Source organism: Salvia hispanica, chromosome 2 (genome assembly GCF_029641045.1).
Source record: "Salvia hispanica isolate PSC_SH4W2 chromosome 2, Shi_PSC_v1, whole genome shotgun sequence".
NCBI lineage: Eukaryota > Viridiplantae > Streptophyta > Magnoliopsida > Lamiales > Lamiaceae > Salvia > Salvia hispanica.
Window position 1 is genome coordinate 46,915,415 of NC_142693.1, and position 72,089 is coordinate 46,987,503.

The 72,089-nt window shown below is 36.2% G+C and overlaps 5 protein-coding genes, 1 long non-coding RNA gene and 1 pseudogene across 6 annotated transcripts; 3 read left to right on the top strand and 4 right to left on the bottom strand.

Annotated features, from left to right (window-relative positions):
* Positions 1 to 942: 942 nt before the first annotated feature.
* LOC148932548 (uncharacterized) lies at positions 943 to 1,566 on the bottom strand. Its single transcript, XM_089065149.1, has one exon. It carries the CDS (start codon positions 1,564 to 1,566, stop codon positions 943 to 945), a length of 624 nt encoding a protein of 207 aa, XP_088921275.1.
* Positions 1,567 to 17,167: 15,601 nt separating this feature from the next.
* Positions 17,168 to 17,827, bottom strand: LOC148932549 (uncharacterized). The gene has a single exon (XM_089065150.1). It carries the CDS (start codon positions 17,825 to 17,827, stop codon positions 17,168 to 17,170), a length of 660 nt encoding a protein of 219 aa, XP_088921276.1.
* Positions 17,828 to 20,669: 2,842 nt separating this feature from the next.
* On the top strand, positions 20,670 to 21,853 carry LOC148932550 (uncharacterized; annotated as a pseudogene).
* Positions 21,854 to 24,665: 2,812 nt separating this feature from the next.
* On the top strand, positions 24,666 to 25,429 carry LOC148932551 (protein FAR1-RELATED SEQUENCE 5-like). Its single transcript, XM_089065151.1, has 2 exons — positions 24,666 to 25,066; positions 25,411 to 25,429. Exons 1-2 carry the CDS (start codon positions 24,666 to 24,668, stop codon positions 25,427 to 25,429), a joined length of 420 nt encoding a protein of 139 aa, XP_088921277.1.
* A 266-nt stretch (positions 25,430 to 25,695) lies between these two features.
* LOC125196484 (protein FAR1-RELATED SEQUENCE 5-like) lies at positions 25,696 to 27,144 on the top strand. The gene has a single exon (XM_048095019.2). It carries the CDS (start codon positions 25,696 to 25,698, stop codon positions 27,142 to 27,144), a length of 1,449 nt encoding a protein of 482 aa, XP_047950976.2.
* Positions 27,145 to 48,939: 21,795 nt separating this feature from the next.
* On the bottom strand, positions 48,940 to 51,913 carry LOC125196494 (benzyl alcohol O-benzoyltransferase-like). Its single transcript, XM_048095030.2, has 3 exons — positions 51,470 to 51,913; positions 49,961 to 50,374; positions 48,940 to 49,575 (listed from the first exon to the last, which is right to left on the bottom strand). The coding sequence occupies exons 1-3, from the start codon at positions 51,911 to 51,913 to the stop codon at positions 49,045 to 49,047; spliced, it is 1,389 nt and encodes a 462-aa protein (XP_047950987.1). The 3' UTR covers positions 48,940 to 49,044.
* A 2,121-nt stretch (positions 51,914 to 54,034) lies between these two features.
* On the bottom strand, positions 54,035 to 56,983 carry LOC148932552 (uncharacterized). Its single transcript, XR_016135078.1, has 3 exons — positions 56,866 to 56,983; positions 56,716 to 56,790; positions 54,035 to 54,250 (listed from the first exon to the last, which is right to left on the bottom strand). It is a non-coding gene; the product is annotated as an uncharacterized LOC148932552 (long non-coding RNA).
* Between the last annotated feature and the right edge of the window lie 15,106 nt (positions 56,984 to 72,089).

A 72,089-nucleotide genomic window follows, 5' to 3' on the forward strand; every position in this document is an offset into this window, starting at 1 on the left:
TTCCCCATTTGCAGTTCTAATATAAGTCTTAGTGATCTCACTAAAGTCACTAAAGTCCGTTCTCTCTGGAGTCATAGTATCTGTGGCCCCACAATCAAAAATCCATCCCTTTTTATCAATTCTATCACTGTTTTGCACGTTAAATGCAGCGGAAATATTCATCAAAGGTGCAAAACGGTTTTGGGTGTCGATTTGGTCAAAGTTTGGGTTTATTTCGGAATATTTGAAACTTCTGGGCTGCTTATCATAATAGGGTAAACTGGGGGGTTTATATTTTAGAGAGTGGGGTGCATTATGATATTTATTATAACTTGAGGACCAATAATTGAAGAGGGTAAAGTTGTTAGGGTTTGATTGAAAATCAAACCCTTTACCTCCTGAAATCGCACCGCCTCCCCAGTTCTGATCCTCCATCGCTCCGGTCCGTTCCACAAAATTTCCGACCCGGATTCCGCCCCCACCGCCGCCGCCGCCACTACCGCCGCCGGTTTCTGGCTGGGGAGGATTGTTCGGCTGGTTCCCTCCTCCGTTCGCCACTCCTCTGTTTTGATTTGGGGCATTCTGCCGCTGCCCGATTTCACCGATACCGACGGCGGCGAGCTTCCCTTGGGCTCGTGCCTTCTGCTTTTCATCCCACCATTCCGGGTATCCTACTCGGAGAAAGCAGGTCTCCCTCGTGTGCTTGTTTTTCCCACAGTGGGAGCACCACAGCTTACTCTTGTCTGGTCTTCCTCCGGCGGGTTGGTACGTGGCTCCGGCAGGTGGCGGTCGTTGCGGGCCTCCTCGGTTGTTCGGTCGATCCCTCTGTGCCCCGAATCCGTAGCCGATTTCCCCCGATGATGCATCGGCGCTTCCTACGCCAGTGGAGTCTCCGGTGGGTGGAGCGGATGCCGGTGGCATGATTTTCTGTCGAGCCGCCTCCTTCTTCACCCATCCGTAGGCTTATTCGACTGAGGGGTATGGTTGTTGTTTGAGGATCTCCCGACGGATGTGGTCATACTCTTGATTCAATCCTGTGAGAAATTTGATGAGCCGTTTCTCACTCGCGTGCTGCCGATATTGCCCGATCCCCTTATCACAGCATGTTACCGGTTGTTGTTGACTTCGATCGATGTTCACCCACAACCCGTGGATTCGACGGTAATACGTCTCAAGGTCAAGGTTTCCTTGTCTAATATATATTACTTTGTCCTCCAGGTCGTAAATCAAATACGGATCAGCCTTGCTCTCGAATGTGATTGCGAGATTGTCCCACAAAGCTTTGGATGTTTGGTGGTGAGCAAAATCGGCGATAATATCGTTTTCGATGTTATCGACGATCCAAGAAAAAACTGTCAGATCAGTTTCTTCCCAATCTCGATACCCCTTGCTGCCCGGTTCGGGTGGTTCGTCGTGGATATGAGAGTATCCCCTCCTGCTTCCTATCGCGACTTTCATAAGCCGCGACCATAACGGGTAGTTCTTCCTGTTCAATTTGAACGCCACGGTAACGTTCTTGTTTGTCCTCAACTTTGAGGATTCAGTTGTTGGTTTTTCTTCATCTGTGTTGGTTTCAGTATCTGACATTTTTGTGTTTGGGAATTGATTTCTTTGTTGGTTTTAGCTTTTTTGGCCGAGAACTGGGTATAGAAGGGCTATGATGATAATTTTCTGAGCCAGAATTCTTCCTGCTCTGACGCCATGAAGAAAGAATTGGGGATGGAAAAATATGTATTTTATTTCTTGATACTATATGTGCTAGGGTTACATTCTTTTATAGGCAAGAGGTAATGTACATATGGTAAACGAGATCTCCGGAGATCCTATTCTAGTTATGGTATACAATCAATTTAGAATCAATCATCTTAATTCTAATTATTTCTTTCCAACAAAAACAAATAGAAGAGTTTCTTATTGACATGATATTAAGAATACTGTGAATAAAGTAAGAGAAATGACGAGAGAATAATTAAGAGATAGAGAGTAAAAACAGAAATGACTCAATTATATTAAATCTTTCTAAAATAGAAAAATGACTCAATAGAACATTGAAATGACTCAATTATATTAGAAAAATGACTCGATGATACCCCTCCGTCCCGGATAATTCGGGTCACTTTGCCCGGGCACGGGTTTTAAGAATTCTAATGAAAAGTGGGTTGAAAAAGTTAGTGGAATGTGGGTCCTACCATTATATATTAGTTTTATAATAAAATGTGAGTTGGAATGAGTTAGTGGAATATGGGGCCCACTACCAAAAATGGTAAAAGTGAAATGAGACAAATTATGTGGGACGGACCGAAATGGAAAACTGAGACGAATTATCCGGGACGGAGGGAATATTTGTGACATCCCTAATCTAAAGTATGCATTTCTTTTATAATCGTTGGACATTATATTGTCATTTTTACTAAATATATTAAATGTGTACTATAAAAGAATTTTTTCAAATAAATAAATAAATAATATATATATATATATATATATATATATATATATATAGGGATGTATTCAAATACTTTTCATATCTTTTGTCCTTTTTCCTTCTTAATCCTAACCCCACGATTTTGTCATCTGACGGTTAGATTAATGCCACGTGTCATTTAATAATGCACATTTTCATTCTAATAATGCACAGCGGCTAATAATGCAACATTATAGACTAATAATGCATTGATCACAACCATCCAATTCAAGGATCCAAGGGCTGAGATTAAGAAGGAAATAGGACACTTAGGGTGCAAAGGAGCCTAACGCACCCCTATATATATATATATATATATATATATATATATATATATATATATATAGTTGTGATCAATGTCGAACCAATTTTAAAGACCGAACTAGAGACCAAATCTGGGCCATTAGATCTAGTTTTTTTGATGAGATGTGCTGCTGTGAAAATTTTTTCGGCTTCATTACAAGCCCATTTTACTTCATTGTATAGGTTTATTACTTCATTCTGTTCGTAATACCTTGAAACTACAACATGTTTTTACTTGCTTCTAGTAGGCTTTGAAATGATTCAACATATGCTTCATTCAAATTCATTGACGTGGGTTTTTGCTTAATTAACATTTAAAAATGCAATTTATTCAAGTGAGTTTATTACTTCATTCAGAAACATTATTACTTCATCGGATAAGATTTTTACTTTATTCCAGTAGAACTTCAAATGCTTCTACACATACTTCATTCCAATAATTTATTACATTATTCCATGTGATTATTAAACCATATTAGCGCTATGGCGGTGGTGATAGATATTGTAGAGAGAAAGAACGACACGCGACGGCGAAACCACATTTACGTACTGGAATGAAGTAAAAACCTACTGGAATGAAGTAAAAACCTACTAGAATGAAGTAATATATTCTGGAACGAAGATAAATCTTCGTAGCATGTTAGTATGACTTATTTACCATCGGATGAATTAAAATAGGCTCGTGATGAAGGCGAAAATAATTTATTAATTTATGTATCTTATCCATAAAAAACTAGATCTAAAAGCCCTAATTTGGTAGGGTTCGGTGGTTCGGTCTTTAAGAGTGGATTTGTGGATAATGGGACTCTCTCTCTCTCTCTCTCTCTCTATATATATATATATATATATATATATAGGGGAGCACTAGGGTGCCCCCTTATTTAGAGTCACAACGTACATCCAATCTGGTGTTGCCATGTGGCACAAAACATGCAATATTTTAAACACAAAAATGCAATCTAGTTGTATATGCATTTCCGCAGATTGCATTTTAGTTGTAGGTAAATTGCATTTTATAGTGTTGAGTTTTGCATTTTCACATAAATTGCATTTTATATTGTTAAGTTTTGCATTTTTACATATATAAATGCAATCCGTCTTTATATAAAATGCAATTTATGTGAAAATACAAAACTCAACAATAAAAAATGAAATCTGCATATAACAAAAATGCAATCTGGCGAAATTCGTTTATAGCTTCTATAAATATATATTGCATTTTAGTGTTTACAATATTGCATTTATTGTGCCACATGGCAGCACCAAATTGGATGTACGTTGTAACTTTAAAATTTGTTGTTATACTAGTACATCCCTATATATATATATAGAGAGAGAGAGAGAGAGAGAGAGATGTGATCATATCATAACCCCCAAATCATATAATAACTCTATAACCAAATCTGGACCACATATATTTGATAATTTTGTGGTTGAGATTCAAACTTAGATTTACTTCATAAAAAAGGCGCAGAGGGGTAAAAATGTAATTTCTTCATTTAATTTCTGAATTTTACTCCAAACGCGCGATTCACTGTTTTATTCTGTTTGAACTCAATTCTCGCACCTTCATCTTCATCTTCACAATTAACAGATCGATTCTCTCATCTTCATCTTCCATATTTCTCGCCTATTTTATTTCAATATCTCCAGATTTTCTTCGATTTGTTCATTATTCCGTAGTCTCCATATTTTGTTTCCATAATTGTGATCGGGAAGATGTTTTCAATTTTGCGTTCTTATTTTCATTGATTACCTCTTCAATTGCTGTGAAAATTTGCTTCGATGGAATCTGTAGCAAATAACGAAGGTAATAATCATTATCTATTATTTAGCTTATTGATTGTGTTCATATTCATGTATTGAATTTGATTTTAGATTAATATTAGTTGTCGATTGGTTTATGTTTCTGATGTATTGAAATTCTTATTTGATTATATTATGTATTGTCGATTATGTGTTAAAATGATACGCTCGACTTATAAATGTTAGGTTTACTGCATAACATGATAGTTTTGTCGGATAAAATGATATTATGATAAAATGAGACTATGATAAAATGATACTATGATAAAATGATACTTTTACTGATTTGTAGGTATGTGCATTCCTGTTTGTGATGATGCTTTGAAGCCAATGATGAAATTCAATACATTAGTAGAAGCAGTTGGTTTCAATGAACATTATGCTCGTTCAGTTGGTTTTGGCATTCGTAAAATGGGTAACAAATCAGTTCAAGGTATTACTAAGTGGCAGTATTTGGCTTGCAGCAGACAAGGCTCTAAGAATTTTATACCTGGTCATGCATCCCAATCAACTGAAGTGTCTTTTAAGAAGCGTAGGTGTCGGTCATTTAGGTGTGAATGTCTTGCTAAGCTCAATTTGAGATTTTCAGATGGCAAGAGCAGAGGATATGAGGTTTATCAGTTTGTTGAGTATCATAATCACTTAATGGTTGCGGATGAGCATAGGCATTTTATGATGGCCAATCGCAATCTGGATCCTATCCATCGGAGGTTTATGGAGGATTGTGGCAGGTGTAATATTAGTCCCACTCTCACATTCAAACTTTTGAAGGAGATAATGGGTGGACCTGGAAATGTTAGATGTGATATTATTGATATTAGAAATGGTTATCGTGATATTATGTCCAATATTGATGATTCAGATGCTCAAATGATTTTTGATTATATGCGTTCTCAAAAGAAATCATCTGATGCCTTCTATTATGAAATTGAGATAGGATCTCATGGAAAGTTAACTAGACTCTTCTGGGCTGATGCTATTTTAAGGCGAAATTATCATATGTTTGGAGATGTAATTTCATTTGACTCAACATACAACACTAACAGGTATATATTACTTTTGTTGCTAATAGACATAAAATTATACTTTTTGTTGATTAAATTACTTTTATGTTATAAAATGATACTTCTGAATTATATAATGACAAAATGATACTTGCAGCAGATAAAATGATACTTTTGGCTGATAAAATGATACCCATAGCTGATAAAATGATACTTTTGGCTGATAAAATGATAGTCATAGCTGATAAAATGATAGTCATAGCTGATAAAATGATACTTTTGGCTGATAAAATGATAGTCATAGCTGATAAAATGATACTTTTCAGACGTGTCATAGCTGATAAAATGATAGTCATAGGTGATAAAATGATACTTCTGAATTATATAATGACAAAATGATACTCATAGCTGATAAAATGATACTTTTGGCTGATAAAATGATAGTCATACCTGATAAATATAATTCATTTTTATGTTATATTCTGAAGGTATTGCATGATTTTTGCTCCATTCACTGGAAAAGATAACCATTCTAGACCAGTTACAGTTGGAGCTGGCTTGTTATCAAGTGAAGGTAGAGAATTCTATATCTCAAATTTAGCACTGTTTAGTACTACAGAGGGATGGTGCGATTTTCACCCTCAGTGTGTGCGATTTTCACACAGTGAGGGATTTCTGGTTTTGCTACGTTTTTTTCTTGTTTGTTTCTTCGTTTGCTCTTCGGTGGCGTCGTTCTCTTGGTGTTCGTCTCCGATTGCTTTTCTGGTGGTGGTAAAGGGAGGCTGGGTGTTTTGCTGCGGTGATTTTCATGGCGGAATCCGAAACTTCGGAGGGTTTACCGGAGAACTTCGAGGTAGAGGGGGAGCTTTCCCCTGTGCAGGAGGCTAGGGGTGTTCTTGTGTTGAGAGATGGAGGGTCTGATTCGCCTGATCCTAAACGATTGGCGAGAAAGAAATCCTTGCGTTCATTCAAATCTCGAGGGCGTCTTTCAAAATCGATGCTGAAATCCCCCTTGATGAGGATGGCGGAGATGAGAAGGGGTGGCCTTCGGGGTAGAGCTCTGAGACAATCGGGGATTAAGATTTTGGAAGGGTCCGATCTAAAATCTGTTAAGGGGACGAAAGGAAAAAGGGGTCGATATCCTCAGGCTTTGGCTCCGATTCTGGATTGCAATGTCAGTAAAGTGGTTGTGGTGGAGGAAATGGAAGGGGAGGGTGGAATTGAGGTCACTGGGGCTGCCTCGTTTTCCAGAGATAGCTCTGTAGAAGGTGGTTCTACACACTTGGAATTCATTCCGGCTGGGACACCTCTGATTTGGCCTTGGACTTAATATCTGCTCAGCCTTTACAGGAGATGGAGCTTGTTGGGGAGCGGGTGGTGTCGAATTTGGAGATGGGTACAACTTCTGGGAAGGATTGTCTGATGGAGGAAATCATTCAGCAGGCTCGGACTGGGGACAACACTCCACCGGGGGTTCTTCCATCGGAACTTGATGAGGAATTCCCTCCTCTGAGTAAGGAAGGGCTGAGGGATGCCAAGGAAAAGGAAAGAAATAGAGGGGGTGGGGGAAGAGAAGCTGGGGGTACTTTGGAACAACAACCAAAAAGAAAGATGGACAAATACAAAGAGGGTCTGACCGGAAATCTAAATTCTAAGGGGGAAAGCAACAGGTGGGCTGGTGGTAAAAATTACAGAGAATCTCTGGTGGATGGGGGTAAGTTAAGGGCCAATTCTCCGATCAGCTTTGAGCCGGGGAAGATCAAGAAGCTGGGGGTGCAGGGTGAGAGTAATGGGCTTCCTTCAATCCAATTTTCAGGAGAAGAAACTGCCTATCTTGCTGAGCAGTTGGGCTATGCTGTGGTAGGTAAATTCTCTCACTCCATTCCGTCCTCCTTCCATTTGCAAAGAGCATTTCAAGGCATGAAGTTTCTGGGGGAGTACTCATGGAAGTATATTAATGCGAAACATGTTTTAGTTTAGTTTCACTTGATTGATGATTATGCAAAATTATTAAGTGGCCTTAATGGTATGCCGGTTTGGTTTGTGGATCGTCATCCTATGAGAGTTTTTAAGTGGACTCCCGACTTCGATCCCTTCTTTGAATCTCCTATTGTGGCAGTTTGGTGTAATCTGATTGGGCTCCCAGTTCATTTATTTTCAATTGGTGAATTACTTGGTGTGCCACTTCAAGTGGACCATGCGACTATTACACGATCTAGATTGTCCTTTGCTAGATTGTGCATTGAGATTGACATTTCCATGACCCCAACACAAGAGATTATTCTGAATTTGCAAGGGAGAGAGATTAGGCAGGCGGTGAAATGGGACCGGATCCCCCTTTACTGTCAGGAATGTAGGCATGTTGGGCATTCAAGTGATACGTGCTACGCTAATGGGCAGAGAGTAAGGCCGATGAAAAAAGATTATAAGCCCTTTAATGCAATGGATGCTCAGGTTGATTCAGGTTCTAAAGGTGTTAAGGAGGGTCTGAGTTGTCAGGTTGGGGGGGGGGGGTGTTGAGGAAGAGAGCAGTAAGTTTGGTGGTTTTGAGGAGGTTCAGGTTGGTGTACAGGGAGCCCAGGGAGTTCTGGTGTCGGAAGTTAGTCTGTCAGCAGGTAGTTTAGGTGTTGGGGAGGGTGGTAGAGAAGAGGGGGGTAAGTTTTCTTACCAAAGGAGAGGGCGTGGGAGAAAGGGTGTCAGGAATGGGGGTAGGAGAGCTTTGTCTTTAGAAAGGGAACAAGGGCGTTCGGAGGGTTACCCCAAGAGGGGAAGTGGCAGGGGTTGTTCTCCTAGATATCTGGAGAATAGGTTTTCTCCTTTAGCTGGTGAAGAGGTGTCTTTGGCGATGATATCAATGAGTAATCCCCCAGCTGGCGCTCGGTACTATCGGTCTCTGCCCAATGGTGATTTTGATATTGAGGCCTACGAGGATGAGAAAGATTGAGATATGGATGATGAGGAGCCTGATGGGGACCTGGGGGAGCCTAGGAAATGTATCTTGGAGAAAAGAAATCTTGCATTGGAAAGAGGAAAATAACAGGAAAATGTTGGCAAAGCAAAAAAGGTAAAGGTTATTCCCTTGGTTCAATCACATAATGTTTGATATGTCATTTAATCTTTTGATTTGGAACGCTAGGGGTGTAGCGAATGCGAACACCCAGAATGTTATTAAACGGTTGATAAAGGAACATAAGATCTCGGTGTTGGTTATCATTGAGCCTCTGATTAGCCCGAGAGCAGATTTTTTCAGCAGGAAGTTTGGTCTACAATATAAAGGTTGTAATAATAATGGTCAAATTTGGTTATTCGCGGAAATGGGGATTGAGGTGGATAGCTGGGATGACTCGGAGCAAATTCTGCATGCCCGTTGTGTTTCTTCATTGCTCCCAACCCCTTTCTTTATTTCTGTGGCGTATGGGAAGTGTACTAGAGTTGGAAGAATCCCAATGTGGAACAAGCTGAGGTGTTTGGCTGCGATAATAGATGGTTTACCTTGGCTGGTAGGAGGAGATTTTAACACTTTTGTTTCGGAAGATGAAAGGAAGGGGAGTAGTAATAATAGAACGAGGGAAATGCTGGACTTTGTTGAAGCAATTTGTGACTGTCAGTTGATGGATGTGGGTGCGGATGGACCTAAGTTTACCTGGTCACGTGGGGAGATCTTCGAGAGGCTGGACTGAGTTCTTTTGGGAGAAGGGTGGACGAATCTATTTGAAGCTACTAGAGTTTCTAACTTGCCGAGAATTCTATCGGATCATTGCCCTGTTCTTATCTCTTGCAGGCTGTCGGGGTCAAGACCGAGGCCTCCGTTCCGGTTCAAAAATATGTGGGTTAGGCATCATACCTTTTTGGAAGAGGTGAACAGGAGTTGGAGGGAATGCACTGGGACGTTCGGAATGATTAATGTCCAAATAAAGTTAAGTAGATTGAAGAAATGTCTGAGAATCTGGAATAAAGTTGTGTTTGGGAATGTTCTGGAGAAACTTAAAAAGGCGGAATTGGATGCTCAGGAAGCTATTCTAAATTTCGAAGAAGAGCCCTCCCCGGTGTCGAGAATGGAGATGAACAGAACTGCGGCTGAGTATTTGTTGATATTAGAAATGGAGGAGGACTTCTGGCGACAAAAGGCAGCGGTAAAATGGGTGGTAGAAGGTGAAAGAAACACTAAATTCTTTCAAGGTTGGGTGAGACATAGAAGAACAAAGGTTAGAATTCACCAAATTGAGGTAGGCAGCCACTCTCTTACTGAGGAGTCTGATATTAGAGCCTCAGCAGTCAAATATTATGAGGATTTATTAACAGCAGATGCCGGAACGCTGGGTGAACCTGATCTGGAAATCATTAAGTCTCTCCCAATAGATGTGGATATGGGGGCCCTAGAGAGGACTCCTGATGAGGAGGAGATCAAGAAGATTGTTTTTAGTATAAATGCAGAAAGTGTCTCGGGTCCGGATGGATATTCTGCTCTCTTTTTCCAGGTTTGTTGGGAGATTGTGAGGAAAGATATAGTTGAGGCAGTGGCTGATTTTTTTGCTAGGGCAATTATACCTAGAGGGATAGCAGCTACAATGATCGTGCTTATCCCAAAAAAGAAGAATCCTTCTAGGTGGGCTGAGTTTAGGCCAATAAGCTTATGCAATATGATGAATAAGATTATCTCTAAGCTCCTTGCTACAAGAATGGCTCCTTTATTGCCAATGATCACAGTGCCAAACCAGAGTGGCTTTATAAAAGGTCGAACGATCAGTGATAATGTGCTCCTGGCCAAAGAACTTTTTCGTGAAATCTGGAAAGGGATCTCGTCTCCAAACATGGTACTTAAACTAGACATGGAGAAAGCCTATGACAGAGTCCAATGGCCGTTTCTCATCAAGATCATGAAGAGGATGGGTTTTTCTGATAAGTGGCTATCTTTCATTGAACGTTGTGTCTCCCCGTGCTGGTTTTCTGTTCTGATTAATGGCTGTCCAACTGGTTTTTTTAAGTCTACCCGAGGCTTAAGACAAGGGGATCCCATCTCCCCCTCCTTGTTTATCTTGACGGCAGAATACCTATCAAGGTTACTTGATCGAACTATTCTGGGAAAAAAGGACATGATGTACCGATCGGCTAGGTATTCTTTTGGAGTCTCGCATCTAGCTTATGCGGATGATATTATTATCTTCTCGCAGGCTCAGAGTTCGGCTATTTTAAAGCTTTCAGAGTGTCTTCATCATTACATGGATGTGTCAGGACAAAAAGTGAATGTGGGGAAAATCTGCTTCTTCGTTGACAAGAAATTTGACTCTTGGGCTGCAGAGATCATGGGAGTCAGTGGATTTCAACAAGGAAGTTTCCCTTTCACCTACTTAGGAGTGCCTATCTTTCGTGGAAGGAAACGTACTAACCTGTTTATGTTCATCCGTGATAGAATTTCGGAGAAAATTCATAGTTGGGGTCATAGACATTTATCTTTTGGGGGACGATTGACCTTGATAAAGAGTGTACTTGGAGCCATCCCGGTTCATATTTTTCAGGCTTTGGAGCCAACAAAGGGGGCTATGAGAAAGATAGAACAGGTTCTAGCAAGGTTTCTTTGGGGCTCGTGTAACACGACAAATAAGACGCATTGGATCAAATGGGAGAGAGTGTGCTTACCAATTGAAGAGGGAGGCCTTGGTTTAAGACGCATAGCAGATACAGTGGAGGCGTTTAGCATCAAGATGTGGTGGAGGTTTCAAGAACAAGAGTCCCTTTGGGCAAGGTACATGCTTCATAAATATTGTTCTATCTCTTTCCCTCCGATTCTAACTAAATCTAGTCGGTTTAGTCCGATGTGGAGAAGAATGTTTAAGGCGGGACAGAAGTGCCGTGGGCAGATTAGATGGATCCTGGGAGAGGGGAAAATATGTTTCTGGTATGATACTTGGTTAGCTGATGTCCCTATAGCAAGCATTGTGGGAGGTCGGGTGGCTGTACAACCAAGAAAGGTGAGTGAGTTCTGGAATGGAGACCAATGGGATGAAGTGGAATTGTTGAATCTAAACGAGGAGTGGGGTGTACCTCTGGAAGTAATAAATCAGATTCTTCAGGTGCCTTTTGATAGAGGGGAAAAGGATAGAGGAAGATGGGCTTTAACTCCCAATTGGAATTTTTCAGTTACTTCAGCATGGGAGTTAATCAGAAACAGAGCAGAGAAAAGAGGGATACATAAGTCTATTTGGAACAAATGCGTTAGGCCATCGATTTCCTTTTTCTGTGGAGATTATTGGCTAACAGGATCCCTATTGATGCGAAACTTCAATGGAGGGGAATAGAGCTGGCATCGAAATGTAGATGTTGTGCTAAACCGAATGTTGAAACGAGATTGCACTTATTTGTGAATGGTGATGCAGCGAGAATGGTGTGGGGACATTTCACAAGATGGTTTCCACAAGTCCCGGTGGTTGTAGAGGAAGGAATAAACGTTGATGTTCGGCTTCGATGGTGGCAGAGGCATTTACCTCCACGCCGGAGAAACCATGTAAGTATTATTGTGCCTTGTCTCATTCTCTTGTTTATTTGGACGGAAAGAAATGAATGTGTGCACCGTGAGAAGAAATATATGGTGGAGAATGTGATTAGGAAGGTGGAACGCTACTTGAGAAATCTGATGCTGGCAAAACTCCTAGGACCAGATCAATGGGAAGCATGCAGTCTAGGGGAGGCCTGGGGTTTGGTTTCTTCATGTAGGAGGCGGATGAGGAGAATAGAGAGGGTCCAGTGGAGACCGCCTGATCGTGATTGGATTAAGGTGAATTCAGATGGAGCCTTCCATCTTGCAACTAGGTCGTCTGGTGGTGGAGGGGTGCTGCGTAATCATCTCGGGAAAATTGTGGCAGCGTTTGCTGCAAATTTAGGGGCTTTGTCAGGATTGGAGGCTGAGATGCTGGCTCTTCTTAAGGGTCTTATTCTTGCTAAACAGCACGAGAATCAGATTTGGCTGGAAACAGATGCTGCGGTAATTGTGGGATGGCTCAACTCCTCACAACTTGGCTCGGAGAGCGTGCGACATACTATGGTCAGAATTCAGGCAGAACTAAGAGGGATAAACTGGAGGGTGTCTAACATCCTGAGAGTGGGGAATATGGCGGCTGACTTCTTGGCGAAACTTGGAAGGGACTTATCGGACATGGACATCTTCACAAGGGATTCAGCACCTGCGAGAGTTAAGGCTTTATGCAGATTGGATAGATTAGGCATGCCTAATTTTAGATTTTGATGGTTTTTGTTTGTTCCTTTTATTATTGAGATGCTGGTTCTGTTGGTTTCTTTGTACTTCTAAGATGATCCACTTTTGGGAGAGTCTTTTGTAATCCTTCTTTTGATGATATAGATGGGACGAGGGACCTACTTTTTCCTCCACCGTGAAGGTGTTTGACCAAAAAAAAAAATGTGAAGGTAGAGAATCCTATTCTTGGTTGTTTGGCTGTTTTGTTCGATGCATGGGGGTAGCACCCAAATTGATTATCACTGATCAAGATTGGGGGATCAAACTTGTTGTTCAACAAGTACTTTTACAAACAAGGCACCGATGGTGTATGTGGCATATCATGGTTAAGGTGTCAGATAAGTTGCCCAAATCTTTACTTGGTAATGAAGATTTCAAAAAAGAGTAGAATGCATGTGCTTGGTCTGATTTATTAGAGCCTGATGAGTTTGATATAATATGGAATGATATCATGGAACAGTATGGATTAGAAGATGTGAACTGGTTTGGATCAATGTTTGAAGATAGAGAATTCTGGGTTCCTGCTTATTTTTGAGATTTTCCCATGGGGTCGCTTCTTAGGACTACATCGATGTCTGAATCGGAGAATAGCTTTTTTTAAAACTACACAAAGCCACGTGCAAATCTTGTACAGTTCATCAATTTCTTTAATTATGCTGTGGGAGATCAAAGGAATGCCAATTCACTATTGAACTACTTGGATTACTCAACTATTCCTGATTTGTCAACCCAATTGCCTATTGAGAAGCATGCATCTACAATCTACACTGATTCTATTTTCAAACATGTACAACAGGAAATAAGTATGGTATGTGAGATTGTTTCTATAACTACTGTTGAGGATAACATCAAGATGCATCAGGTCAAGGACCAATATGGTAGAACATGGGATGTTAAGTATGATTGTAAGCAAGACACATTCGACTGTAGTTGCAAGAAGTTTTCCAGAATTGGTTTGTTATGTTGTCATATATTTTGTTTGTTGAAGAATAAGTCTGCTAATCTCATTCCTGAGAAATATTTTGGTCGAAGGTGGTTGAAGAGCTCTTTACTAAAGGCAGCCCATGGTCTACCATCTGAGGAACAACAACCATTTGAACGTGTGCTCCATTTTTAACCTTATTTGTAAAAATTCTATTTTTCAGTCAGAGAAATGATAGTATTTATTGTAATAATGTTATCTTTTATCTTGCAGATTTGGAAGAAAAGCAGGAAGTTAAGAAAAAGTTGTTCTCCAACTTTTATCGATTAGTCCAAAAGTCTGAGGTTTGTCTTTGTTAAGTGCTGGTCTTGATGATTTGGAAGAGCATATATTTGGAAATTGTGCAGCACCTTCAGTCATTGAAAAGAAGAAGATGGTTAAGGATTTTTATGGAATGGCAGTACCTGATGTAATTGATGTACATCCTCCAGACGTTGTTAGTACCAAATGATCAGCTAGTGGCAGAGTAGCAAAGAGGGAGAGTGCAATAAGGAAAGCAAATAAGCCTCTACGAAGGTGTGGTAAATGTCATGAGCTGGGTCGTCATGATTCAAGAAATTGTGGTAGAGTCAATGAGAAGACAGATTGAAGCCATTTGATATAGTTTTGGTATTTTTGGTGTATAAAATGACATTTTTATTTAATAAATGATACTTTGGGCTTATAAAATGACATTTTGGCTGATAACATGATTCTTTTGTTTATAAACTGATAAAATGATACTTTAACCTGAAAAAATGATACTTGCAGCAAATAAAATGACAATAACCTTATAAAATGATGTATAAGCTGGAAAAATGACATATAAGCTGATAAAATGATACTCTCAACGGATAAAATGATATTTTAACCTGACAAAATGATATATAAGCTGATAAAATGATACTTCTGACTGATAAAATTATAAAATGATACTCGCAGTAGATAAAATGATACTTGCAGCAGATAAAATGATAAAATGATACTTCTGACTGATAAAATGATACTTGCAGCAGATAAAATGATAAAATGATACTTCTGACTGATAAAATGATACTTCTGAATTATATAATGACAAAATGATACTTGCAGTAGATAAAATGATACTTGCAGCAGATAAAATGATAAAATGATACTTCTGACTGATAAAATGATACTTGCAGCAGATAAAATGATAAAATGATACTTCTGACTGATAAAATGATACTTCTGAATTATATAATGACAAAATGATACTTGCAGCAGATAAAATGATAATTTTGGGTGATTATATTCGAAACTACTATTACAAAACGCTATTATCATGTCATACAAGTTAGTATACAGGGGGTTTAAATTCTCTAATCATCTTTTCAACATCAATTTCTCCTTTTTTGCTGTCATTCTCAAACTTCTTCTTTATCATTGTAAATGTCTCAAAAGCCTTCTTGTTAGTATCTCCAATAAGCAATGCTTCAGTATATCTGGCACGGAATTTTATGAAAGACTCTGTTCCCTTCTTCGTTAAACCCGAATTCCAGTTACGAACAGGACCACCCATGTAAGTCTCCAAATGGCGCATCACATAAATTCCATAGTCAACTTTATTTGTATCGTTCTGCCATGGCATATTCATGTATCTGGTTTTTGACAGTTTGACAATTCTTCCCATTGATGGATTGACTCCATTTCCAAGATAGTTCAGAAGAAATTTCTCTATTCAAATAACACAAAACATACATGAGAAATATTGAATGCATTTAAAAATGATATTATGTTCATTTCTCTATTAAAAATGATATTATGTTCCGTACTCAATTATATTCAATGCATTTTAACTAATAAATATTGAATGCATTTAACTAAACATACCAGAGTACTTGGTGCATCTTCATATTTCTTCTGAAGTAAATCTTCACTAACCAGAGAATTGTCAATCACATCCATCATTTGCATTTTGAGATTGAAGCAGATGATATAATAATGTTCGTACGCCCAGATCGGAAAGAATATCTAATTTTCAAAACATTATATACAAATGTCATTTTAAAAAATATAGGTATGTTGTTCTGTAAGGGATGTGATCATATCATAACCCATATTTATGGTGATAACCTAATAACCCTCATTTTATGGACGAAAAGTATCATTTTATAGAGCAGAATATCATTTTATGGACGAAAAATATCATTTTATCATGTATAAATATCATTTTTAGTAAAAATGATACTTTTGACCCATAAAATGATAGGGTTATTAGCTTATCACATAAATATGGGTTATCATTATAACGCACCCCTGTTCTGTAATGTATATCTAATTATGACTTACCAGGTCATAATTTTCCCATTTGAAATTTTCAATCTTTGACACAAATTCATTCAAGTTTGAGAAAAATCTTTCTCGACTCTCTGCTTCAGTCCAACCAGATCTCCTTGCAGTAATGTTGTAAATCTGTCATGTTTACATTTTTGTAAATATATTTAACTTTTTATGTAATACTATTATTTATTTACTCGTTTACTGTACCGTAGGTGTGGTGTTGATGAAAAGACGACTCGGTGATGCCTTTGATTTGAATTTTTCATTGTAGTTGAGGAACACAACCCATGCATCTATGATGTTGATCCTGACGTATGTACGTGGAGCAAGGCTGTGAAAGTCAATCTTGAACATTGTGATCTTGTCGTTCTCATAAACTACCTCATAACTGATTTCAAATTCATATTTAATGTTAGTTAAAAGAACTGAATAAGAATATAATTATGTAATTCAAAACTTACTATTCACTTTCTTCATCTGTCATCAACCAGTACATTATTTCTCTCTCTTCTTTATTCAGTTTTCCTTTCAGATTTACTGCTCTGACATTGTAGGGAGAGCACATTGCTTCAACAATTTTCTTTGTTGTTCTGACCACTTTCTCCTTTTCGACTGGAGGATCTTGAGAAACCATCTTCTTCCCTTTGTCCTTATTCAAATTTTCTTCTCTCTGTTTTAAAACTTCATCATCTTCCGTTTCACCATTTATATCCTCCATGACAGTGGATATTATGGTATCAACTCTGTCATGCTTTCATTTAAAAAAAATATAAATTGTTATTGACAGAAGGGATACTATTTTACCCACAAGAACTATCACATTATTAGCCAAAAATCTAAAACTATCATTATGAAACAAAAGTATCATTTTATTCACAGAACCTATCATTTTATTCGCCGAAACTATCATTTTATCATTTTATCATGCAAAAGTATCATTTTATCCGCTTAAACTATCATTTTATGATGCAAAAGTATCGGTTTTCAAATAAAACAGAACCACCAAAAAACATCATCAAACCTATATCATTTTAACCATATAAACAATCATTTTACGTACTTAAACTATCATTTTTAAAAGTTACCTCATATTCTTCATTCTAAACTTCTTTCTCCGAAACTTTTTCCTTTTCTTTTCCAGCTGCTTTATTAGCCATTTCCTTTTCGCTTTCATTCTGTTTCTCTTGCTCGTTTTCCACCTCATCATCTTTTTCCTTCTCCATATCCTTTTCCCGATTAAATTCTTGATTCTCATTAGGACTGTCGTCACATTCAGGTATCAGAGTGAAGGTAGGGAACTCATTCCTACTTTTCAGTATATATGTCCTCTCAGCAGCTTTAGTTAACTCAATCATGATATCAATCCATTCAGGATCATCAGTTTCATCATTGTTTATAGCCTGTATCATTATATTCTGACTTTCTATAACATGCTGCACACCTTCCTCTCTCAATCCCATTGCATTTCTCGTTGTATCACAGATTATCTTAAAGCTATTGAGATTCCTGAGTTTATCCGGCGCTGCTTCAAGGACATCAACCATCTTCAACATTGAGGCTTTAACATCCTTTGCAGCTCCCTTCCATTCATTTATGAAATTCTCCCATTCACTGGTTGTCCCCACTTCATCATGATCATTTGTCTTCAAACCTTCTACATCTTGAGATTCATCATCTTCGTCATCTTCATCATTTTCTTCATGTGGCTTCTTTTTATATCGGTCATACTTATGACTCAGACCAAAAGCTGAATTCTCCATTTCTGCTCTTTGTCTTTCTTTCAACAGTTCGGCAGTCCATCCTTTCACTATTGGATAACATCTTGGCACCATTTTTTTTTCAAAGACAATCCTGTCCACGTAACAAGCCTACATTAAACAAAAACTAAACATTAGTTTTTCTGTAAATAGATTCATAGACAATGGAAAATAAATATATTCTTACCACTACAAAGATAACTGGCCCGGTAAATATCTTTGCTGTGTTTTTGTTCCACCTCTTTTGTGTTTCATGCAATCTAGATATGACATAGCTACACCAATTTTATTGTTTGATCTTCTCAACATCAGCTATGTAATCTAAAATTTTTGGCCTCATATTTCCATCAGCAGGAGTGTTAATCAAGGCATACTCCATGAGAATCATAAAAGTCCATTTAAACAACTCACCACCTTCTTTGTCTCTCTCCATCTGCTCTACAACATACTTTGGCACCATTTTTTTCTCTCCACCTTTACAGAATCTAGCAATTTCAGTTTTGATGTGGATATTTTTCTGAAATTTGGTTTTATTGATAGGTAAAGATCCAATCGGGAACCCAAGAGTTATGTGAACATCTTCATCATCTAAAAACAGTGATTCCCCACTGTTCAACTCAATTGATGAACTTTTATGGTTAAAGTTGTAGATCAGATAATACCCCAATGCTCTTGGGAAACTTCTTATATTGAAGTTTAGGAGTGCGCCAAACCCAATCTCTCGAACAACTCTTCTTTGATTCTTGTTTAGAGATTGAAGCATGTCAACGAAGAAGTCAGTATTCCTTCTTCCTGCCAAAGTTGCTGTCTTAATGACTGTAATATCTTCAACAACTTTTTCCTTGCCCTTCTTTGAAGTTGTCTTACCATCAGTTGTATCATCATTCTTTCTTTTCTTCTTATTTTTTATATGTTCTACTTCTTCTGCTAATGTTCTATGTTCATCATCATCAACATCACTAATGTTCTTTCCTAACAAACAAAAGATTTCAGTGTGTTAAACAGTTTATGCAATTATATAAAGTCAAAGTATCATTTTATCTCATGAAACTATCATTTTATAATCTGAAACTATCATTTTTTAATCTGAAACTATCATTTTATCAACAACAACTATCATTTTATAATCTGAAACTATCATTTTATCAAGGGCAATTATCATTTTATCTTCTGAAACTATCATTTTCTAAATTTCAATGAGTTCAAAAAAGCAGAGAGGGTATAACTTGTCACTTAAGTAGAACAAAACACTATTCACAAAGTATCATTTTATCATTTTCATAAACTATCATTTTATGCACTCAAAGTATCATTTTATCAAGCAAAAGCACAATGTCTACATTTAAACAGATCATCCAAACACATAGCAACACACACACAGCAAAACACACAGCAAAATGTAAATCTAAATATATAGATTGTTCTCAATATTGTCATGCATGAACGAAATTGTATAAATATAAGAAATATCTACACTAAAAAACTACAGAATCTAAAAAAAATCGAGAAAATCTCCAGCAAAATGATAAATCAAGCAAAATCAAAAGTGAAATAAGTAATAAACTTCATTCAACCTTTCTTCGATGATGCTTGAGCGTTTTCCTTCGACATATTCCAGAATCGGATGATATTTCCTTCGATTCGTAGGCTTTGAAACGCGATTCAGAGGGTTTGATTGTGAGAGAAATTGAATGCAGGGTTTGAGTGTGAGAGAAATTGAATGGAGCGTTTGAGTCAAGTTTCCTTCTTTCCCACCAAATTTTAAAATGAAATGACAATTGTACCCTCAATATATCCGAAAATGATAGTTTTATTTGATAAAATGATAGTTTTGTTAGATTAAATCTAGACCACATATTTTAAAAATGTGTGGTGGAGATTTAGTTATAGGGTTATCACACAAATTGGGGTTATCATTATAATTGAGATTTAGTTATAGGTTTGTGTTAAATTGACAACCCCTCTTAAAATGACACCGTGACACCGCTTATACAACAATATTATAAACGCCACACCGCAATATTACAAACACTACACAACAATCTATAGATTGCTGTATAGTGTGTCGGATATTGCTGTTCAAGAAAAATTGTTGTATAAAGACCAGCACATTGCTGCGCATCTTTTTCCAGATTTTTTTTTGCCAGAGGGACCTTCGGGTCATAGAGAAACCTACGGGTCATAGAGGGACCTACGGGTCAATACAGAGGGACCTTCGGGTCATAGAGGAATCCCGGGCAGATACCAGGCTTGACTTGTTACAGAATAATAAATGGAACAGAGAGGCATATGCATATGAATAAGAAATTATTGTTACTATTTATTGTTTCTGGTTATATGTATTTATTAAAGAATATGCGATGTGAAATTAAAGAGATGGTTTATATACTGAGTTGTTGCTCACTTAAACTACTAATATTTTCAGGAGTAAGATATCAGTAACGTTTTGGATGACGTGAGTCATAGGAACTCCACGTGTTTTTAGGTTCTATTGCTGACGTGTTTTGGCAAGCTTCTCCTCCTCATCATTTTTGCATGTAGATAAATGTATAGTATATATAGTGGTGAGAGGGTCCCACTACTGTTTAGAATGTTTTGAAGTATGTACCTGATAAATGTTGGTTTTTGATATTATATGTAATATGTGTGGTTTATGTACTTGACGTGTGGGTAATGAATTTTGAATTTTGAATTTATTTATAGTAAGTGCATAAGTCATAAGGGTTAGGGTGTGACAGTTTAGGTAGTATCAGAGCGGGGATAGAATCCCGCTGGGACATAACATTCATGCATAGCATATGATACATATTTGTTATAAGTTGCATTGCATTTGATTATTAGGAACATGGATATTCCTGAACATGTATCACTGAGGAGATAAGAGACAACCGCCTTGCATCATTCATTAACTGCTCAAGGATCTCATATACCTGATGCATCATCTGGGGATAACCAACATGTACCTAGAATGGTTGAACAAGAAGTACATGGATCGATGATGAGACAAAAAGGTAGAAATTTTAGAGAACTCCGAAAAATGGGAGTTGTTGACTTTTATGTGACCATTGATCCCGCTGAGGCTGAGATATGGCTGAAGAGGGTAGAACGTGTGTTCAATGAGATGGGTTGTATTCGGGAAGAACGTTTTGATTATGCAGTGTCTCTTCTTCAAGGTGATGCTTACAATTGGTGGGAGACAGTCCCACAAGCTATGATACTACCTCCAGTGCTCAGTTGGGATGACTTTCTCAGAAAATCCAGTGATAAATATATGCCAGCAATGTATTGTGATGAGAAGCAAAAAGATTTTTTGTCACTCAAATAGGGAGCTATGTCTGTCGCTGACTATGAGGTGAAGTTTACTCAACTTTCTCGTTATGTGTCCGCATGTTGCCTACAGAACAAGATAAGTGCATACATTTTGAAGAGGGATTGATATACAAGATAAGGAGCAAGATCACACCTTCAGATCTTCATACTTATAGTGATTTACGGGCAGCTGTTATTCGAGCTGAAAGACTGGTGAAAGAAAGACAAGTTTATCTTCTAAGACAAAAAAGAGGATCACCACAATATGTTGATGAGCCGAATTCCAAAATTCCAAGATGAGAAGGTTCATTTTCTTCAACATCTAATTTTAGTAGAGGGAGTTCATCTCCTCAGAGAGGTGGACGTGTGCTATCTTTTAGTCCTGAGTGGGGAAGTGGATCTAGTATGACAGCACATGCACGACCTTTATGCATACATTGTGGACGATCACATACAGGAAAGTGTCGAACAGTTACAGGGGCTTGCTATCACTGCAGACAACAAGGACATTATTATAAAGAATGCACATTTCAGCCTGGCAGAATATTAAGCAGCGCATCAATGATGGAACCAACAGTACATAATGTGCGACCAGCAGCATCGAGTACTGGCTTTGATCAAGGTCGTGGCAGAGGACACACTATGAATGTTCCTATGGGTAGAGGACGAGGACGGTCAGAGGCACATGGATCTACACTTCAGGGACATGCATTGCTATAACTCAGGATGAGGCGTCTAGACCAACTGAGGCCATTACTGGGAAAATTACAGAGTCAAAAAAGTGACTGGTGAAACAGAGAAAAAGGTGAGAAAGAACTATTCGTATCTCTTTACAGGTTAGCAGTTGCATTGAGCATGTCAAATTAGAAAGAAATGAATTTTGCGGACAAAATTCTTAAAGAGGGGAAGAATTGTGACATCCCTAATCTAAAATATGCATTTCTTTTATAATCGTTGGACATTATATTGTCATTTTTACTAGATATATTAAATGTGTACTATAAAAGAAAATTTTCAAATAAATAAATAAATATATATATATATAGAGTTGTGATCAATGTCGAACCAATTTTAAAGACCGAACTAGAGACCAAATCTGGGCCATTAGATCTAGTTTTTTTGATGAGATGTGCTGCTGTGAAAATTTTTCTGCTTCATTACTAGCCCATTTTACTTCATTGTATAGGTTTATTACTTCATTCTGTACCTAATACCTTGAAACTACAACATATTTTTACTTGCTTCCAGTAGGTTTTGAAATGATTCAACATATGTTTCATTCAAATTCATTGACGTGGGTTTTTGCTTGATTAACATTTCAAAATGCAATTTATTCAAGTGAGTTTATTACTTCATTCAGCAACGTTATTACTTCATTGGATAAGATTTTTACTTCATTCCAGTAGTATTTCAAATGCTTCTACACATACTTCATTCCAATAATTTATTACATTATTCCATGTGTTTATTAAACCAATATTAGCGCCATGGCAGTGGTGATAGATATTGTAGAGAGAAAGAAGGGCATGCGACGGCGAAACCACATTTACGTACTGGAATGAAGTAAAACCTACTGGAATGAAGTAAAAACCTACTAGAATGAAGTAAAAACCTACTAGAATGAAGTAATATATTCTGGAACGGAGTTAAATCTTCGTAACATGTTAGTATGACTTATTTACCTTCGGATGAATTAAAATAGGCTCGTGATGAAGGCGAAAATAATTTATAAATTTCTGTATCTTATCCATAAAAAACTAGATCTAAAAGCCCTAATTTGGTAGGGTTCGGTGGTTCGATCTTTAAGAGTGGATTTGTGAATAATGGGACTCTCTCTATATATATATATATAGAGGAATGATCAAGGTCTAACTATTTTTAAGTGTATAACTAGAGAACAAATCTCAACCATACATCTTGTTAATCTAGACTAATCCTATGGTTTAAACAAACTTTCAGATTTTTATGAAAAAATACTTGTCCAAGGGCATTTTGGGAATTCAATATCTCAACATGACTTAATGAATAACATAGAATATCATCGTGAATTCAATCTTCCGAATTCAATCTTCCCAAATCGCGCAAATCTGAACCAAATTTAGCTTAGGATTTCTTCCAAAAATATGAGATTCCCAGTCGAATTCATTCACGATAATCAAGCATGAATTACTGTGAGATTTCTGAACCAAATTCATGCGTGATTTCTCAAATCTGAACCAAATTCAGCTTCCCGATCCAATTCGCAGCTACGTTTTATTCATCATGAATTCGTTCAGGATCGATCAGCGTGATTTGATTCTGATTGAATTCATTCTTCTGTGATCAGCGTGATCGTTCAGGATCGATCAGCGTGGCAAACCGAAGGTATCAAATTCGCAATGATTTTACTCATTCTTCACGTTCATTCCTTCGTCGCGGCGTCTGGATTCCTTATCCCATGGATTCAATTCTGATACATTCACCGGAAGATTATTTCGATTCCGATTCCTCTTCATCAGGAGAGGAAGGAGAAACTGAATCTAAAGGTAATTATCAATTATTATCAATTAAGTGTTGTTGCTCAACATGATTAGATTGTGTATGATGTGAAAAACGTTAAAATGAACTATATGTGACGAACAGTGAAGTAAATATGCTCTATATGTGTTTTAGTGTAGAAATATGCTTTTTAGTGAGTAAATATGTACTATCGTCTATTAAATATACTTTATAGTGAAGTAAATATTGTATGTAGTGAAGTATATTATGCATTTAGTGAACTGTTTTCATTTTTGTGAAGTATATTATGCATTAGAATGAAGTAAAACATCATCAAAGTGAAGTATTCCAGTGCTAGAGTGAAATATTTGTGATTCATGGTTAGAGTGAAGTAAAACATGATTTAAGTGAAGTATTCCATGGTTAGAGTGAAGTGTCTGTGATTCATGCTTTAAGTGTTCTATTTTTTTCATTTTAGTGAAGTAAACATGAATAAAGTGAAGTATTCGAGTGTTAGAGTGAATTGTTTGTGATCCATGCTTTTAGTGCTCTGTTTTATCATTTTAGGGAAGTATATTATGCATTAAGTGAACTATTTTATGCTCACAGTGGTTAGAGTGATGTGATTCATGTTTAAAGTGCTCTATTTTTTCGTTTTAGTGAAGCAAAACATGATTACAGTGAAGTATTTTATGCTTACAATGAAGTATATATTTCTTACAGTGATTTACGTACCAAAATTTCCCGATGATTTGAAACCAAAAATTGGACAAAGTTTCATGACCCTTGATCGTGCATTGGACTTCTACAACAATTATGGTCGATATGTTGGGTTTGACACCCGTAAGAAGGGATCGAAAAAGAAAAAAGATGTCATTACTTGGATTTATGTGGTGTGTAGCCGAGAAGGTACAAAGCAAAGAAAAAATGAACAACATGAGGTGAAACGCAAGCGTTCTTTATTAAGTGCTTTTGTAATGCTAAAGTGTCTTGGAAGTTTTTTATGGGTATTGGTTATGTTATACAAAGTTTTGTTGAAGAACATAATCACGAGATGGTTGAGGAACGCCATAAGCGTTTTATGAAGTTGAACCGCAATTTGGATTTAGTCCATCAGAAATTCATACTTGATTGCGCTAACGCAAATATCGATCCAACTTTAAGTTTTAGCTTACTCAAGGAAGTTCTTGGTGGATTAGATTATGTAGGGTGTACTGTTTTTGAAGTGCGCAACTACAGACACGACCTTAGAGCATACGTGGAAGGAGCTGATGCACAAATGCTATTAAATGAGATGCGCAGGAAGAAGGAACTTTGTTCAGCATTTACCTATGAATTTGAGGTCAACTCAAAGGATAGACTGACACGTTTATTCTGGTGTGATCCAACTGCCAAGAGAAATTATCATTTGTATGGTGATATTGTTTCTTTTGATACGACATACTCAACAAATAGGTACGTGCACACTAATTATATTCATATGCCTCATAGTTTACTGTCTTTCAATTCAATGAAGTATATTGAGCGTATAATGATATATATTGTTCATATAGTGAACTAGTATATGATTATAGTGTATTGTTTATTTCTGCATGCTTATAGTGTTGTTTTTCAATTCAGTGAAGTATATTGAGCATTTAGTGAACTACAATAAGCTTACAATGAAGTATATTGAGCATGGCTCATATTGTACTGTTTTTATTCATATTAGTGAAGTATATTGAGCATTTAGTGAACTACAATATGCTTACAGTGAAGTGTATTGAGTATTTTTATATTGCTCTGATTTTTCGTTTCAGTGAAGTAAAATGTGCTTAGAGTGAAGTATTCCGTGATTAGAGTGAAGTGTTTGTGATCCATGCTTATGTGCACTATTATATCATTTCAGTGAAGTAAAATATGCTTAGAATGAAGTATTATAGAGTTAGAGTGAAGTGTTTGTGATCCATGCTTAAAGTGCTTTGTTTTTCCATTTCAGTGAAGTAAAACATGCTTAGAATGAAGTATTTCGTGCTTAAAGTGAAGTGTTTGTGATTAAAGTATATTTTGCATGTCTTATAGTGATTTTAACATGTAGGTACTGCATGATATTTGGTCCTTTTACGGACAAGGATAATCATGGTCGCCCTGTGACATTTGCTGCTGGCCTTTGGTCCAAGGAAAATGCCGACTCCTTTTCATGGTTATTTAAACATTTTGTGAAATGTATGGGTGTGGCTCCCAAGGTAATCGTAACCGACCAAGACTTAGGAATGAAAGTTGCTACTGCAGAGGTTCTTCTTAATACAAGACACAGGTGGTGCATTTGGCATATAATGAATAAAGTTGCTGACAAATTGCCAAAGAACATGCTTGGTAGTGAAGAACTAAAGAAGGAATTGAATGCATGTGTTTGGTCGGAGTTGATAAAGCCTGATGCATTTGAAGAATCTTGGCATGCTATAATGGAAAGATATGGGCTGACCAATAATGACTGGTTTTTATCAATGTTTGCATCTAGAAAGTTTTGGGTTCCAGCCTTTTTCCGTGATTTTCCGATGAGCTCGTTGATAAAGACAACATCTTTGTCCGAATCACAAAATAGCTTCTTTAAAAGGTACTCAAAGTGTCGGGCTAACCTTATGCTATTTTATATGAACTATAACCATGCATTGGAGGCTCAAAGAAGTAATACTGCAAAGCTTGAATACTATGATTCAACAAAAGTGCATATTTTGCGAACAGAATTGGAAATCGAGAAACATGCATCAACAATATATAGTGGTAGTGCTTTAATTGCAATTCAAGAGGAGATAGTTTATGCATGTTTCTCTTTGTCTTGTGCAACTCTAGGAGTGTCTACCAATAGAGAGAATGAAGTATATAACATAAATGACAAGGATTCAAACTCATGGACAGTGACTTACTCCATTGGTGATGACACCTATTTGTGTGGATGTAAAAAGTTTGAGAGACTTGGTCTATCGTGCAGTCATATATTTTGTGTGTTGAAATATAAGTTTGTTAAGTTGATACCCGAGAAGTTGCGTGGATGGAGATGGTTGAAGTCACAGTTTGTGAAGCCAATACATGGAGGTTTTTGTGATGATCATGAAGTATTCTCTGCTGTAGACGAGAAGAAGATTGCATTTAAAAACATGTATGCATTATTCTTTGAAATAGCACAAAGTATTGAAGGGAACATTGACCAAATCAATACATTTACTGCAATTATTGAAGAAGGTAAGAAGCAGCTTCTTGGAGAAGGTGTTGTTCTGTCTTCAATAGAGAAGAGAGCATTGATTGAAAACTTCTATGGCTCACAAGTTCCAAACTTTATTGAAGTTCATCCTCCTAATGTTGTCAGTACAAAGGGAAGTGGAAGTAGGAGGAAATCAAAGAAGGAGGCAGCAATCAAGTTAGCAAAGAAACCAGGCCGAAAGTGTGGAAACTATCATGTGATAGGACACCATGATTCGAGGAACTGCAAAAAGGTGAATGAGAAGACAAAGGCAGTGAGGATTTGGAAAGAAATAGTTCACTCTAGTTTTTAGGAGGAGAAGAACAAGAAAAAGAGTAGAAACCAATGTTGAAGCTGGTTGTTTTGTTCCAATAGTTCTGTTCCAAAATTTATTACTTCATTCGGATATTTCTGTTCTTCATTCCTTTAGTTCTGTACTTCAGTCTTATAGTTTCTTCATTTACATATTGAATTTGAATTTGAATTTGTTTAAACTTTTTGCAAGCTTAAATAGAATATACTGAAGTGTTTTTATAATGGCTTATTTGTTCTTTATTATGACATTTATCTTAATCTTACTTTGATATATTTTACATTTGTCAATCACTTATCAATAATCAATAGATCTCAGAAATGAACTAAATATGGTACCCAATGCAGTATTTCAGGCTAACACTGAACAACATTTAAAGAGAAAAAACCAATGTTTAGGCTTGTTGTTCTATTCTGTTCCAATAGCTCTGTTCCAAATGTTACTTTATTCGGATATTTCTGTTCTTCATTCCCTTACTTCTGTATTTCAATCATGTAGTTTCTTACTTTATTTACATTTTTGAATTTGAACTTGTTTAGACTTTTTGCAAGCTTAAAGAGAATAGACAGAATTTTTTTTATAATGTCTTATTAATCTTAAAGAGAATAGACAAAATATATAGTAGGAGTAGATTATTAATGTCACACCCCAACCTTCTTTGATGTATATATTGCTAATAAACAGATAGTCATTTTAATTCTCCATTACACAAATATCAAACATATTCTTTAACCAACACATATAATCAGAAATAATATCATAGCAATTTCATATTTATATGCATATACCTCTCTGTTCAGTTTATTATTCTGTGACAGTTCAAGCCTAGTATCTGCCCGGGATTCCTCTATGACCCGAAGGTCCCTCTTTAATTGGACTCATAGGTCCCTCTTTAATATTGGACTCATAGGTCCCTCTGTATTGGACCCATAGGTCCCTCTGTAATATTGGACTCATAGATCCCTCTGTAATATTGGACTCATAGGTCCCTCTGTATTTGACCCGAAGATCCCTCTGTACTATTGGACTCATAGGTCCTTCTAAATTTTCAGATCCAGTGCAAGACTGTCACAGATCCTCTTTAATCACATGATTCATGTACTTCCAATACCATGTATGAACATATCAATTCTATCAACTGCATATCCATATTAAATTCTATCAAATAATTTCAATACAATATATAAACATATTCATTACACAAATTATATATTCATGTTATATTCCACCAGCATATAAACCAAATATTCATTGCACTTTATCACATCAAAAATCAACAACACAACACTTATAAAATTAAAAGTGTGATCTATGCTCACCAGATTACGATTGATATCTAGTTGGATTCTTGATTATGTCTCCTGTTCTATAGCTCTCAGTTTAAAACGTAAAAATATGGGTCAAAATTCTCTCTTAAATCTCAATCTTCTTGTATTTATCTCTAAAAGTTCCGCTCGGTTTTTAACCGTTTGACTCTCCCTCTCCTAATTTACAACTCTGATTCCTAATCTTATCTCTTTCCTCTTTCTTTTTTTTTTCTTTTATTTTGCTGCTGTTCCTCTCCTCCTCCCTCTGAGAGCCCCTTCTATCCAACATATATATCCCATTTTTATAGTTGCCATGTACTTTAAATAATTTAAATGAAATATGTACATTGTGTACACGTAGTAATTTTGTAGTGTACACGTATAGATATATTACAAAACATACATGCAAATTGGGTGACTAACCTATTCCATGAAATTACACGTGTGTAGACTGATCTACATTGAGCATATAACATTTTTTTTATTATATTAAATCAATTCTATCTTACTACATATTTGCATGCACAAAAATAATACTTCCATGCATACTATCTCGATTATTACACATGCACATATGACTACTATAATATTTAAGATAGCACATATACATATAATGTATAATATAGTATTTATTTGTAAATACTTTAAAGTGTGTAAATCTCGAATAATTAATTATATTGACTATTACTCTATTACTTTTATAATACTCATATACTATATAAGTTTTAGATTAGGGATGTTACAATTTTCCCTCCCTTTAAGAATTTTGTCCGCAAAATTCATTATCTTTTTGACATTTACTTTTACCACGTGTTTCAATCTTTCTTGCTATTCAAGTCTCCATATTTTCTCTTTTGAAATATTCTTACCATTTTATCTTCTCACAAAAGAATCATAAATAAGATTATGTCTACTATTTCAAATTTGAAACAACATTCTGAACGTTTAGATATAACTAAACACATTTTCCAAAATTCATAAGACTTAAAAGGGAAAACTTATTGACGCTACATATATTTGGACTATGTATAGTGATCAATTGCACACAACTATCTTACCTATTTGCACGAAAAACTGTCCCATAGTTTGATAACCCTTTGCCACTAAGAAACTGAAAAAAAATAATTTTAACACTCAATATACTTCTACACAAGATTTCTTATGGCATCACATAAAAAGAAAATCTTTGTCAAGGGTGTTCAGCTAACAAAGCTAACTGTTTGACTTTTCTATAATTATAACATACTATTTATTTTCAATAATAAAATAAATACTCACATAATTAAACAATGATGCCGAACGACTGAGTTTCTTTCCTCATTGTGCACATTCTATGGAATGCCCATATGCAAATGCAACTTACAGCCAACATGTTTATATAATATGCACAAAGACAAGTTATTCCAATGAGATCATATCCCTGCTCTGATACTGTAACACTCCACTTTTTCGAACCCTAATTTTAGAGCCAAAAATTTAATTTCTTAATTTATGACTTAGGAGACGTCAATTAATTGAGGAACGAAGTTATGACCGAGTCGGGTTTAGGGTTGCGTTGGAAGTTTGAAAAATCAAACTTGTTGATTATATGACGTGGCATGCGAATATTTAAATTAAAGGTGAAATTATGTGATGATTTAATTGTTTAAGGGTGAGTAAGATTTTTAGGATACTATTCCATAACCTTTTCCTTGGAATTTTCGAAAATCATAGCCTTAGTGGAGAAAATCTCATTTTTTCCGGATTTAATTTAATTCTTGGGATATTTATCCAAATTAAATCCAAAACCCAATTATTCTCTATTTCCTAATAAGAAAAATCGAACCCTATTGTTTAAAGGTGATTTTCGAAAATCACCTATATTTGGGAAGGAAGAATTATTTTATTTTAAATTGATCCCTTATTGATTTCCTTCCATACCTAGAATTTAAATATTCTACCAAATCTTTCCATACCTCAAGGAGATCTTGCCATATCTTATTTTAGTTAATATTAAAGATCCATTCCTTATTTAAAGGAGCAAATACACTCCTATTTCTTTTCCCAATGGGGAGAATTTTTATTTTTATTTTGCTCCGAGATATTTTATTCTACTCCATAAAATATACAAAACAAAATCTTGGCTAATTAAAAGCCATATATTTCGAAAATCCCCATGCTTGAACCCTAGATCTTTTTCTTCCTCCCTACTCCACAATATTTGTTTTTAATTAATTATGGAGAATCAAATCTTACCAAATATTCTATATTATTTACCTAAAGATCTTATTGAGCACTATAAATAAGAGAAACCCCTAACCCTAGCCATCACAATTTTCGCCCCCTCCCTCTTTTCCTTCTCTCTCAATTTTCTTCTACTTTACTCCAATAATCCTTCATCCTTTGAGAAGAATTAGAGTTTGAGCCTCAAGATTTTTGAAGAACCAAGTCTTTACTTCGTTTCTACCGTTCGTTATTCTCAAAAAGGTATTCTCATATAAATATTCTTCTTTCTACTCGACTCCTCCTCTTTCTAACTGATTAATCGGTATTCTTGAACCCTCATGCATCTTGTTGAGTAAAAGTGGGATAAAGGGGATATGGAAATATGTATGCATGTGTGTGGCGTGTGTGCGTGTGGGTGTGGCGAGTGTGTGTGCGTGTGTGTGTTGTGTGTATCTTGGCAAAATATTCTTGTGTGACATATGTTGATGTTAGATCTAGAGTTGAGATGCGAATGGAACTTATGTGATGAACATGGCCTTGATTGATGACGTTAAGATAAATCGATGGGAAAAGGAAAAAGCGTTGAGACATGCATGAGTTGGGAGTTTGTGTTGAATCTGATTTGTGATATATGCCTATGTGATTAAAAGGTGAAACCTCGGTTGCGAAGCAGGATAACAAAGGAAATAACATACTTGAAATCTAAGTAGTCGAGGTGGGCTTTATTCCTAAACTCTTTTATGTTGCAATTATGAAAGTGGAGAGATAAGGGTGGTTTAACTGTTATGCCATGCCTATGTTTATTTTGTGATGATATTGTGTGTCTGATGCCTAGTTTGTGAGTACGCTCCATTAGGCTACAGTGGCTATGGATATGTTTAAACAAATTCGGGTCTGAGTACGGGCCGCAAACCCTACCAGGCTGTATACACGGTGGGATCGGGAGCCGTCCTTGCTAGTCGGCCGGTCTCGTGGGCGAAAAGTGTGGCCACACTTTCGCCGCACTATGGAAATGATGAGATTGTGGAAAGTGGTGAGGAAATTGGGGAGTTGTTTGATTGGCCAATCTATGGAAATATTTTTGTGATACTCGTTGAATATTTATCTTGAAAAGTGTAAAACCTCGAGTCCACTATGGTAAGGGTGGCATAACTTATAAAATATTTTGGCAACGAGTTCACTGAGTATTTCAAAATACTCAGCCCTGCATGTGTTTTCCTTATGTGCAGGTTGAACGACGACGAGCGGTGGCGGGTGTTGAGCATATTAACTAATTAAGATGGGTGTTTTGAACTTCAAGCGTAGTTGTGTCTCCATACATAGCTGCACTTTCTCTTGGTCGTTTCCGCTGAATCTTCTTTGAAACACTTTAGTATTATTTGGATATTTTGCACTTGTTCCTTTCGTTTTAGAATCTTGAGACATCTTGTGATATCATTGGGATTTATTGAACCCTTCAGTTTTGATCATACTTTATAGTACTTATCCTTCATTTATTTCTCTTGATTAAACCTTTGACTTGCGACTCTGATAGTCCGTTTTATACTTAGGTCAAGCCTCTTTAAATGGAACCCTAGCCTATGTTAAACTCTTTTAAGTCAGTTTTGGTAGCAGTCGCCGCATTTATTGTACCCTAGGAGGGCGGGCTGTTAGAGTTGGTATCAGAGCCTCAGTTTCTTTCCGCTCTGGACCCAAGAGTCTTTTCAAAATTTCAAACCTATCCTTGTAATCGTTTACTAACGCACTAAATACGGAAGGCTCAACACCGCAACTCGTCCCGTTCAACCATGAAGAAAGAGGTACAAAATATTACCATGACTTATGATTGAAATATATTGCTCTTGAAAATTTCGGTGGGAAATGTTATTTTTGTGAAAATAGAAAGCATGCTTTAAGTGTTGGAAATATTGTGAATGTGAAGCGATGCTTCCCGAATGGTGATCCGTTGAATGTTGTATGAGAACTTGTGAAAACTGTGAAATGCGGAATGTGATTACGTGAGATTATGTTGCAATGTTTGCGATGCTTAGACCTGGACTTCTTGGAACCTAGCATGCCTTAGCTGTACGACCACAACGCTTATATCAACAGTAGAAACGCGGAATGACTAGTATGAGACTTCAAGCTATGCTTGAAATTATAGAGTGCCTAAGGAGTAGCCAGACTGAACGTGCTAAAACTTAGTTGTAGGTTGACAACTGCAGTATCACTTTCCTGAGTGATAGACCAACAAAAATAAGTATATTCCGAACTTTGGTGTATCCTTACAATGGCGAGATCATACCTAAGATCTAATAAAACTATGCAATCTTGCATACCAGGCCAAAATGGCGACGCGACACAAATACGACGACATTAAGACCACGTGTATAATGGCAATCGAAAAAGACTATGTGACATGGCGAGAAGAAGACTTTGAAGATGCGACCATAAAAAATAGTTATTTTTGATGATACGATGAATCTCAACTTGGAATCCACGATTTCGTAGAACGACGTTGCCATGATCAGGCTCGGAAAAAATGTGCGAGGGAGTGCGACCTTCGTAGCTAGAATGAACGATTCTTTTAGTCAACAGTACTTACTTGGATCCTAAGAATTTTTTTTTTTTTCGGAACCTCTCGATTAACAGTGAGCCCTTGTTATCTAAGACCTTGTTGCACTCGCAATTTGCAAGTAATACCCATTATTTCTTTTCCTATATCGAGTCATGACTCACTTAGCTTGAAATTGTGTTTGCCCTTGTAACTTTGGACCTCTTGCTTGAGTAGACTTCTTTAATTCGTCATTCATAAAGACGATATTTGATTTTATGAGCTTCTGTCATTGAACTTCATTCCTAAAATTGTTTGTAGTTATGACCTTCAGTATGATCACATCTCCAGACCTGTTTTTCTTCAAAGGAATATTCTTCTGGGAACTTTGGTTCACCCCTTTATTTTGTAACCATGTTTGTGGCAAGCTCTTTCTGGCAGAAGTGAAATTCTTTTTAGCTCGGTTTCACTACATATATTGTTTCACACCCAATGATTTTTCTTTCCTCAGCACCAAGTTAAGGCTATCATGTTCTCTTCTTCCTTAACGGTTCTGAAAAGTTCCAATCACTTTGAGTTGCCCTCAACAAAATCGTTGAACCATTATCAGTGCTACTCCATGACATTTGTCTATATTTCTAAATTCTGACACGACTGATTGTTTTAAGCCTTGACATGTTTGATCAATAACCGTTGTCCGAAATTTTTGCAAATTTTGATCGGGCAGTCTGGTATGAAACTTGGGATTTCTAAAGCTTTTATTCACCTTACCATTTAACTTTCGCATTTGCGTCACCCCTTTTCGTTCGTTAAACTAAGACCCCTTTGAGACCACATTTTGAGATTCTATGGGGAATTCGCACCTTTTATTTTGCAATTAACTACTTCTACTCTTTTCTACCTTATTGCGTGAACCTACTTGTCCGTTCTATTTTCTTCCAAGTACCTTTCATCTTGTTATGTTGTTTGACACGGGCGCATCGCATTCTTTCATATCTGAGTTATGTGTGCGTACTTTGAGCTAGCCTGTTAGAACATCTGAACGTAGAATGATGGTGTCCTCACCAGTAGGAGGAATAGTAGAAATCTCTCAAACGTACTCGAACGTAAAAATCATACTAGGAGAACTTAAGTTAGTCGCTCACGACCTGCAAGTTATGGCGATGGGAGATATCGACGTAATCATAGGAATGGATTGGTTGACCGCGAACTTTGCGACGATTCGTTGTAAGGAGAGACAGATATCCCTACACGCTCCGGTTAAAGAACCCATCGTATACTATGGAATCTCGATGAACCGGCGAACCGCTATAATCTCTGCGCTGCAAGCCACCGCGATGATGAAGAAAGGACGCCCTGCCTGCCTTGTCTATCACCACAGAGAGGAGAAGGAGGAAAGAAAGATAGAAGACGTCGCTGTCGTACAAGATTTTCCAGACGTTTTTCCCGAGGTGTTACCTGGATCGCCGCCAGATCAACAATTAGAATTCACGATCGACCTCAAACCTGGAGCCACACCCGTATCCAACTGCAAGAGCTCATGGATTTAGGTTTCGTTAGGCCTAGTGTTTCACCATGGGGCACTTGGACCCGAGGCCATTGAGGAGATGGTCGAAATCGTTCGACAATTCCGCGCGAGAATGAAGGAAGCCCAAGACAGACAAAAGTCTTACGCTGACGTCCGACGGACCGACATACAATTTCAAACCGCTGATAAAGTTTTTCTCAAGGTATCCCCGTCGAAGGGGATAATACGTTTAGGTGTTAAGGGAAAGTTGAAGCCGCGATTTATCGGACCTTATGAAATCTTAGAAAGGATAGGACCCGTTGCGTATCGATTGGCGCTACCCCCAAGCCTTGGAAACGTGCACAACGTTTCCATGTGTTGCAGTTGCGGAAGTACGTGTTCGACCCGATGCACGTGATTCACTACGAGGAAGTTGCGTTGAATCCAGACTTGAGCTACGAGGAGCGACCCAGATGATCCTGGACCGAAAGGTTCAAACCATGAGAAACAAATCTGTCGCCTCAGTGAAAATACTTTGGAGAAATCACGGGCACGAAGAAGCCACGTGGGAGCTTGACGACAAGATGATGGAACTATACCCATGAAGGTACCAAATTTCAGGACGAAATTTCTTTTAAGAGTGGTAGAATGTAACATCCCACTTTTTCGAACCCTAATTTTAGAGCCAAAAATTTAATTTCCTAATTTATGACTTGGGAGACGTGAATTAATAGAGGAACGAAGTTATGACCGAGTCGGGTTTAGGGTTGCGTTGGAAGTTTGAAAAGTCAAACTTGTTGATTATATGACTGATGAGTCTCGTTCTAAGCCTTGGTTACTGGTCAGTATAACGTGCTTTATTGGATAATATCTGCAAAATAGTTGCTAAAGTGTGCAGGTTGAGGTACTAAATCAGGAGGAAATGATCAGAAGGAATTGGCGTGAAAAAGTAGTAAAAGAGTGTGCAGCTGGTCAGTATGAGCATAAAAGGTGCAAACTGGCCAGGATGGATGCTACGGAACTGGACACGAGAAGGAAGGACTTGCTTGGAACAATCACCTACTAAAGAGGGGAAAAATTGTCATTTCGCATGAAGAGGCAACCCTAGAAACTAGGGCAAGCCACCCTATAAATAGGAGCTGAACATAAGGAGGAATCACTTTTGACTTATCACTTATCACTTTGAGAACACTTTTTGGGAGAATAGCTCCATTAGCTCTAAGTTCCACTCTCTAAATCCAGCAGCCTGCCATGAAGATTCCGGCCACAACCCGGCGGGGAGTCATCATGCCTGATTCATTCCAGCCGCCATAGTCCAGTTCCAATTTCAGAAGAAGCCATCAGCCATTTACATGCTTTCTTTTAATGCTTTCTTAGTTTGAGAACTTGTTTTACTTGAATTTGTCTCGGATTTCAGTAGTTAATCTGTTTGAAGCATCTTTTGGTTTGAATGTTTGAATGAAGTTAAGTTTTTATGGTTTTATTTGAGTTTCAACTTTGTTATTGCTTTAAATTTCTCTAGTTAGATAGATCTGATAGTTTTATGTTGATTTATGTTGTTTAAGTGCTTGAATCTTCATAGCTTAGTTAGATCTAGTCTTTCCTCAAGTGTTTACAAGTTTTAATCGGTTTAAGTTTCACAAAAATGCATGGAATTCGTTTCTGCTTGTGTCTGTCACCCTGTCCTGTTGACCAGTATGCGTAAATTTTAGTTTTTCTTGCTTTCGTTCTTGATTTCAAGTTAAATATTGCATTTACGAATTTTTGAGCTTGAGCATTCATCAATGGAGTTTGTTAGATCTGGTTAGTTTAGCTTGGTGAAGAAGAAAATGTCACAATCAAAGATATGTTGCTTTTGTTACTTTTTGCTTTTGTACTTGCACTATTTTCAGCTTTTCTGCAAACCCAGCAACCAGTCTGCCAGCATGTCCTTTGATTCCCTTTACCTTTTGTCTAGCCATTTTTAGTAAGTTTCGTCTAGTAGCTTCTCATATGCATAACTAAGTGTCCAACTTTCACATTCACGTACACATCCAATAGCATTAAGCATTTAGTTACCTACTGGTCAGTATAGGTCTTCTCATTTTAATTTTACGCCTAGGTAGAACTCAACCCCAAAAGCGTGGTAGCTAACCAACCCTTCCAAACTGTCTTTGCAATTGCACTTCGCCTATATCCATCTCTGTGGGATCGACCCTTACTCCACTATACTAGCCAGTAGAAGTGGGTTGAGGTATTTTTGTTGACAAGAGGTTTTAGGCACAGACCCAACGACACATCTAGGTCTAGGCATCCTCCTGGCCAGTTGACACGCACACATAAGAGTCGCTGCCCTAATAAAAACCTTGTCTTGTCAAATGGCGCCGTTGCCGGGGATAGATGGCGTATCATGTGCTTTTGTTAAGAATTTTGGTGTAAATATTGTAAATAAACTTTTTTTTATTTTTTGTGTTCCGCAGTTTAAAGACACTGAGTCCAACTGGCTAAGGAGAGAAGGGGTAGATCCAGTCACCACTCATTTAGGATTAACCACTGCCTTGCCTGTTGACTTGGATGCGAGCATTGAGGAAGATTGCTGCACAACCATCAAGAGTGAATCAGAATCAATATCCACAGCTGAAGAGGAGAATGCTGCCGAGATGGCTGAGGGTCCAGACCTCGCATCTGAGGCAGTAGGAGATAAGAGCCCAGCAGAGCCGATAAGAGAACCAGAGGAGGAACCCGCCAAGTCAATAGAGAAGGGGGAGTCCGAGAAAGTGATGGAAACGGAACCACAAGTCCCTACTGCCCAGTCTGTGGCAGAAAAGTCAACCTTGACAAAACCCGAACCGGTAAAGGGGAAGTTGGTATTAAGTGATGAGCCGAAGGAGAAGCAGAGGCCGGCGCGTGTATCGTAAAGATACCTCGGGCATGGGTTGGCAAAGAAGAGAGGGGCAACCACTGTATTTAAGGCATTGGAGATTTCGAGCGATGAAGATCAGGAGGATCCTACAAAACATGGGGAGAATCCCGACTTGACTACTGCCCAGAAGGAAAGCCACCCAATTACAGAATCAGAATCGCCTACCGCTACTAGCCAGGAAGAAGGGACTCCTACAAAACCTGGGGAGAACCTATCTGAAGGGCCAAAAGAGGAGTCGGTCGTTGAAGCCCGAGAGCGCCTGTCTACTGCCCAGGAAGAGATACCAGCACCAGAAACCGACATACATGAAAAGCAAGACAAAGAGGAAAGATACAACCAAGAAAGAAAGAGGAAAGGCATGGGGGCAACAAGGAAAAAGGAGGAGACCAAGAATTCCAGGGAGGTCCTAACGGCCGTTATCATCAGGAAACTGGAACGATGGCCCAAACTGATCAGGAGCAAGGACCCCTCTAACCATCGTCTGCGGCCCATGGAAAAGAGGAAAATCATGGGGACTTTCAAGAATCATAAGAAAAAGAGAGTGACACCTCCGATGATGTACCACCTGAAATACCCAGCACAGCAGCTACACAATGCACCACCCCAAGGAGGAGCCGAAGGAAGCAATGACACACCCCACACTGATCAGTTAGTTTTTCTTTAGATTTTCGTAATTTTTAGTTTCTTTTCTATGTGTGTCAGTTTTATGTTTATGTGTTAATATGTTTGTGATATCATGCGTATACCCCTTTTCATAACACTTAGCCTATTTCATAGTCTAAGTGTGAGAAGGCTGGGGTTTACACCATATATGTGTTTAGGTTGTTTAGAAATTTTCATTATGTTATGTGATTTTGTTTGGTAAGTATTATATCTTCTCTCACTTAGCCTGTTGCATAGTCTAAGTATGAGAAGTTTTGATATATAGTATGTTTTGCATATCTTGTTTTTGTTCTACTTTGTCTATAGGTTCTCTATGTTAGTTACTCTTGCCCCACTTAGCCTATGCATAGTCTAAGTGTGAGAAGATTTCATATGTAGTATGTTTTCCATGTGTTATGTGTTTTTCTATGTTTTCTGTGTTTCTATGTGTTTGATACTAGCCATCATGTTTTCCACTTCACTGAGCTACTTGAGGGCAAGAAAGGATGAAGTGGGAGGGGGGAAACCTAATGGCCAGTATAATTGTATATATGTGTTGTCGCGTGTCGAGTCAGTCCCTAGTAAGTCAGTTTAGGTTACGTTTTTTTTAGGATATGTGTTGAATTAACGGGCTTAAAACTAAATTGTTTTAAACTGACGGTGAGGGGAATTGATGGAAATAAAGCATGCTAAAAAATGGAAACTACCCCTCCCAGTAGATCCTAGTCAGTACAGATGATGCGAGTATGAGAGAAAAGCCCAAACTTAAGGCCAGATACGAAAGCCCTCTTAAATGGTGAGTTGGAAGCCTAAAGTGGAACTACTTTCCGCTAAACATATAAAAAAAAGAAGAGTGGCTACCACATGATGTCTAGGGTGAAGTGACCACGTGTAGCAAAATCCTAAGGGCAATAGGAAAACCCCCCTGAAAAAGAATAAAAATAAAAAAATAAGTAATCTTCCCTTAGAACCCTTTTTTCTAGCCCATCTCCTTTAAACCCCCGATATAACCCACTGGCCACCGGGACTGTGTGTATGAAAGGCATGGCAAAGAGCTACTGATCAAGAACAAGGGCAGAAAAACCAGCCGGTGAAAGGAGCAGAAAAAAATGAAGAAAACTGACCAGGAGGAAATACTTGGTCCAAAAAAAAAGGAATAAGGGTGGCAAAGCCACGAAAAAGAAAAAAAAAAGAAGAAAAAAATGGAGAAAATGGCCTGGAAAAAGTATCCGGACCACACAAAAAAAAAAGAGAAGAACGAATAAGGGTGGCGAAGCCACAAAGGATGTCTACTGACTAGTTGGAGGCCAAATCGTGAAAAACATCAAGCCAAACAAGAAGAGATGCCAAGCGCCCGAATACACACAGCTCCTCCGCATCAGAATAAAGTAGTGTTATTTTGAACCTTAGAGCCTTAGGAACATCCACCCCAAACATTACAAGCCCAAAGCCCCGTTACAAGCCAATAAAGACCCTTAGGAGCTGCACGTGAGATCTAAGTCCGAATCATCTGTGGTTCAGCATTTTGAGGGAAACAGTCCTAACATCCCTGGTGAGGAATGAGTGACAGAGCGAATCTAGTGTTTGGCCGAGGGTTTGGGTAATCTTGACGAGCGGATGTACTGGCTAGGAAGGAAAAGGGGGGCGGCGGAAGTTCGAGGCTGCTTACATCCGGATTGAACTCAAACTTGAAGGGAAGAATGGTTGAAAATATAGCCTATTCAATGTGTTTTAATGTGTTTTCGTTTATGTGTAATTTTTCTTTTAGTGTTTTTTCTATTTGTGTCAAGGTTTTTAGAGTGTTGTGTCTTTTGTTCTTTTTAGTTTAGGTCGGTCAGGGGAGGTAACCAGGCTTGCGAACTCAACTCATTATTTTTATTTGTCTTGTTTCTTCATACTTGAGAACAAGTATGTGTCACTACAAAAAACTGTCAATTTACCAGCGAAAATTAGTAGCAGATATAGTATGTTGCTGTTAGTAGCGGATTGGGGGCGGAATATCCGCTAGTAATTATACTAGCGAAATTAGTAGCAAATTTATGATGGATTTTGATTCCTCAATCACATGTCATAGTTAGTAGCGTATATAGCAACAGATTGATATTCACTAGTAAGTAGCAACGAACAAATGTTGCTAGTAATAAATTACTAACAATATTGCAGTGGATTGATATTCACTAGTAAGTAGCAACAGACAAATGTTGTTGGTAAACAATTACCAACGGAATTACAACGGACTCATTTGCATTGCTAAGTAACAACAAACAAATTTCGTTGGTAATAAATTACCAACAATATTGCAGCGGATTGATATTCACTAGTAAGTAGCAACATACAAATGTTGTTGGTAATAAATTACCAACGGAATTACAACAGACTAATTTGAACTGCTAAGTAGCAACAAACAAATGTCGTTGGCAATAAATTACCAACAATATTGCAACGAATTGATATTCACTAGTAAGTAGAAACAGACAAATGGCGTTGGTAATATATTACCAACGAAATTACAACGGTCTAATTTTCACTAGTAAGTAGCAAGAAACAAATGTCACTGGTAATAAATTACCAACAGAATTATAGCAGACTAATGTCCATTGCTAAGTAGCAACAAACAAATGTCGTTGGTAATAAATTACCAACAAATTAGCAACGACGATCAGTGAGCGACTAATTAACAACGAATAATGTTGCTAGTAATATGTTACCAACAAATTTGCAACGGAAAATGGTTCGTAAGTAATTATCAACGAACAAATGCCGCTGGCAATAAAATACATTAGCAACAAAATATGGTCCACGAGTAATTATCAACAGAAAAAATGCTGCTGGTAATAAAACCAACGGAATTGTAGTGGATCTTGGTTGCCTAATGTACTAGCAGAGAAGTTTCATTTGTGATATTTTCTCTTCAATGAAGAAATAAATAAATACGTAAAAATCAAATATCAAATTTGGAGCCCATTGTTGATAATTATTTAAAAAAATAGTTGAAAAATATTTATTTATAATAATTTGACTTTAATTAGTATTATGTTTGTTAATTTTAATATATATTACAAAATATTAATAATAAGAAAACATTTTCAATTATAATTTTTTTATACAAGTGATTGATTTCTCTTTTAAGTTCGTCCCACTGCAAGTGAGTAATTTTCATTTTTAAGCAAAAAAATAATGCTCTCTCCGCCTCAAAAGATAGACTATTTTACCATTTTTTGTCGTCCTCTAACATTAGACCAAGTCTAAATATGGAAGTTTTTTTTACCAATTACACTATGTTTTCACTCTCTTTTTCTTACTTTTTACCATCTCTCTCTTACTTTACGAATTGCACACTAAAACCCATGCTGTATACAAATTTGTCTATTTTTTTTTTGGACGGAGGGAGTACATTACAGTCTATTAATTGTTTTAGTCTCTCTTAATCTCTCATACTTTATTCTCTATCATTTGATTCAATATAATTTTTTCATTCTTTCTCATTATTGAATATTCTTGAATAAAACTAGTAAGGTAAAATTTGTACATATTATCTTAATTCATAGTGTCCAATTTATATTATAAATATTTTTGCTAAATGTAAAAGTCTTACTCCAGCTCAATTATCTATGTTAATGTAAATTAAATTATATTGATTATTGTTCAGTATATATAGCAATACTTAAATCATTCAATATATAACATTTCTTCAAACTATTTCATAAAGTCATCGAGTAAATAAAAATTAAATATAACATAATAACATAATAAACTAAAATATTTAATTAAAACCATAATTAAAAGGAGAAATAATTAACTTTGTCTTTAGGAAATTTCTTGAAACCTACGAAACAAAGCCTAATAGTAATTATTTATTGAAACAAACCCTTAGGCATTAACTAAAATCTTACTATTAAATTAGGTCAAAATCCCACAATAGGTTAAGTTTAATAGCACACAATTCTTCATTATACAGAAATTCTAATCAATCCTGCCGCCGACATTTCCTCTCCGCCGCCGCTGCTACCGCCGCCTCTCTCCCCGGCTTGCACCATCCTGAACCTTCCTCTCACGGTTCTCTCTCCAATGTTGCTTCTGATTTTACTAAAGCATTATATATACAAATGTTCTTGTGAATTTTGATTGCTTTATATGAATTTCGTGCACATGTATTTGTGAATTCGCAATTGCAGATATAATATAGTTCCATCTGCAAATTGCTCTTAATTGATCATTTTTGCTTGTTAATGTTAGTTAATAACTTTCATTTTTCTGTCTTTATTTTAATTCTAGTTGTTTCTTTATTTATTTTTTATATATTAATTGTTAATAGATGCTTCATATCATGTTTATTAAGTACTCCCTCCGTTCCATAGTAATAGAGTCATTTTATCATTTTGGTACGTTCCATATTAATAGAGTCATTTCCCTTTTAAGTAAAAAGTCAATGCATTTTTCCACACCTACTTTTACTCTCTATTACTTTTTTCTCTTTTCATCTCTCCACCTTTTTTCATTTTCCACTTTATTCTCCCTTTATTTAACTCAACTAACACAATTTTTCTTAATCTCTGTGCCGAAAAGAAACGCCTCCATTACTATGGAACAAAGGGAGTACATTTTCAATGTCAAATTTCTTTTATTATTAGAACGAGATATGAATGCAGCACTTGTGGATGTCAATCTCATGGGTGATGATGGGCACATACTTCTGGATGGAAGGAAGCAATTTCAAAGGGATACACATACTGGGTTTGGTAAGTGTGTAATATATAAAAATTCTTATAGTAGATTTATTATTTGTAGTAATGTTAGTCTTATTTTATTTTGATAAATAGACGGCGGAAAAAGTTGTTCAAATCAATGACTATGTGTATGAACCGTTCATGGTATGATAGAAGAAGTGAAGACTATAAAAGAGAGTATCAACCAGTACATGCCCCAGCAGTCCCAGCACTGTAGTCACTCTACTGTCAGTCTAGTCGTGATGATCTGCGGAATTAGTAGATTGACATTTGTTTTTGTATTTATAAACTATTATAGTTTAAACTTATAACGGTACCAGATTTCATGTTTTTTTTTTTTTTTTGAAAAGTACATTACTATTACTTTATCAATCTATATTACTTGTCTACAAATTGATGTTGTTTGTTTGATATTTTGTTGGTTTGCTATAAACAATTTGTTGTAATTGGATAAGCAAACAAATAATTGAAACAATAATGTGTAACTTAAACTTAGTAGCAAAATACCAACCAATGATTTTTTTTAAATATTAAATTTGGGCCCAATTGAGCTTGTTGCTAATTCGTTGATAATTTTAGGATGAATTAAGTGTGTTGCTAACAGTTTGTAACGGACTAAGTTTTGCTAATTTTTTCGATCCCTTTTTGATGCCGATAATTTAGGTGCAAATTTGGTGCGCTGCTAATTTCGTTGCTAACAATTTGTAACGGACTAAGTTTGTTGCTAATATTTTCGATCCCTTTTTGATTCCGACAATTTAGGAGCAAATTTGGTGCACTGCTAATTCGTTGCTAATAATTTATAACGGACTAAGTTTGTTGCTAATATTTTCGATCCCTTTTTGATTCTGACAATTTAGGAGCAAATTTGGTGCACTGCTAATTCGTTGCTAATAATTTGTAACGGACTAAGTTTGTTGCTAATATTTTCGATCCCTTTCTGATTCCAACAATTTAGGAGCAAATTTGGTGCATTGCTAATTCGTTGCTAACAATTTGCAACATACTAAGTTTGTTGCTAAATTTTTCGATTCCCTTTTGATGCCAACAATTATCAACAGACACATTCTGCTACTAATTTGTTACTAAACCATTAGTAGCACAATTTTGGTAGTTGCTAAATTTTAGCAGCAAGGAATTTACTAGCAGTGTTGATCTGTTGCTAATCCGCTGCTAATCCATTTTACTAGCGGAATTATGCGAATTAGCAACAAAATTTTCCGCTAGTAAACCGGCAGTTTTTTGTAGTGTGTTAAGTGTGAGCAGTTTGATGAGTCTCGTTCTAAGCTTTGGTTATTGGTCAGTATAACGTGCTTCATTGGATAATATCTGCAATATAGTTGCTAAAGTGTGCAAGTTGAGGTACTAAATCAGGAGGAAAGGATCAGAAGAATTGGCGCGAAAAAGTAGTAAAAGAGTGTGCAACTGGTCAGTATGAGCAGAAAAGGTGCAAACTGGCCAGGATGGATGCTACGGAACTGGACACGAGAAGGAAGGACTTTCTTGGAACAATCACCTACTAAAGAGGGGCAAAATTGTCATTTCGCATGAAGAGGCAGCCCTAGAAATTAGGGCAAGCCACCCTATAAATAGGAGCTGAACATAAGGAGGAATCACTTTTGACTTATCACTTATCACTTTGAGAACACTTTTTGGGAGAATAGCTCCATTAGCTCTAAGTTCCACTCTCTAAATCCAGCAACCTGCCATGAAGATTCCGGCCACCAGCCGGCAGGGAGTCATCATGCCTGATTCATTCCAGCCGCCATAGTCCAGTTCCAGTTTCAGAAGAAGCCATCAGCCATTTACATGCTTTCTTTTAATGCTTTCTTAGTTTAAGAACTTGTTTTACTTGCATTTGTCTCGGATTTCAGTAGTTAATTTGTTTGAAGCATCTTTTGGTTTGAATGTTTGAATGAAGTTAAGTTTTTATGGTTTTATTTGAGTTTCAACTTTGTTATTGCTTTAAATTTCTCTAGTTAGATAGATCTGATAGTTTTATGTTGATTTATGTTGTTTAAGTGCTTGAATCTGCCTAGCTTAGTTAGATCTAGTCTTTCCTCAAGTGTTTACAAGTTTTAATCGGTTTAAGTTTCACAAAAATTCATGGAATTCGTTTCTGCTTGTGTCTGTCACCCTGTCCTGTTGACCAGTATGCGTAAATTTCAGTTTTTCTTGCTTTCGTTCTTGATTTCAAGTTAAATATTGCATTTACGAATTTTTGAGCTTGAGCATTCATCAATGGAGTTTGTTAGATCTGGGTAGTTTAGCTTGGTGAAGAAGAAAATGTCACAATCAAAGATATGTTGCTTTTGTTACTTTTTGCTTTTGTACTTGCACTTTTTTCCAGCTTTTCTGCAAACCCAGCAGCCAGTCTGCCAGCATGTCCTTTGATTCCCTTTACCTTTTGTTTAGCCATTTTTAGTAAGTTTCGTCTAGTAGCTTGTCATATGCATAACTAGGTGTCCAACATTCACATTCACGTACACATCCAATAGCATTAAGCATTTAGTTATCTACTGGTCAGTATAGGTAGAGTCTCATTTTAATTTTATGCCTAGGTAGAACTCAACCCCAAAAGCGTGGTAGCTAACCAACCCTTCCAAAATGTCTTTGCAATTGCACTTCGCCTACATCCATCTCTGTGGGATCGACCCTTACTCCACTATACTTGCCAGTAGAAGTGGGTTGAGGTATTTTTGTTGACAAGAGGTTTTAGGCACAGACCCAACGACACATCTAGGTCTAGGCACCCTCCTGGCTAGTTGACACGCACACGCACACACAAGAGTCGCCGCCCTAATAAAAACCTCGTCTTGTCAATGACGTGGCATGCGAATATTTGAATTAAAGGTGAAATTTTGTGATGATTTAATTGTTTAAGGGTGAGTAAGATTTTTAGGATACTATTCCATAACCTTTTCCTTGGAATTTTCGAAAATCATAGCCTTAGTGGAGAAAATCCCATTTTTTCCGGATTTAATTTAATTATTGGGATATTTATTCAAATTAAATCCAAAACCCAATTATTCTCTATTTCCTAATAAGAAAAATCGAACCCTATTGTTTTAAGGTGATTTTCGAAAATCACCTATATTTGGGAAGGAAGAATTATTTTATTTTTAATTGATCCCTTATTGATTTCCTTCCATACCTAGAATTTAAATATTCTACCAAATCTTTCCATACCTCAAGGAGATCTTGCCATATCTTATTTTAGTTAATATTAAAGATCCATTCCTTATTTAAAGGAGCAAATACACTCCAATTTCTTTTCCCGATGGGGAGGATTTTTATTTTTATTTTGCTCCGTGATATTTTATTCTACTCCGTAAAATATACAAAACAAAATCTTGGCTAATTAAAAGCCATATATTTCGAAAATCCCCATGCTTGAACCCTAGATCTTTTTCTTTCTCCCTACTCCACAATATTTGTTTTTAATTAATTATGGAAAATCAAATCTTACCAAATATTCTATATTATTTACCTAAAGAACTTATTGAGCACTATAAATAAGAGAAACCCCTAACCCTAGCCATCACAATTTTTGCCCCCTCCCTCTTTTCCTTCTCTCTCAATTTTCTTCCACTTTACTCCAATAATCCTTCATCCTTTGAGAAGAATTAGTGTTTGAGCCTCAAAATTTTTGAAGAACGAAGTCTTACTTCATTTCTACCGTTCGTTATTCTCAAAAAGGTATTCTCATATAAATCTTCTTCTTTCTACTCGACTCCTCTTCTTTCTAACTGATTAATCGGTATTCTTGAACCCTCGTGCATCTTGTTGAGTGAAAGTGGGATAAAGGGGATTTGGAAAGATGTATGCATGTGTGTGGCGTGTGTGCGTGTGGGTGTGGCGAGTGTGTGTGCGTGTGTGTGTTGTGTGTATGTTGGCAAAATATTCTTGTGTGACATATGTTGATGTTAGATCTAGAGTTGAGATGCGAATGGAACTTATGTGATGAACATGGCCTTGATTGATGACGTTAAGATAAATCGATGGGAAAAGGGAAAAGCGTTGAGACATGCATGAGTTGGGAGTTTGTGTTGAATCTGATTTGTGATATATATGCCTATGTGATTAAAAGGTGAAACCTCGGTTGCGAAGCAGGATAACAAAGGAAAGAACATACTTGAAATCTAAGTAGTCGAGGTGGGCTTTATTCCTAAACTCTTTTATGTTGCAAATTTATGAAAGTGGAGAGATAAGGGTGGTTTAACTGTTATGCCATGCCTATGTTTGTTTTGTGATGATATTGTGTGCCTGATGCCTAGTTTGTGAGTACGCTCCATTAGGCTACAATGGCTATGGATATATTTAAACGAATTCGGGTCTGAGTACGGGCCGCAAATCCTACCAGGCTGTGTACACGGTGGGATCGGGAGCCGTCCTTGCTAGTCGGCCGGTCTCGTGGGCGAAAAGTGTGGCCACACTTTCGCCGCACTATGGAAATGATGAGATTGTGGAAAGTGGTGAGGAAATTGGGGAGTTGTTTGATTGGCCAATCTATGAAAATATTTTTGTGATACTCGTTGAATATTTATCTTGAAAAGTGTAAAACCTCGAGTCCACTATGGTAAGGGTGGCATAACTTATAAAATGTTTTGGCAACGAGTTCACTGAGTATTTCAAAATACTCAGCCCTGCATGTGTTTTCCTTATGTGCAGGTTGAACGACGACGAGCGGTGGCGGGTGTTGAGCATATTAACTAATTAAGATGGGTGTTTTGAACTTCAAGCGTTGTTGTGTCTCCATACATAGTTGCACTTTCTCTTGGTCGTTTCCGCTGAATCTTCTTTGAAACACTTTAGTATTATTTGGATATTTTGCACTTGTTCCTTTCGTTTTAGAATCTTGAGACATCTTGTGATATCATTGGGATTTATTGAACCCTTCAGTTTTGATCATACTTTATAGTACTTATCCTTCATTTATTTCTCTTGATTAAACCTTTGACTTGCGACTCTGATAGTCCGTTTTATACTTAGGTCAAGCCTCTTTAAATGGAACCCTAGCCTATGTTAAACTCTTTTAAGTCAGTTTTGATAGCAATCGCTGCATTTATTGTACCATAGGAGGGCGGGCTGTTACAGATACCATCTAAATGTCACATCCCAACCTTTTTTGACGTATATATTGCTAATAAACAGATAGTCCCTTTAATTCTCCATTACACAAATATCAAACATATTCTTTAACCAACACATATAATAAAAAATAATATCATAGCAATTTCATATTTATATGCATATGCCTCTCTGTTCAGTTTATTATTCTGACAGTTCAAGCCTAGTATCTGTCTAAGATTCCTCTATGACCCGAAGGTCCCTCTTTAATTGGACTCATAGGTCCCTCTTTAATATTGGACTCATAGGTTCCTCTGTATTTGACCCGAAGGTCCCTCTGTAATATTGGACTCATAGGTCTCTCTATATTGGACTCATAGGTCCCTCTGTAATATTGGACTCATAGGTCCCTCTGTATTTGACTCGAAGGTCCCTCTGTAATATTGGACTCATAGGTCCCTCTAAATTTTCAGATCCAGTGCAAGACTGTCACGGATCCTCTTTAATCACATGGAGGTAGTACTATTTTTTACAGAAAAATATTTTAAATCGAGAAAGTTACATAAATTTAGAGTTTTAAGATGATTTTGAGGAGAGAGAAAGTGATTAGTTTCAACCACCATATATAGGAATTGACATTATATATCCTTTAAGTTTATTTAATTATTTTTTAGTTTAAAATATAATCTATTTGGCATAATTTCAACCACTAGATCTCATAATCTAATGGCTAATATTTAGTCTTAATTTGAATGACTAATATTTGGTCTTAATGTGGAATTGTTAATTAGTTAGCAATTGATTACCTTCTTCTCCCGACTTAGCTGCATAAACAATAGAGTTAATTGGTATGTGCCCAATTTACTTGTTTCAATTTAAATAAAATAACCAGTTCATATGTATGCATTAATCAATCACTCTTATTAAATAAAATTAAGTCCTAATACTGGAAGAAGTCTTATTCGGTTTTTATTTGAGAAGAAAGCTGGAACTTAGTTTTGACTAATTCACATAGCCGACCCTATGAACACCCCCTTTTTCCGGCCAGCCACCGCATCGACACCTTGTAACATCCCCTCGAGCTCTTTGACGAACACTTCCATGGCATTCGCCGCCAAGCACATTGGAACCAACACTCCGTCCTCGCCCTTGTTATTCATAAAAGGAATGTAAAAGTTCACCACTCCAGGAATCTCATCGACCCCGCCCTCCGCCGGTCCACCGTAAACCGGTTTTCCCCACCCGAAATCCACCTTTCTGAAGCCCGCGTGCCTCACATCCGACACCAGGTAGGTCCGCGCCACAGAGAAATGCGGGCGGTTCCTAATCACCATCACATCCGCCAGCGACCTCATGTACTCCTCCGTCACCTCGTCCTTGGCCTTCTTCACCAGCCCCACCACGAAATCCAGCGGTCTCGTCGATAAGTCTCCTGCAGTTGCTATCGCGACTGAGAAAGCGAAGGCGTTGCCGTAGTAGCCGGCTGGGAGTGGCTGACTGAATCGGCGCCGAGTGTTCACGATGCACATGAATCTGACCTGGATGGACGCAGAAACGAGTTTAGTAAGGACTTAATTTTCAAAATATTGTGATTGGGGATTTTATATAATTATACGTCATGTTAGGTTGACAACTATCTTAAATTGATATTTGACAACTATGTCAACGATCTACGTTACAGATGTCAACAAGAAGACATTTGTATGTGAACTACGTAATTGACATCATTATTTACATGTCAACTAGAAGACACATGAATGTCAAATGCATTTAGTTGACATACAAATATCTTTGTATAGACATCTACAGCATACGTTGTTGACATAGTTGTCAGTTACCAATTTAAGATAGTTTTCCAACTGATCATATCTCTATAGTTAGGGGCTAAAGCCCTCTTCACTCTCCACATGTGTCCTCCCTGACCTCATCCTTGGGGTCTGGCGAGATGGCGATTGTGCGACAGCGCCAGAGGGAGGCTGCGAGGAGCTCGAAGGTAGAGCTGTTGCGGCGCGTGTGGGGAGGCAGGAGGCTGCGAAGAGCAGAGAGCTCGGCTGGGCCGAAAAAGAAGGAGCGGTGCGCCATGTCTTGGGGTGGGGTGGGAGCTCCTTTTTTGGCGTCTGGAATGACGTCGTCGTACTCGCGGTGCATGTGCGTCACAGTCGGCGGGTCGCGTGCGGTGAGGAGGTGTCGCTCCCAGACCGGTGGGATGGAAGGGGCCTCGGCGCCGCAGGCGAGTACGCCGACCGCTGACATAAATTGGACGAGTCCGAACGCGTCGCTCATTGTGTGATTCAGGCGGATTGCGAAGATGAATCCTCCGCATTTCAGTCGAGTAACCTATAAAAGATAACGAAAATATCAAAATCATGAAGTTAATAATTGTGTAATCCTTCACTCCATATTAGATGTTACACTTTACTCTTACATTAATATAAATATACTATTTTTTCTCTCACCTAACACACAAAATAACATCTCCTTTAGTTCCGTGTCATTCCCCAAGCGTGCCATCTATTATGAGACTGAGGGAGAAATTTTTTTATCTTCTTATCCCAATATCGGGAAGAGTTTTAAAATGAAGTAACGAGTATAAGGTTATGAAAAAATAATTTATTTTACCAGTAAAAGTTGGAAAAGGGTTAATGAAATTAGAAAATTATATCATGAGATCTCGCTCAATTCGGGGCAACCCTATGAGACTTTGGTTATGATTTAGGGGTGTAATTAGATTGGAATTTTTTTTGGATTACAAAATATCCTTACTCTAATACAATCAAATTGTCGAGTTATTGGGATCAACCCATGAGTTTCAAGTAGAATCGACAATATGCTTCTTTAAATGTTTCAACAAGGGCTATATATTTTAATTTAAAATTCATAAATTTAGGACAATGATTTACGCAAATAATACAAAATTTAACAATACTATATGAAAAAAATATATATATTTTTAACATGATAAGGAACTTAAGCCTTTTACTACAATAAATTCATCTTATAAGGATAAAGTAAAGCGTCCTTAAGATAAAGACACAATTATCTGCTACACTCTTAATTTTTTGCTTTCCTGAAACAATTTTTTTATATACGTCTCTTGATTTCAGTTAGAACACCAACAACGGATATATTTGTAAAAATGAGTGTGATGCATTTAGAAATACAAATTAACATGTTTAATTGGTTAAAAAAAAAATTGAAGTCGATTTTTTTGAGAGTGCTTATTTGTCTTCTATTGTACACTGAAACAAAAACAATTGATATTATTAAGATTTCTTTTGTGCTAACGAGATTTTATACAATTTTATTTTGTGTATTAAGTGTAAATAGTACAGTGCGAGAGCCATATACTTGGTTATCCAAAAGGTAATGTCTGGAAAAAAGATGTGTATACGTAGATTGAAAGTTTTGCAGTAATTAAATAGGGATGGTGACCTGAATCAGCAAGAGGGGGCAATTGAGGAGTTGGGTTGATCCAGGAACATCATAAAGCAGCTCTTTCAAACATGGGAACGGCGGATGAAGAGCCTCTCCAAACTGCTTGAGCGTCACGTCCGCGTCGGCCTCGATGAACATGACGCCCTCTCCGGTGCACTCCACCACCAGCTTCCGGGCCGCGCGTTCCCTCAGTCGCCCGGCGAAAGGGTAGTACGAAACCAAAGCCTTGGCAACGGCGTCACGGATCGCCTTCACGGGATCCATGATGCCCTTGCCTTCCTGGGAGCGGTAGAACTGAATCACCGGAATTTGGAAGCGGAGGCCATCTTGATCGTCGATGTCGGAGAGGAGCTTGAATTCGTGAGGCGTCGCCTTTGCCGGCGCGATCAGCTCGGGGTTTTTTCTCGACACCTTGAAGGTTAAACTCTTCGTGGACTGCATTCTCTCTATGTTTTGTGAGTGATAATTTTGTAATGTGTGGCTATTTATAGAATATTGTATTCTTATCCTGTTTAAAACGGGAACTTTTCTTTTGGGATGAGAATTAGTAATGGTATAAACACATTTCCATTTTATAAAATATAGTCCATCTGTCCCATTAGAAATGAAACGTTTTATGTTTTTGTTTGTCTCATTAAAAATGAAATGTTTCCAAAAATGGAAATAATATTATCTCTACTTTTTCTTCTCTCTTTATTAACTTACAAAACAACACTACAAAAATTCTCGTGCCGAAAAGCAAATGTTGCATATTTAATGGGAGGAGGGAGTACTCTTTTGGTGTCAAGAAAACTGTGTGACTTTTGTAAAATAAAAGTAGGTAGAAAAATAGTTGATTGTGAGTTATATTATTAGTTTTTAATTATGAGTTGAACGTGTTATTGGAACGTTAAATCTACATATTAAAAATAGTAAAAAAAAATATATTTATTGTGAATCGTGCATAAAGAAATACTCATTTGTCCAAAAAAATAGTCTCATTTATAGATGTCACCTGTTTTAAGAAGAAATTGGCAATTTTGAATAGAATTTCCCTATAAAATAAAATGTAAATGAAACTGGTAAAATATTAAATGAAAACTAACTATATATATTTATTTATTTAATTTAATGGATACAAGAAATTAATCCTTTTCTTTTACATTTTCACTACTGGTCGCGTGGGTATGTTCCAATATCAGAATTCCTATTTACATATATATTTAATCAGTCATCATAATTTGTCATGTTGTTGATATTATCATCTATTTGACTGTTGTTTGAACTGGATCTCAAAATTTAATTTACATTGCGTTAGTATTTTGTCATCATAATGAAGTCAAACAAATTATATTGTTTATGATCCAATCCAAAAAAGTAAAGTACGAGAACTAGATTACTACAAGCATAAAGAGACTTCAAGTGACCAAACGTTTGTTCGAGCATACATTGCAAAAAGCCAAAAAGGCATTGAATTCAATGCAAAAATTATGTACAGTTGCATTATCTTGGTCATTGAGTTTATCGAAGAAGAAAATAATACTCCATCCGTCCTTGATTAATTGTTACTCTTTGACCGGACACGGGATTTAAGAAATGTAAAAAAAAGTTGGTTGAAAAAATTAGTGGAATGTGGAACCCACTTTTTATATTAGTTTTATAATAAAATGATGTGGGAAGTGAGTTGAAATGTGAGTCCTACTTATCGTTTATGATAAAAATGAAGTGTGACAATTATTGAGAAACTGACCAAAATGGAAAAGAGTGACAATTAATTAGGGTCGGAAGGATTAGTATTTGCCAAAATAATACTACTACTACTAAAAGAAAAGAACGGGAGATAAAAATTATTTTTATAAAAGTTTCTGTTTTGAGTTGTTATAAGATGAAACTATAAACATATATAGTGAGCTTTTTTATGTTCTTATACTCTACTATCATTTCCCAAAATAACTTTCTAACATTTGCCAAAAATAATCAAAGGAAAAAACGAGCTAGAGATAATAAATTACTTTCTTTTTTAGTTTTTGACTTTTTGTTTTAAGTTGGTTTGAGATAATAAAGCATTTTTATCTTCTTTTACTGTACTTTTATGTGATTTCTAAACTTTTTAACATGCTATACAAACAACCAAGTCCTTATCTTACACTTTACTAGTCTCTTGATATGGTAATCGACCGAGTTTCATTCTTTCGCTTCTCTAGTCTATCGGGTATGTGATAGGAATTGTTGAAGTTTGGTGCCCCTTGCATAGCGAAAGACTTGTACAAAATAAATAAATCAGATAAGGATCTATTTAACCGATTATGTGATTAATCAATTAACATGTTAAACAGATAATTGCATACTAGAACGCAAATAATTCATGCTCAAAGAAAGTAAATCCTAAAACATGAATTCTATGGTTTAGGGTTACCGATTTGATTCTGTCACGCCCGTATTTTCTAAGATAGAAAACACGGTTGATCGCGACTAGGGGATGATTAAAGAAGCGGGGAAGAAAGGGGGAAACACACATCTTTAACCAAAATATTTAAATAATTAAAATAACTTAGAAAACAACATAGTATCATTTCAACAAAGTATCAACTTCTAAAGAAATAAAGACTAGAAAGTAACAATTTTGAAAAGAGTTAGGTTCTCAATACTAAAACAATTTTAAAGAAAAGACACCTAGCGGAAGCGTTCAAGACATGGAAAATGCCAAGTATGAAGACACGACATATCCAACAGTACTAAGCCAAACATAAATAATCCATGAATTCTGCTCAACATCCTCCACGCCCGTCGTCGCTCAATCTGCACATTAAGAAAAACAAATATGCAGGGCTGAGTACTTGATGCACTCAGTGGACACATGCCAAATCAGTTTGTCAAGCCATACCGAGTGATCTCGGGGGTTTTAAAAGAAAAGAACCCAAGTCACTAAAAGCATTTTCACATAAATTTCGGTTGCAACCATTTTCCATCCACAGCACCATCACCATATCTAGGGGTGTGCATTCGGGTTTCGGTTCGGTTTTTCGCCCAAACCGAACCGAACCCGAAAAACCGAATTTAGGCTAAAATTAAAACCGAACCGAACCGAAAAATCGAAAAACTGAAAATCGAAAAATCGAAAACCGAACTTAAAAAACTGAACCAAACCGAAAAAACCGAAATTTCAAAACAAAACCGAAAAATCGAAAAAAATAGTATATTTTAATATGTCTAATTTATTTTATTTTATATACTAATAGAATATAAATATATATAATATAAAATTAATATAATATATATAATATTTATTATATAAAAATATATTAGAAGAATATATATTATATATGTGATATAATATACTAAATTAATAAGATAAAAATATATAATAATATATTTAAAACATAATTCGGTTTTTCGATTTTTTTTTCGCCCAAACCGAACCGAACCAAAAAACCGAAATTTTTGTATTTTTAAAACCGAACCGAACAGAAAAACCGAAAAAACCGAACCGAATTTCAAAATTTCGGTTTGGTTCGGTTCGGACATTCGGTTTTCGGTTATTTTGCTCACCCTTAACCATATCTGAACATACATGACAAGGAACGTGGCCACGAACCAAGTCAATAGACCGGCCAACTCCAAAGAGATAGCGCACGATCTACTGGGTGTACACTAGTCCGAGCAGGGTTTGCGGCCCTACTGGGACCCGAATTCGATTAAACATACATGGCATAGCCACTTCAGATAGGTTCATTCAAACACAAAACATGGCAAGACAAACAATTTTCACCTCCTTTCACATAAAAATAGTATTTAGGACATAGTCCTTATTTAAAACGAAAGTCCACCTCACACGCTTAGCTCCTCAATTCACTTTCCGTTTCCACCGCAAACAACGTGCACAAGTTCACCCTTTTTTTAAAAACATGATATGCAAAAAGATTCAGCCTTTGCTAAATAATTTAATTAGAGACAATGCATGCATCCTATGTGTGTGTGAAAAATTTATTCCTCGTTCACAAATAATAAAACAGACTCATCAATCAAACACAAAACCCTATGGTGGCCAACATACTTGAACTCTCGGTTATTACTAAAAAAAATAGACCAAGCGACTAAATTCTAAATTACATAAATTTCAATTACTTAATAAAATAATTAACCCAACACTAATCGGTCAACTCTATTAAACAAGAACTAAGGAAAAGAATAGCATGGTCATTTAATATATTACTCCCAGCCAAACTCACGCCAAACTCACGTACACATTATATATATCTACCGAAACTCACAACTAATTATATATATCACCCTATTAAATTAATTGGATAGTAGTGGTCCATAAAAGTATTTAAGTACCCAACAAAATAAATAAAGAAATCAAAATAAACAGTAGCCTATTCCCAAATCAGTACACATATATACTCCCACACAACGCACGTCTATGTGTGCTGTAAATAATAAGAAAAAGAATATATATTCCCATTCATCACAGAATGAATAATAATATCTCTGTCCCTGAAAATTTGATACATATTACCATTTTGGTTCGTCCCTGAAAATTTGATACACTTCACTTTTACCATTTTTGGTAGTGGACCCCATATTACACTAACTCATTCCTACTCACATTTTATTATAAAACTAATACTTTAAAAGTAGGACCCACATCCCACCAATTTTTTCAACTCACTTCCATTAAATTTCTTAAAACCCGTGTCGGATCAAAGTGTAGCAAATTTTGGGGACAGAGGTAGTAAGAATTAATATAACAATTAAAAGGAATTGTACTACATAAATACTCCCAGCCCAATTCGTCTTCCTCAAATTTCAATTAGCAAACTCTTTCTCTCCCTACTGCTTAATTCAAAAATGACAGAAAGAACACCCAGCACTATACTTTCCCTCAAATTCTCGCCTCTATTTCCATGTTAACACAAAATCCTCAAAACAGATTCTTTCTCCCTCAACATTCAAATCTCTTCCTTTCGTTCGCTGCTATACCCACAGCCGCCGTCAAAGCTACGCTGCTGCTGTCCCCGTCTCCCCTTTTTCCAAATCTAAACTTTTATTAACTTCTCTAATTATTCTGTTTCAAATATTAATGGGCAGACCAAAGTATAGAGAAAACAAAATGGCAATATCTATTTGCAGTAAAGATCGAGGCTTTATCAAGAACTATGAATCACTAATCTTTCAGGAGTTTTTAATCGAAATAGCTACCGTGAACATGTGAACTATGTCATGGAATTGAATGCAGAGACTTTCAGAATTTGGGGGCGTACCTTCAGGAAGAAACCAAACTTGCAGAAGAGAAGGTATTGAAACAAAAGATCACAATTCTTGATTTCTCTTTCAAACTGTGATATCGAAAATTTGAAATCAACAAATAGGGAGATTTTCATATACATGAACGTGAGGAGAAAAGAAAATACCTCTTTGCTGAAAGGAATAAGATAACGGCAGCTTCATAAAAAGATGATGAAGTTGCGTTGGGGAGAAATATATATATGAAAGGGAATGGATTTTGGTTGGAGATTTTTAAGGGAGATAGGTATATGGAAGAAACCGTATGGTTATGGGATTGGAAGAGATTTATTTGACTAAGATTTGACTGCAGGAATTATATAGGGATTATGAATAAATGGCTATATTAAAGTATCCCAATTGAATTAGGATGTATGGCGTAGGAGAGAATAATAATAGTAGACAAAAGTGATAGGCCCAAAAATATATGAAATTTAGTGCTTAGATTTAATTGTGGTGTTTTATTATTTTAGTACTTTGGTGTTATTCAAAGTACTTAGACGAACACCCAACTTTTCCATCGACGATTCTCACAATAATCTCGTCGACTATTTTCACCACACAATTAATCAACAACAAAACAAGCATTCGAAAATTCCATTCGCAACTAAACAAAACGAAGACGGTATTTTAATCAAGGTCTATCACTCGCTCGTTCTCAAAACAAAACTAATCGTGAAAGGTACTAAAAAGACGGGTGTTACAGATTCTCCAAAGAATCGATGATTGCTCGCGCCTTCTCCACTTGATGATCTTCGATACTAGACCACGGATCTTCTCTCTGGTTCCCGAACTGTATTTCGATATCAGGGTGGGCTGATCTTATCAAAATACTAGGACTCGAATAAAGAAGACAGAAGAAATCCTTCTCCAATTAGGAAAGAAATTCGAACTCCTCTAGGTAGAGAGGACGAAAATTATGAGTAATAATAATGAATGATTTTTGTCTCCTTTATTCTCATATTTATATTAAGTTCCTTTTGGGCCCAGACAGGGATCTATAGAAGGTTTTGGATATGGGCTCCCCCAATTAGCTTTTTACTAATTAAATTGAACCCACAATTTAATACAAGCTTATATTGGAATATTACGAGCAGCCACTACAGAAGTAATATTGAACTCTCCCCATCCAAATCCGAAATTACAAGTAATCCGGGTTTCCACTTTGTTTATTATTTATTTCCCGCGCTTAAGATATAAATGTCCATTAATTAATTAATGTCTGCTATGGACTTAATTAATTAACATCTTATTAATTCCAAGAGTGGACTTAGCAAGAAACATTTATTTATTATTCATAGAGTAATAAAACTCCAACTGGCCAGTTTTCCGAATAATAAAATCTTGTTCGAGTTCAACATAATAGCAATCCTAGCACCGCTAGATATTAACCACCACTACCCAATATATCAAGATTATTGGGTTGCGAAAAACCCACACCATTTGATAGTAGTGCATAATCAATACCGTATGCTCAATACTAACATATGTAGATTAAGAAATAGTATTTTATCAAGACCTAGTCTTTCAGTAGATAGCATAAAGACACGTCTTGCTGTTAGATCCGTTCAGTGCTATACCACACCAATGTCATCTTATTTCAGTAAGGCTTAGAAATATGCGGACTGACATTGCAACCTTTCACGATAGGTAGTCAAATCCTATCTAGGTTGTGAAATTCTTCTTTTTCTTTTGCTAAGCATTGCATAGATCTGACCGTGTTACCTTAAAGTGGACGCCGCCCACAACCGCTCTACTAAGCAAAAGACTTAGACTTTGTTTGCTTCTTATACATTTAAATGTTTATAAAACATCTTATAAATGCACAAACAAACACAATGAAATAATATACTGATTCTATTCATGCAAAATTGCTCGAATAATACTGAATCGGGTTAAAAGTGGATTATAGAGTTTTACGTATACAAGCAAGATTCTATTCGCGCGAAACTTGCTCGAAATATGCTTTTCAGTATACCAAACCTAACAGGAATCAAGTCCTATAGGTTAGTGGAGGCTCGTCAGGGGCGGGCGCGGGCAAAGCCGATTCTTGGCGAGAGAATAAGTAAGGTGAAATGTGTGATGAAAATTAGGGTTCTTGACCAAACCATAGTGTTATTGAGAAGCATGGAGAAAAATTTTGCATGAAAAATATTAATGTATTTCTTGATTGAATGCTCCTTCCGTCCGAGATTAGAAGTCCCATTTATTTTCTGCACGAGTTTTAAGAAATATTAAAAAAATTGGGTGAAAGAAAATTAGTGGAATATGATCTCACTTTTGTATATTAATTTTAAATGATATGTGAGTGTATTGAGTGAATGGAATATGATGCATATTTACCATTTATGGTGATAATGAACCGGGACTCCTATTCGCGTACGAACCAAAATGGAAAACTGGGCTCCTGTCGGTGGACATAGGTAGTAATTCTTAATGACTAGTATACTATTTACAATACAAAAAACCAAATCCTAATACCGACAGAAAATCTTAACAGAGCTTACGAATCGCTAAACTCTCAACATTAAAATAACAGGAAAATAAACTAGCTAAAGCATAAATAAAATAAAAAATAGACACTATTAAGTAACTTGACTATCCAAAGACGTAGTCCTCCAATCTCTCCGGTGTACGCCAGTCACGCTGAGCACCAACAGTTCTTCTTGAAACGGCGCTGCAGTGCCGTTTCATCCTCATACGTCAGGCTATTGCCGCTAGGGTTGTCAATCGGGCTAATCCATTCTGGTTCGAGCCAACCTCCTCGGGTTGTTGGGCTATTTGGATGCTGGCTATTCGGGTTTTGAATATTTCGGGTTTTAAATTTTCAGCCCTAGCCCCAACCCGCCGAATTTCAGGCTAACCCATCGGGCTATTCGGGCCGAAAACTTTCGAAAATAATCTCTTGTATCAAAATTTTCCCCAATAAAATGATTTTAACTTTTAGTTAATTTTTTCTTCTTAGTTTTAGAATCATATAAAACCTTCAAATTTTCATAGTATTCTTAAATAATAGTTGGAGAGAAGTCTTTCTCATCTCGATACAACATAAACAAAGATAAATCAAAATTAAATCAATCAGTTTGAATTAAAGCTTGTGTTCATGTCATTATTTTGCAATTGTTCAAAATTAATTCTTTATGAAAAATAAAATAATATCTTTTACATGTATCATATTAAAATGATAAATATATTGAGTTTTTGGATGGGTTGGTTCTTATTTTTTCTTGATTAGCTTTGGTGGTGGTAAGACAGTAGTGACAGATGATGGGACAATGAAATAATGAGTCGAGATGAAATTTGAAAGTTGATTGTGTGAGATCAAGTGAAAAAGTGTAGAATGATAGAATAACACTATTGATTGTGCCACATGAAATTTAAAAATACAAAAAACCCCTAAAACATCACAATTTTTAGTTAAAATTTGCAACCCGTCGGGCCGACCAGCAACCTGTTCGGGCCAACCCATTTAACTCGCCAACCAGTTCGAGCTAACCAGTTTTGCCCGTTGTGTATTCTGGATACAAAATTATGGTCCTAACCCACTAAATTTATCAGGCTATTTGGGCCAACCCATGGGTTACGAGTTGGATTGACATCCCTAGTTGTTGCTGAGTCTCATCATGCTCGGGTGAAGGTATGCCCGTAATAAGTTCCCTCCTATTAGGAAGCTCTTTGTCCTCAATGAGAATAGATTGAAAAACGTGATATTATTCCCTCGAGTGGCTCCCAAGTTGCGGGTGACTCATCCACATCAGACCATTTAACTAGTCCTTGTTTAATAGGTAGACCATTTTGCATAGTTATTCTTTGGTCTAGCACGAAAATTGGTGTCATAATCGGGTGACCATGGAGAAGTCTGGTGGCAGTGTATGATACGTTCAAATTTTGCACTGTTTTAAGGTCATTATTAGGTCCATTTTGAGTCTCAAAGTTGCATTATAGTTCCATTACACTGTTTTGTGAGAAATGTGTGAAATAGAGCTAAAAAAAGGCATAAAAAGGTCAAAATTCAAAAGCTGGAGAAGAAGGCAACCTAGCGGGCCGCTGGCGCACGCAAGCGGTCGCTAAAAACCAGTCTAGAGCGTTCTGACTCTCTCTAGCAGCCGCTGGGCCTGTTCGCGCGCGGCAGTCCGAGTTCAAACTCATTTTGCCGGCTATTCTGATGTCCGATCAAGGCGTGATGTATATCATTCTCTTCTTTGCGATGGTACCTTGAAAATCTCAATCGGTGTCCTATGGACAAAGTTATGGCCATTCTACGAACGTCGCGCAATGCTGTCAAAGTGCTTAATTTAGGGCGGAAATTCGAAGAAGGAAAGAAAGTATTACTTTGTGAAGCCAAAACTTCTCCTTAACCTATGGAGCACGAAATTTCCAACTTGGAGGACACTTTTTTACCAAGTTTAAATCTTTTTCAAGCCTATATATACCCTATAACCGAATTCCTAATCCCAAAACTCTTGTTTCTCTAAATAGTAATTGACGCTTAGTACATGATAGTCAATTGCACATATATTTTCTGTGTTCGATATTGTGATACTGACCTTTAGCTATACTATTTCTGCCTTGTATACTTGCAAGTAGTTGTAGTGCTAAAAAATAGTGCATCAATGTAGCATGAGCCATGTTAGCATTGCCTTCAACAAATGTCAAGTAAAGACTAGCATGAAAGACATTGTGAATCCAGAAACCTTCCGGAAGTTGAGGGCGATAAGCCACGGAACCAATCTTCACAAGAATTGGAAACAGTCTTATTGATTTTGACTATTCGTTTGCAGAAAAGTGCTCAGAAATCGTGGACTGAACCGCCAATTCAGCCAAAAAACGGCGTATTATTACGGTTCAATTTATTTTTTTAAATTTAATTTCTCCAAATATTTTTCCTATAAATATCCGGATTCTAGTATAAATACCCCCTTCCCCATGATTTGTACTCACCTCACTCTAGAGACGGAGACAGCCTTGGCCAAGCTGCCGCTCCAGCGGAGGAAGAAGAGGATAGGGCGCACAATTTTAGAGTTAGAGAAAGAACAAAACTGCATCGGCGAAGAAAGAAAACAAAGGCTGAAATGCAGATGTGGAGGAAGAAAGGATATGGCGCACAATTTTAGGTTTTGATCAATTGGGCCTTTCTTAAATGGGTTTTGACTTTGGATTATTTGGTTAAATGTCCGTAATTTAAATGGATTAAATGATTTGAAAAGTTGATTAACGAGTTTGGTTTTAAGACTAATTACTTTTTTATTAAAATAATTAAATAACTTTATTTATATTTAATTGGATTCACCTAAAGAGTAAAGGCCTGGTTCTGAACATATGGCCATTTTATCTTTTTGTCCTAAACTTTATCTTATGGATTTTTTGGTCCTGCACATATGAAAATATCATTTTGGTCCTCCGTCAAAAGTTCCGTTAAAAACTTAACGGTCAACAGATTTAATCTGATTTTGACCAAATTAGTCTTTTAATTCTTATTTTTAATTCACTAATTATTTCTTAATTATTTTAACAAATATTCTTTTATAATTAGAATTATAAAAGATGACATCCGTTCGTCTTAATTTCCCCAAATTCAACATCCGATTGCGAATTCTTCTTATTCCCCTCAAATTCAACATCCGATTGAGAATTCTTCTTAATTCCCCCAATTTCAGCCCAATAGCAAATTCTTCTCCAATTTATCAGAATCCTTGTTAACCAAATCTGCTAAACCATCATCCTCCACTATCTCTCCCTCCTCCATCTCATAATCCAATCTGACGAGATCAGATTCATGCTTCACCAAAGAAGCTCCACCGTCCTCCGCAGTACTTTCTAATTTGATTTCTTCAACCTCAGCATCTCATCGATTCTATCACCTTCCAATGATTCCAGCTCGGTCGTTTCTTCCTTCTCCTTACTGCTCCGGTGGCGGTGGTGATGGCGATGCCGATGGTGGTGGCGATGTTTGCGGCGCTTTTATAGCTCCTCCGCGTCGTCGGCGAAGGATCGGTGGTGCTTGCGGCGCGTCGCTTCAATCGAATCGCCGGCCATATTAGCTGGAATTAGGGTTGAGGGAAAACGATTGCAGATTTAGGGCGAATGCTTAAGGGTAAAAGTTCGCCAAATCTAATTGAATCAAATTTCGCAAACAAATAGCCAAAGAGTTTGTGATTTTGAGAGATTGAAGCGGAAGGAAGAAGATGACATATTAGAGGAAGGAAGAAGAAGAAGAAAGAAGATGAAATGCAAGTGGAATCGCGCTAGATGAACTAAACCGTAGAATATTTAAATTATTTATTTAATTCTAATTATAAAAGAATATTTGTTGAAATAATTAGAAAATAATTAGTGAATTAAAAATCAGGATTAAAAGACTAATTTGGTCAAAATCGGATTAAATCCGTTGACCGTTAAGTTTTTAATGGAATTTTTGGCGGAGAACCAAAATGATCAAATTTTCACATGTGCAGGATCAAAAAATCCACAAGATAAAATTTAGGATCAAAAAGATAAAATGGTCATATATTTAGGACCAATTTTGGCCTTTAGTCTTCACCTAAATTATGCTACTGCTAGAATATACATGACATCAAATTTAAAACAGTTATTCGATGAATAACATCAAACTAAAGTCCAAATAACAAAATTACAACTAAATAAGTTTTTTTAATACTTCTTTTCATAAATGTATTTCGATCTAATATTGAACATAATTTTTTATTTCTCAAATTTGATTGTATATTATTAATTTTTTGTTTGGTTTTATTATAAATCTATCGGAATAACAAATAGAGTTAAATAAATTTAATATACATACACATATACTAAATTTTAATAATAATATTATTATTATTATTTTATTAAACAACACTGGCTAATTTGTATTTCTATTTTCGTCCCTGCCTCACTCTTGTGTTAACTAAGATTTCCCTTCTGAATCTCTATTTTCTACTCTATTTCTCATACATTAATTTCAATATGTGTTCTTCTTGTGATGAGGACATGCATCCCCCTCCACTCGGACCACAATGTAGGAAAAATTCTAAGTTATCATCAACTATTTCCATACGCCCTCCGTCCACGAATAAGAGTCCCGTTTTTCCATTTTTGTCCGTCCACGAATAGGAGTCCCGGTTCATAATTACCATAAATGGTAAAGAGACCCCACATTCCACTAACTCATTCCACTCACATATCATTTAAAATTAATATATACAAGTGGGACCCCTATTCCACTAACTTTCTTCCACCCACTTTTCTTAACATTTCTTAAAACCCGTGCCATTTAGAAATGGGACTTTTAATCGTGGACGGAGGGAGTATTTCTTAAGCATTACAAGAAGGTCTCAATAGTGTTTAACAGCGCGGATCCGCTATCTCAAGAGATGACATCAAAGTTTAATGCATGTAGTAACTACTGCAACAATATTTACAATTTTAATGATGGTGGAGGATATCGTACTCTTATCCGTCATATGAAGACAATTCATCCAATTGATTATGGGCATGCCCCTACCGCCAACTACTAGGTAAGTCAGATAATAGAATTACGTGGGCTTCGATTCCCAATGCAATTGAACATTGAGGACATAAGCATCTCAATTTAAATTTTAAATTTAAGTAGAGCTCAAGTCTTTTTTTTCCTTTATTTATTTTTTAGGACTTCAAGTTATTTGTATATTGTAATCGTTACAAGTTGTAACTTGTAGTCTTTTTGAAATCTATATAAATAATATTGCAATTTTCATCATTATTGTTTGAATTTAATTTATGCACCTTTTATAGATAAATAAAGATTAAAAAGGAAAAAAAAAGAACCGCCGAACTGGCCCGGAACTGTCGGTTTCAGCCCAAAAACCGGTGGTTCCGATCCGCCACCTAAACCGGTGGTTTTGTACCGTGAACCGGAACCGCCGAACACCATACAAGGCTTATTCAGGTTCAATGTTTTTGTGAACCATGATCCGCCAGTTCAGAACCGAGTTTGGAACCGGCGGTTTATGAACCGTGAACACTTATAACTCCATGTATAATACCGGTTCGGAACCGGCGGTTTATGTACCGTGAACACTTAACTCCATGTATAATACAAGAGACCCTGCTGTTCAAGTATTTCTATAAGAAGTGCAAAAATGTGGTAGAAAACCCGAAATTTGAAAATGAGCTCATAATATACTCTTTAGTGGCATCTTGGTATGATGGAATGGAATGTGATTCCTACTTCTATTATATTCATTTGCTTGGTGTGATGGAATGAATGAGTGAATGGATGAAAATACAAAGGAAATCCATAGAAATTGACATTTCATTCCAACCTCCATTCCATTCCACCTTACCAAGCATGGCCTTACAATTTTACATATAAATAAAACGACAAAATAAATACTATCATCAAAATTATGGAATTAATCTTCAAACACAAACATCGAATCTTGTTGGCCGACGTGTGCGGTTTGGAGTACACTGTTACGCAGGTTTTTCTTTATCTATCAATATATATCAGCAAACCTAAACATTGTTCATATCCATCAAGTTGGTCATGCAAATCTACAACGTTTTTCTTTATCTATCAATATATGCGTATGATTCTTTTCTCAACAAGATTATTTTGAGTCCGACCAATCTAAATTACTTCGATTTCGATCTTGTTATTTTAATTTGCTTTTTATCGCAACTCGAAAAGATAAAAATAAAAAACGTGGAGATAATGAAATCTGATTCTAGATTTGAATTAATTCAACCATGACATCTATGCTATAAAGTGGAGATAAAATCACCAACCTCCATCCATGCTTTCTTCATTTTGATGTAGAGGTTCAAATCCACCATTTGATGTCTATTATGTCTTTTGACTGGAGTCTCTAATTGATGTTATCCCCTCTTTGACCTCAATCTTTAATGATTCTTTTAATGGATAAAGAATCAAGAACTTTAATGTATATATCTAAATATATACTCGCCATAAGTTCACTATTCTATGCATATAACCGTAATTGTGCACTGTGTATCTTTCAATTAATGAGAGCACACATATATATAGTGTTGGACATTATTTATCATCATATATTCAAGAATACATAATTGAATATAAATAAAGCAAGATCTTCGAACAACATGTATTTCACGTACAACCATAAACATAATAGGATCGAAACATACCTTGGCGATCCATAGCGGAAGAGATTGAGGAAGGAGGAGACGATTTCAGCGATTGAGGAAGGAGGAGACGATTTCCTTGAACCTTTTCCGGCGTAGTGGCGCAACTCCAAGGATTTGTTTCTCTCTCTTTCCCTCGTTTATGTGTTCTCTTAATGTGTGTGATTTGATGGGATCACCACACTTGTATTTATAGGCAGAGAGAGGACAAACCCTAAGTATCAAACCCTAAAAGCCCTTTCCATCAAAGAGGCCCAGAATGATTAGTAAATACATTTCTTATTGACCAAGAATATAATCTTTCGTCTATTAATATTACTAATTGATCACAATCAATTCTAATCAAATCTTTAATAATATATATCCACGTTTCTTTTACTTGATGGCCAAGAGAATGAATATTCATTCCATAAAAAGATTATGCAATCAATCTTTTCCATTTATTGGCAATCAATCGCCATATATATATATATATGAACATATATTCTCTTTGGAGAAATATAATATGATTATTTAATTAATTGATGTGACAATAATTAATTGATAGTCAATTAATTATGGTAAAATGCGTCTTATACCAAATATATTTATTATACTAAAATCCAATTCTATTTAAGATTCTATCGCATGTCACATATGTGAGACATAAAACTTACATTCTCCCACTTGGAGAACATGTGGGACACAAAGCTTTCGATTCTCCCACTTGTCACACTTGACAGAGCCACAGTAAAATAAACATAATAAACATAAGGCGCGCATAATATTGGACTTTATAAATACTTTCATCATTGGTAAACATAAGTATTATATTAGAGAGACTACTAATGCGGGTCATGGCGGGCGTATATCATTCAATCGACATAGTTCCTTCCATGTACCACATCACCAATAACCCCACTAATATAATCTATACGTGACACAATGTCCATAATTGTCTTATTTCAAGACTTCCTGCATTAATACTAAAAACGTACATATGCATATGAAATAATAAGTATATGCAGGAAAAATAGAAACAACTTTATTGAATTCAAAATATCCATAACTTAGGTGTCTGAACCAACATGGAAACATAAAGATTAGACGTTTCCATACCCAAGACCCATCTTGTTAACTTATTCCATAAATGTCTTAGGCGGTAACGCCTTAGTCAACGGGTCAGCAACTATAAGCTGTGTGCTTATACATTCTATAGATATTATTTCTTCCTGAACTTCATCTTTCATGACAAGAAACTTTAATTCCATGTGTTTAGCTCCTTTGAATACTTGTCATTCTTAGAGAAAGATTCGATTGCACTATTATCACAATACATTTCAAGGGCTTGGATATTAAGGAGACAATACCAAGGCCTGAAATAAAATTTTGCAATCATTAATGCTTCAAAGCAAGCCATAAATTTAGCTTTAATGGAAATCCAATCATTTCTAGTTGATCAGATTTCCTTAATGTGAGCATAAAATCTTTTGTTCCCTTTAAGTATCTCATTATTATCTTTGCAGCTCTCCAATGTTCAATGTCAGGGTTACTTTGGTAACGACCTAACAATTTGGAGTGCAAAGCTTACAGACTTGAGCATGCATCAAACTTCCCACGATAGATGCATAAAAAATATTTTTCATCTCGTTATGTTCTAATTCAGTTTTTGGACATTGATTCAAACTCAATTTGTCACCTTTATGAATTGGAACAACACTTAGAGAACATGCACTCATGCCATATCTCTTTAAAAGATTCGATCTATGTAGCTTTTATGAGACAATCTAAGAGTCCACGTGATTGATCACAAGATATTTCTATCATATGACATAGGATGTCTCATACATATCTTTTATGTTGAAATTTTTAGAGAGATAATTTTAGTGTCATGTAGTAATCCAATGTCACTACTAGCAAGCAATATATCATCAACATACAAAACCAAAAATATGAACTTGCTCCCACTAACCTTGAGGTATATGCACCGCTCAACGGTGTTCTCTTTAAAACCAAAAGCAGTAATAGAGTCATGGTATTTAAAATACCATTGTCGAGAAGCCTGTTTCAATCCATAAATTGATGTCTTAAGTTTGCAGACTAAATTTTCTTTCTTAATGAAGTCTTTAAGTTGTTTCATGTAGACTTCTTCTTCCAAATCATCATTTAGAAAAGTAATTTTCACATCCATTTAATGTAGTTCCAAGTCAAAATGGGCTACAAGTGTCAAAATGATTCTAAGTGAGCCCTTCTTTGATACTTGAGAGAAAGTCTATTTACAATCAATGCTATCTTTTCTGAGTATAACCTTTGGCAACAAGTCTGACTTTAAATCGTTTGATTAAACCATTTATGTCGAATTTGGTCTTGAAGACCCAATTACACCCAATACACTTTTGTTTATCAGGTAATTCGACAAGGTCCCAGACTTTAATCCATAGATTTTGACTCATCTATCATGCATCAATCCATTTATTAGAATTATTACACTTAATGACTAGTGAATATGAAACTGGATCATTACGTATTCCTATATCACATTCAGATTCTTGGAGATATGCCACATAGTCATCAGAAATGGCACTTCTGTAGATGCTTCTTCCACACCCATGTTCAGTGACTTTGGCATCATCATTAAGTGGTTGGTCATTCAAATATTGTTAGGCTGTTCAACAATATTTGGCACACTTAATTCTTGAGGAAATGAGGGTAAAAGGTTATACCCTTATTTCATTAATGACCGCATTATGAGTGTTAAAACTCCTACTGATCTCACCATTCTCAAGGAATCATATATTTCCAGTTTCCACAATTCTCATGCTATCATTAGGACAATAAAACCTATACCTTTTGGATTTTTCTGGTAACCCATAAAGTAACCACTAACTGCCTAAAATCCAATTTCATTTCTTGCGAAGAGTATACTCTAGTTTCCGTTGGACAGCCCCAAACATGAAGGTGCTGCAAACTAAGTTTTCTACCTGTCCAAAGTTCATAAGAGAGTCTTTGGTACAACCTTACTAGAAACCCGGTTTAATACATAAATAGCGGTTCTAAGAGCATAAATTCACAACGATATAGGTAAGGTAGAATTAACATTCTTCTAACCATTTCCATGAGAATTCGGTTTCGTCTCTCAGCAACATCATTCTGCTGAGGCGTACTTGGCATAATATATTAAGCATAAATGCCATGCTTTTCTAAGTATTTGGCAAAAGGTCCATGTAATTGACTTATTTTAGTGGTACGACCATAAAATTCACCACATCTAGATCGAATAATTTTCACTTTCTATTTAATTGCCTTTCAACCTCAGTCATAAAATGTTCAACTGTGCCTGAGATTTTTCTTGCAATAAATAAATTCATAACGCGAAAAAAATAATCAATAAAGGTGATAAAATATTTTTCTCCACCAAAATTCAAGACATCAAAAGGTCCGCAAATATTTGTATGTATAATTTTATGGAGCTCATTGCTTCTTGTGGCATTTTTACTATTGTGTTTGGTTTGTTTACACTTAATACAATCCACACAAACGGTAATGCTTTGTAAAGTCTAAATTCGAATGAATATTATCCTTTGTAAGCCTCTTAATTCTTTCACTAGAAGTATGATCCAGTTCCTTTATGCAATAGAATGATAAATTCGAATGAATATTATCATTTAGACGCTCCTTCGGTTGCAATGTGAGCATGGGATACACCCATTCTATACTTCTTCATCTTATGCTTCTCCTAGACCAATACGTTTCCCAATTCTTTAAGAGTCCACTAATCTTGTACAGTGAATCAATTTGGAATGGTTTATATTAAGGAGGTAAGGAAGTTAGGATGAATTGGACAAAGAAATCTTCATCCACCTATAATCCTAACTTTTCCAGCTTAGAAGAGATTTTATTTATGTTCATCACATGCTCGTACATAGTCATCGTATTGCATTCTTATGAGATCCTTCATAAGTTTTTCTGCAAGAGAGTTATATGCAGTTGTGAAGCGATCCTCAACATTCTACAAACATTCTTTTGCAGTCGTTGAGAGGTTTTATGTGCAACGAACATTCTAATGAACTGTAAACTTAGTTCTGTTAGATTTTTCCCTAGCATTATGGTAATCAGCCAACTACTTTGATCATAAAATAATTGACTTATCATTCAACAGTGTTAGGTCTAAGTCCATTATTTCCAGAGTGAACTTAAGTTTCTCTTTCCATGCAAAGAAGTTGGTTCCATTAAGTTGGGGAACGTTTGAGGTAAACATAGTAGTAGCAAAAAATATATGTTTTTACATTATAGGAGTAATTAAGAAATGAATGCTCACATATAGAAGCTTTGAACAATAACACGAACATTAATTTGAAAACCCATATCATGAGGCAATTATGAAAACTCCTTTGGGTAGTCTTCATACAATAATAAAAATCATGCTTTTACTATCCATATCTTAGTTCAATAATTGAGTAATAATAAATTGGCGTTACCTTTGGGTAATCGACACCAATTTATATTATTAACTCCATTAGTGTTTATTATGTCGCAAAGACTATTTCCTTTGGGAATCTAGACCTTTTATGACAAACAAACTATTTAGATAATGAATAGCCACAACAAGCATGATGATTAATTGCATAAATGGATTTTCATATCAACTTGATTATAAACTCTTCTTATTTTACTTCACTTTGGTGATTGCAAAATAAACATAATATAATCAAGAATGTATAGTGATTAATTGCTTAAGCATATTTTCACTTAATTTGATTATAAACTAGTATTTTACCTCACTTTGGTGATTGTAAAATAAACATAATATAATCAAGAACATATAGAGATTAATTGCTTAAACAAATTTTAATATGAGTTTGATTATAGACTCTCCTTATTTTGTCTCACTTTGGTGATTGCAAAATAAACATAATATAATCAAAATACATGTTAAAACGAGAATTGAATTATGTAATCATTCATTCCACCGTCTCAGTAGATTCATAATCATGAAACATTTAATTGAGATCTCAATTCACTGATGCATATATTCAAACGCAATTTATATACAATGTATACACAGTTAATATACCCAAATCTATTCCATATAATAAATCAAATCAATATGGAAATAATATATTTCAAACATGGAAATCATTAATTCTCGGTAGAGAACGTACAGATATGAATTGACAATTCATTAATTAAATATATCCATAATCAAAACTATGGAAACATGATTACGGTTTATGGAAATATAGCATAATCAAAACCAAATCTCAATAAAATACGTATCAATTAATTTCGTTCTATACAGATACAATGATAATAGAATTAAATATTTCATATTCATACACAATCAATTCATCAATTCCTTAAGCAAAAGAACGACGGTTGTATTATATACGAATTCACGTGAATTCACCATATTCAAAACCAACGTGAATTAATTCAATCCACTAATCATCCCAACTTCACGTGTTCACGATTCATCAAATTTGAAGTCATAAATTGCTTGAAACATGTTTTAACAACAGTCTATTCATTCACTGTAATATATCAAAAATAAATTCAAAAAGTATGGTTTTCAATCGTATGAAAATACATGAGTTCTCAACCATGCTCTGATACCAAATGTTGGACATTATTTATCATCATATATTCAAGAATACATAATTGAATATAAATAAAGCAAGATCTTCGAACAACATGTATTTCACGTACAACCATAAACATAATAGGATCGAAACATACCTTGGCGATCCATAGCGGAAGCGATTGAGGAAGGAGGAGACGATTTCCTTGAACCTTTTCCGGCGTAGTGGCGCAACTCCAAGGATTTGTTTCTCTCTCTTTCCCTCGTTTATGTGTTCTCTTAATGTGTGTGATTTGATGGGATCACCACACTTGTATTTATAGGCAGAAAGAGGACAAACCCTAAGTATCAAACCCTAAAAGCCATTTCCATCAAAGAGCCAAAATAATTAGTAAGTACATTTCTTATTGACCAAGAATATAATGTTCCGTCTATTAATATTACTAATTGATCACAATCAATTCTAATCAAATCTTTAATAATATATATGCACGTTTCTTTTACTTGATAGGCCAAGAGAATGAAAATGCATTCCATAAAAAGATTTTGCAATCAATCTTTTCCATTTATTGGCAATCAATCGTCATATATATATATATATGAACATATATTCTCTTTGGAGAAATATAATATGATTATTTAATTAATTGATGT

What these genes read in the sequence shown, in the direction of transcription:
- LOC148932551 (XM_089065151.1), top strand. Translation starts at nt 24,666, where the DNA reads ATGGTTGAGGAACGCCATAAGCGTTTTATGAAGTTGAACCGCAATTTG.
- LOC148932548 (XM_089065149.1), bottom strand. Translation starts at nt 1,566, where the DNA reads ATGTCAGATACTGAAACCAACACAGATGAAGAAAAACCAACAACTGAA.
- LOC125196494 (XM_048095030.2), bottom strand. Translation starts at nt 51,913, where the DNA reads ATGCAGTCCACGAAGAGTTTAACCTTCAAGGTGTCGAGAAAAAACCCC. An exon ending in GCCCCCTCTTGCTGATTCAG is followed by an intron (nt 50,375 to 51,469) that starts GTCACCATCCCT and finishes TATCTTTTATAG; the next exon opens with GTTACTCGACTGAAATGCGG. An exon ending in CGCCAGACCCCAAGGATGAG is followed by an intron (nt 49,576 to 49,960) that starts GTCAGGGAGGAC and finishes GCGTCCATCCAG; the next exon opens with GTCAGATTCATGTGCATCGT.
- LOC148932549 (XM_089065150.1), bottom strand. Translation starts at nt 17,827, where the DNA reads ATGGAGAATTCAGCTTTTGGTCTGAGTCATAAGTATGACCGATATAAA.
- LOC125196484 (XM_048095019.2), top strand. Translation starts at nt 25,696, where the DNA reads ATGATATTTGGTCCTTTTACGGACAAGGATAATCATGGTCGCCCTGTG.